Genomic DNA, 57,050 nt, shown 5'->3' with positions numbered 1-57,050 from the left:
TCAGATAACCCAGCACTGCTGAACACACAATACTTCTGCTGCCATGGCTACTTCCCACAAGCTGAAAACTGCACAAGAGACTGGAATAATTTAGTCTTTCCAGGTTAGTCCAGTGAAAAAAAACAGGACACTTGCTAATGGGACACAGAGGCAGTGATTAGCTCAGGGGAGCAGTAAGTGTTCTACATTTAAAATGTAGGGTAAGTATCTAGAACTCCCAAGCTTTGGAAAGAAAGATTATTAACTCTACCCCTTTGCAGCAGACAGGTGAGCACTGCCTGAGGACAGCCTCAGCCAAGGTGACAGTAACTGGTCAGTAGCAGACTCCTGCTGTCCCTACAAAGGGCTCTCTGCCCTGGCTGTAGGATGGCATGGGGGCTGAGGCTGCTCTGCCAACAGCAGCTTTGGTGCCTGCTGAGCTCTTGCCTCACGTTCACTCAGGCTCTAACCATAATGCTGCTTTAAAAAGTTGGAAATCAGCTCTGAAGGAAACCAAAGTAACCAAAACTTGGTGTGTTTCCTTTGCAAAAGGGGATGAAGGGGAGAAGTTTTTATCTTCCAGACACGCAAAGAAGCTCAGAGCTCCTGCTCTCCCCAAGATGTGCTGCTCCACAGCTCTGCATGGACAAAGGAGGGGAGAAACTTATATATACATATTTGAGGAATCACTATTGTTATAGCCAAAAGAAGATGCAGGGATAAAAAACAATGCAATGTAGATTGTATTGATACCTGGTACCTCTAACAAGGTCCTTCCAGTGCTGTGAATCACTGACTCTGCAGTATTTGGTTATTTCTAGTACCACAGGGCTCAGGGAGATGCACAGGCATGAGACTTGGGCAATGCATTTCCAAAGACTTTTTAAGATGTATTCTAGTGACTGTCTTTGGATTCAGTCAGGAAGGATAGCTTTCACTATCCTTCAGATGCAAGAGAGCTCAGGCACTCAAAGGGGCTTTAAAAAACAGTGTAAAATTGTGTCTCCCCACATAAAAAACACCACAACACTCCAGCAGTTGGCCCATTTCAAATCCAATCAGTCAAAGGCAGTTTGCAGCACTTGCTGTGACACTGTCACAACAGTCTGGACAGAGTGTGGATAATTGTCACTGTTTGCACTGCTGGTAGGGATCTTTTTGCTGTAGTTGAGCAGCCCTATTCTCTTTTCCCTCCCAATACAGGCTCCACACTATGCAAAGGGGCCCTAAGGAAAAGGCTGGTTTATTTGAGGAAAACCCTATTCTTACAGCAAAGCTGACCTTTCCAGGGAGTTGTTTCAATGTACTATTCTGAGTAACAGGGTAAGAATTTGGGTAATTTTAAAGAAAGGTCTCATCCAACATATTTCACAGTAATCACCCACATTTATGGAGATCATATACATTCCCATCTTTGGATAAAAGCCTCTTTCTATAGAAAATTATTTGCCATATCCTTCATGTCAGTAAGGAATCTGAAAAAGCACTACCTTTTGTTGGCATTTTCTGACTTCAGTTGTTTTTACAGGTAGGTGCATTACTTGAAGTGATGAGATTATCTATTTGTGTTTGGGTTTCACATACTGACACCTATTTACTCTATCCTTAAAACCAAAATCACTGCAAAAGCTACAACACCATAACACACCTGTTGCCTTCTGCCCCAGAGTCAGGCCCCTATCTGATAATGCACTGCTAAAAATGTCTTTGAGGACTAGTACTTCTTGATCACGAGACTTCCCTATCCAGTCATGGACAAAGTTTGTGGCAATTTTTTGTTCATGCCTTCTACATTTAAAGCAGAAAATGCATTGGTCACTGATTTTATATATATTTTGTTGTTGTTGTTTTCACTCCAAAGCATAATGGTTTACAGGCACTATGAATCCATGGCAAAGAAAACTTCTGGGCATTTTTCTGTATCTTACCTTCTAAACTAAGTGGAAAGGCAAAGAAAACTGGAGAGATGGGGAATCACTACCCTGAAGCAGTGCTAAAACTTCTCCAAATCTTCAGGAATCCAGGGTGACAAAACCACTTTCAGGAGAAGCAGCTGCAGAAGGAGGTCTGACGGAAAAACCCAAAAGTTTGTTTAAAAATAAAACACAGACACTGAGCTACATGAACACGTATTTACTGCAAGTAGCTCTATGGAAAGCCAAGTCAGATAAATATAAACACTATACAGAGCTTCAAGCCAGTCTCCCAAAACCGCAAACGCGATGTGTTTTACAAAGAAAACAACAGAACAATATTTACAATGGAAGACAAAGCCAGATCAATCAGCCCAACTTTAAAACAGATCTGTGGAGCAGAAATAGCAAATATAATGAACAGTTTCAACCATATATGTTTTAGTTTGTACAGACAATAACTGTCCAATATCAAATTAAATTTACAGGACAAACATTGTTCTATCATTGGTATTTTCGTACTATACAGCAGCATAAACGGGTAGCTGGAAGGTAGTATATATAGTGATATGTTTTACATCATCTGAAAATGTTCTTCCAGCACAATACTGAATAAATTAGTTGCTGTAAACTAAGAGATTCAAAAAGATTGCATATTTATTATGCCGTACCTATTAGTATTTGTACCACTATACTTGAGGTTACCCATTTACTTATTTATTCAGCATGTATTAAATCAGTGCTGTATATTGTACAATGGCAGCCTCAGGGACTCTATATGAAATAAGTATGTAACAAATTTCTTCAAAACAACCTTTTCCTTTCACATTAAATGTTTAGAACTATCTTCACCAAATTTTGATTTCTTAGAAAAGATGTAAAGCTTTATAAAAAGCTGTCTACGTATTGCATTATTCATTTATGAGACCAACCAACAGCTATATGGCAAGACAGTGTCATGGTCTGTAAAAGTGGTCGTGTTTTTAATTCCTGTATGTTTAGCAGCAAGTAATTGTACCAACTGAAACTTCTCTTCCAGAATCAAAAACAGGTCTGTGCTTTTAAACCCTGTAGCAAGTTTTTCCTGTCACTAGACACTGTGTAAACAGATTGGTACCATGTTTCCTTAAAAAAAAAACCCAAAACAATCACCTCGTATTTTAGTGACATGTACATTTCATTACTACTCAGAAATAGATCTGGGTACACATCACTGAACAATCCAAGCTGACAGTGTCTGATTTGTTACACAAACTGTACCAGCAATCTAAAGGTTGTCTGTTGAAGGTGAGGCAGCCTGGCCCATCCGTTGTACAATATACATGTGGAGGATTCCCAGCTGTGTGGTGCAGTACAGCATGAGGATTTGTGTACCACTTTGAAACCCTTTAGCAATCATCAGTGCCTTTTATAATCCATTGCATGTACCAATGACTAGTGTCATGTTCTTTTAAGTTCATAGCAGTGTTAAAAAGCTAAACTCATTTCAACCAAAAAAAAAATTCAGTACAAGAGTGAAGCACTTAAATTGTAGAAAAATCAGGGCTTATTTTAAAAAATGTCAAATAGTCATTGTTCACGTTTCTGTCAGTGGGATGAAGACAATCGATGAGCCAACATTTTACTTTATTTCCCCATTATGCCAAAAAGAAAGAACAAAAATAGTCCCAAATTAAAAGTGGGACTTTGGTTGAAAGTAAGATCAATTAGGGTGGTTTCCCTTTAAAAAGCTACAGCTGACAAGTCTAATGCAGAAGTCACAAACATTGGATACGACTCCGCAGTTCTCCATTCGAATCCATGAACAAAAACCTCATTTTACACAATTCATATTTATAAACAAGAACAAAAACAATCTACAAGACAACCAGCCCATTAATCCTACTTTGTACATACCAAAATTCTGAGCAAAAAAAATTTCCGTTTAAGCTCTGACGGACACTTGACTGAAAAGCCTCTAGCCTATGCTCAAGAAATACCTCTTGTACCATAAAAGCAAAACCTTAAAAAAAAATGGAAAAAAAAAAGGCAGAAGAGGTCTCTTTTCCTCAGACCCATCCAGTCCCATGGGTTCACCCCTCAAGCTAATGTGCACCTCTCCCTCCCTCCTTCTGCCCAGTCACCTGGAAAAATCCTGAACTGCCAAAGTATTTCTAAGCAATACATGTTTTAAGCTAACCACTTGTTAATGTACCAGAGAAGTAAAACCCATGTTAAACAGACAATCAGAAACCAGCTTTGACTTCTCAGAATATAAATTTTTTTTAAAAATTACCAAGAGAGGCAGGAAGAAGAAAGGGACATACAGGGATCTCCTATTAGCATTCACACTGCCTCCCAAATAGATATGACATGAAAGACCAAATTCCATCACCAAAGCACAGCTATGAAAAAACGTCAATTCAAATTAATTCAATTGTAGAGAGCCGATGTCTATGAAAAAAAATAATGAAAAGGATGTGTGTCTATGTCCGTGCTGGTGGAAATGAAAGTAGCTGGCTGGAGCTGAGCTTTGCTTCCAAAAGCACCACACAGTTTCTGGAGTTACCAGCAGAAAAGTCTTCTCTTCCAACAATGGTTTCCATGGCAATGCAATCAGTCTAGAAAGGAAGGGGGGAAAAAAAAGTCAGTGACATTTCAGATGCAAGTTATATCAGAAAAAAATGTTTTCTAGGGAGGAGAACACATGGAGCTTATCCACTGCAGGAGTGAGAGCTGCTGACTGCAGAACGCAGGTCCTTCGCAGAGGGAGGGGACACTCCCAGCTGCCAACCCTTCACAGACCCTGAGGGGAGGAAGAACGATGGAGTCTGAAGCACTGAAGAGCCACTGCAGCCAGAGTGACACGTGTACATGAGACAGGAACTGGGGCAGCAGCCAGCCCATGCTGCCAGCCATGCTGGGGACAGCCCAAGGCTCAGAGCTCCCACTGCACTGCCCCCACTGCCCTGCCGAGGCTGCACAGAGCCCCAGCGGTGCCTCACCAGGTGTGACAGACCCTGCAGCCAACACTGCCACTCCCAGCAGGGCACAGCTGCAACACCAACCCTGCACTGCCTGCTCCTAGCAAGGAGCAAGTCATGACAGCTGCATGCCCCATCCTCTGCTTTTCAGGAAAAAGCTTTTTTAGTTATAATTAGAAACACCTCTCAGCACACTCTTCCCCTTTTTGAAGAAAGTCTCACTGGAAGGCAACAGCCAGTACAAAAGCACACAGCTACAGCCAGCTCCCTGCTTCAGGGGCTCCAAACCCACTGGAAAAGGCAGAAGTCCAAGCGCTTCCTAAAATGAGGGGCAAAAAATAAACTCTTGTATCGCAGGAAGGTAGAGATGGGCCACGAGGCACAAATGAAAAGAGGAGGGAGTCTGCCCTCAAAGCACAACGTCAGCCCTGCAATTAACCATGCACATGCCAACGTGAGAGCAACTCAGGAGTTTCCTGACATGGAAGACAAAGCGATGAAGGGCATGCAAATGCTTTCTGCAGTTGCATGAACACAAATGAGGAACATATAAAAAGTCACTTTCCAGCTCTCTACAAAACCCCTTCCGCTCCCAGCTGAGCCAACGTGAATACTAATTTTCAGTCTGGAGGGCTACTGTCAACCCAGCCAGTAATTCACACTCTCTCAGCTGAGACAGACTGTCCTCTTCCACCATTTCTGTCCTCTCAGCCAAGACTGAGGGCACTGTCCTCTGCCAGGCAGGTGTCTGTGCCCACCTTTTCTGCAAGGTTGGAGGCACATACCTGCAGGATGTTTCCCTGCAGTACAGTGAAGAAGGAAACAGCCAGTTGCTCTCATTGAGATACAACGAGTGCAAGAGGTCTAGGCTTAAGAAAACAACAGATACAGAAATGTCATCTACTTTTTCCCCTCAAAGCCACACAGTGCCAGCTCTCTCCCTGTTCAAGGAGCTGCTTGAGCTGCAATATGGGAACACCTCATTACACAGCAATGGCACAGCACAGCAATGGCAGCACAGATCCTTAGAACAGATCTGGAAGGGGTTTTGGGGCTTAATCCTGCCCATGCTCTTCTGGTGGGTTACAAGGACATCAGCTACATCTCACTGCTAAAGACTGCATAGCTCTTCCTTGCCTCTACTCCAAGGATATGCTAAAGAAAAGATGACCATGTAAAGAACAAGCATTATGTGTAATAATGCAAACCTGTATGTTTACTTACAAACCAATCATGAGGTATGCACACACAAACTCCACCCTGTGCTAAAGAAATTCTGACTTCTGTCCAGCTAAAATTACTCTCCCTCCGAAAGAAATAAGAAAGCAAAAAAACCAGAAAAAAAGACCAAAGCTCAGCTGAGCAGCCCTGCCCCATCCCAGCACTCAGCAAAGGCTGCCCACAGCTCCAGAGACGGGGGGGCAAAGGCAATGGCAGGGCTGGCAGCAGTGTGGAAGTATAGAGGGGTCTTTCCACTTCAGGAGAAACTCCCTTTTAATCCTACACAGCCCTCATCAAGGTCCAGGTTTTGTTGCTGTGTTTCATTTTTCAAATATTTCAGTGATTTCAAAAATACAGCAACTTAGTTTTCCTCAATTAAAGGAAGAAACAGCCAAAATACACCCACAACTTGAGAATCTCTATTTGTGTTATTTCACAGACATCATAAGATCACTACAAAAAGCTATTGCTTGGTACTCACAGAGCGTGATGTGGTCAGCAGTGGCTTTGTTTTCACAAAAGCCAACTGAAGCTATTATTTCTGAAATAATTTTCCTCTTTAGAAAAAAATTGTTTTGTTGTAAGACCAAAGAATGAAAATATGCACCACAGCTTGCAATGAATCACACCTCAGTAATGCATGCAAGTCAAACATTAAAACAGTTAAAGCTTCTATATTAAACTTATACTCAATAAAAATTAACTTTACCAGCAACCCCCCACCCTTTCCTTGCTGTGGACCTGTAAGCTCACATAAAAGGAACTTCAAAAACTGTCTCTGCTTTTGTCAGGACATTTTTCCTCCACGCCTTACACACAAGACACACCTGAAAGCTGTTTGACAAGTTATTCTAATCTCTCCAAGCACATCCCCAAAACATTTTGAAGAGCAAAGGCCCAGTTGCTTGAATGAGACAATCCCATATGGCAGAACTCAGTATTTACACCTAAAATGTTTTGAAATTTTTCATAAACTAATGCCAAATTACATTTAAGATATTTGGAGGGGAAGGGGGCTTAAGAGCAAAAAAATCCCAAGCCCGCTTAAGTCCTAAGTTTAATTCTCTGAAGCAGCCTGATGTACTCACACAGCAGCATGGCAACCAATTCTAAAGCAAGAGCATCAGGTAACTCTGGGAAGGACCTCAAACAGCACAGATTAATTTATCAGAAACCAGAAGAAAGCCTGGAACCTCCCTGCAGCATCTCCCCTTCCCAAAACTCTGCACACCCTAAACAAGAGCTCACTAATTTCCTGCCTCCATGATTATAAACTACACTTGAACGTGTTTCTTCTCCATTTTTAAGGTAAAACAGAATTGTGTAAACAGAAGCAAGTTTCAGAAACATTACCTACAAGCTGATGTCAGTCCATAAAGCCTTGAGTCTTTCATACATGGAGCCATTGGTTGTCACCACTTCTCTAATCCCCTTATTAAAGCTGGAAACTGCAATATTGCAGTTGGAGCAGTACAGCTGGCTGGAGTTCTGTGTCATCAGCACTTTTTTGGTATGAAAGTATCAAGCAGATATATAGATATAGATAGATACATACATACACACACACACATATATGTGTGTCTGTATATATGGACACATACATCATATATATCCCATATATCCTCTATCTTTTCTCAGACAGAAAAGGCTAAGAGCAACTTGTGAATCTTGACCACATAAAAGAAAAATATTTCATCTGAAATCTAAGAGGAGACCAAAGTCTCACAAGATCCCTCCCGCAAAGTGCTGCTGTCACCACTATTCTCAAGGGCCACCTCAGGAGTCCATTTGTGCTGCAGACAAAGGCCCACAGGTCACCCAGCATCCCAGAAATGCCATGTCACCACCAGTGGAGGCTGCACCCAGGGGCCAGTGGGGTCTGCAGCCCAGCCCAAGGCAGCTGTGCAGCCAGTCACGAGCCCTGGCACAATTCCCAAACCCCCCCGTCCCTGGAGCTGGGCTGGGTCACAGCACCCCCTCACTGAGTCTCACAGGCCACTGCTCCCACTGCCCACAGGGGCAAGCGGCACCTCGGGGTCACCTGGGCACCAGGGAGGTTTATCAAGAGAAGCTGGTCATCAGAAGAGGTGTAAAATGGGTTTAATGTGAGAACAAGGGCAGTGTGTTTTGTGCTGCTGACACCTGGATTCCCACCTCTGTGGCCCCTACCAGAAGCATCCTTTTGAAGGGACGTGGCCTTATTTTCAGAGTTTGCAAAAGAACTTGCACATTAACCTTCTTGATGGTTCTTTTCTCCTACACCTCTCCTACTGCTTCCATTTTTTCATTAACCAGTTGGTGAAGGAAACCTAATGAGGCCATGCAGTGCTTGAGAAAACAGCAGTGCTTCTGTGAAGCTGAATAATCTTATTTCTGTCTTATAATGTAAGATTCCTTAGACATCAATTTCCTATGTTAATAGTACAGATATGAGAATTGCTGATCAACAATAAAAACCAGATTAACACTTCATACCAGATCCCATATGAATGGATTTAACTCAGCACTGACTGAACGGTAAAAGAAGCTGACAGACAAAGGGACGAAGAAACTCTTCTAGAAGATAAACAAATTATGAGATGTGAACTAGCAGAGACAAGAGGTACATTCTCACAGAGTAACCCAGCATTCCCCTGAAGTTCTCAAACAAAAATGCCACCAAGTAAAGTTTGGTAGCCAGATCAGACAGAACTTTCGCTTGCAGTGTAAACACACAGCTGTTCCTGGACTGTCACAAGCTCTTCTAAGAAAATCTACACAGTCTAAAAAAAATAAACAATCTGATAACTGATCATGACAACAAACAAGCAGGAAAAAAACCTCTGCAAAAAACCTTTCGAGGCAGCCCAGAAATATACTACTCCAAGTAGTTTTCATTGCATTGCACCCTACACTGGGCTTTTCTATCCAAACTTAGCTCTATTAATAGATTTTGCACAAAAGCTTCAGCCTTTATTCAAAATTGAGTTCTACTGCTTCAGACTATTGACAACAATAGAAATTGAACTTCTTATCAATGTTTAATATGGAAAATGAGTCTAGACAGCATCCAAACATTTTCAAAGTTCATCTCATGAAATATATAAGCAAAGTTTGGAAAATTGAAGTGACGTCCTCTTCATTACACAATTCCATTTCAATTCATCAGTTTAAGATGGGATCAGATTATAAAACTACAAGCAGCTATCTGAATTTTGCTGAGGAACAATCAGAGGAAAAAAATCACAAGGCAGAAGAGAAACTAAGGGGCAAATATTTAAAATAGGATGGCAGCATTGGTGAAAGACGTCTTATTTAAAATTAAGGAATACACTGAGAAAGCACTCTGCAAGTTTTTTATGCAAAAATCACATAGTTTTATAAAATTTAGGGGCAGAGATATAAATCAGCTGTAATTCATTAGATGCAAAGCCAGTGTGTTCCACTTGAAAATGTATGAGATGAGAATATATGGAATTTACACTTCATTTCCTCCATCTGAAATATCAAGGCCATACAAGTCAGGACACTTCGAAACATTTCTGAGAACACAGCAGACATACCCTAATTCTCTCAAAGAAATCCATCCTAAATAATACCTGTTTTTACAGGAAAGGCTTTTACTGACATAATTCTGCAATTGACTCCTAAAAGGATAAAAGCTTTGCTTACAGAAGATACTAGTTTAAGATAATTAAATTATTAAAATCTCCATGTCACAGACTAAGACAGCTTAATGCTTTCTGGAGAACACTGCTGAAGTTCTCCATTTCCTGAACTTCAGGTTAGGGGGAAATCAGAATTAATCTGATTTATGCAGATCAAAAGCAGCAGAGCAGCCCTAGACTTTCTGTGCACACAGCCACACAATATTCCTGTTGTTCAGGAAAGCACTAAACCCAGCACAACCTCAGGACACAATGTGTCATCCAAAAGCATTTTGTTCAGCAGCCAGGCTGGGGCAGGAGCACAGCAGTGAGTTCCACACGGAGCCCTCCCCATGGCAGGCAGGCCAGGGAGGGCTCATTTGCCCAAATACTTTCTTCACAAATTAGTGAAAACTTTTCTTTTTCTCCAAATTTTACCAAATGCACAGATACTATCCCACACCATTGTCCTATTTCTTGGAATTCTTATTTTAATGGCATAGCTTTAGACCTTCCTAGAGGCAAGCAGAGTTACTTGAGAAAAGCCAAATTTCTTAATTTGCACCTGGCAGACACCAAGTCTACAAATACAAATCAAAACCCAACCCACTTGCTGCATCCCTCACATGTGAGTGTTGGTGCCTGGGTGACCCAAACGAGGGTCTGACAGAGACATCCTGATTTGGCAAGGTCTTCAACTACCTGCTGACCACCCAGCACATATTCCACATACTTTCTTCAGCCAACAACAGACTAATGATGCTCAAAATCAGCTAACTAATATATGTTGAACCTATAATTTTACTGACTTTCCACAAGCAAAAAAGAGCAAAATTTGGTAAAAAAAAAAAACAAACAAACAACACACCCTGTTGCATGACCCACTTTTCACTGGGTAAACTATTTAAACACAGCAATTGGTAACAATATCCCAGAATTGTTCATTCAAAACATGATTTTGCTACTATTAATGCTCAGCAATTTCACCAGCTAAAAACCTCTCCCATGCTTTCAGATAATTTCTACTCACTTAGCAGAAATGCCTTATCTCTTGCAACAGTGGCTTTTTTTCCTGTTGGAATAAACAGCAGGGTTGTTTCTAGGAAGGCTGTACGTGCACTCCCTAATGTCATCTCTGCTGCTGATACTATTCCTAGAATTAGTAAACTTGACTGCAGTTTTGGCAGAGGTCTAATACCAACTCAAATTGCACTGGACAGCTTGACAAGAAGTTGTTGGAGATTTTTTTGAGTTTGTTTGTTTGTTTGTTTGGAGGTTTTAAACTAAATTTCTATTACAATATAACACAACAACACTAAAAATGTACTCTTCTCCACCTCAAAATACATAGTTCAAGACTTCAGATTTTCATGTTGCAGAAGAATCAAAAAAAAGTTTTGCTTTTGAAAAAGTATTCTCTCAGCAAGTGTGTGAGTTACTGCACCTGACCTGAACCACAGAAAATATGGGTAAATTTTAGCCAAAAAAAACAAAGTTGTTTGTGTGGCTTCTGAGAATACCACCTGCTGCAATTCCCTCTGCTCCCATGACAAAGGTCAGGAGCCCTCAGTGCCAATAGAGAGGAATATTTCCTGTCTGTGCTCTTGCTGCAAAGTGGGCATTATGAACTGTCTGGAAACAAATAGGAGAGAAAGCAGCCACAGCAAACACCTCTGTACATACAGCCCTGCTTCCTGCATCCAGAAAGGATCTGGAATACTTGGGAAGTTTCAGTAGTGAGAGAAAACTCCTGCAAGGTGTGACACAACTTCCCAGTGTGGAACAGACTGGTAACAAGAACCCTTCAGCCTTCAGCAGAGAACATAACAGGAAATTTTAAAAGCCCAGATTACAGCACAGGTCCACGCTGCATGTGGTATAACACACTGGACAAGCCTAAGGCAGACGAGGGCACAGCATCTACACAATCCTAAGTGGCCTGGAGAAAAAAGATAAGATTTGTTATCTCTTCCACTACACAAACCAGGGGCTGCCAAACTAAGCTGCTACAGAGCAGGGTCCAAAATGCACAGAGGTCTGTATGCAGCATGTCCTGATGAATCGTGGGCTGCTGTGAATACAAGGAGTTTACACAGGATCAGAGAGAGATTGGAAAAGTACTTGGATTAAAGAATTATAAAACAGACAAACTACACTGGGCTCAAGAAATCCCCCAAGCTGAAAAAAAAAAAAAATAAAATCAGAGGCTTGGGTGTGTGTTTGTGGGAGGTATTATACACACCTGCCCGGCTCTTCCTCTGCTGGGTAGTGTCTGCTTGCAGGCACAGGTCTGGGGCTTGAGTGAGCCAAACTGTTCTTAAGAACACTACCAAAGAACGGGCAGGGTCACTCATGACTAATGAAACAGCTCCCCACCTTTCAAACCACCTTTCCCAAAATTTCCTTTCTACATGAAGTTTCACCTGTTGTAATTCATCCCTTCCCTCTTCTCAACCACTTTAGACCTCAACACCTGCAAGCATTCAATACTACCTTTTTCTTTCACCTCTAGTGCCATAAATGGTTGTCAAAGGCAAAAAGTTACTACACAGCCAAATACCTACACAGTTACACACCTGTGCAGGCTCATGTGTGCCTGCATAGAAAAATAAATATATCTTTCCTATCAGTCACTCTCTGCTATCACACATATCAGTGGCATGCACCAATTTTTTACATTTCCTAATTATTACATTATTGACTCTCCATTAATATTAGGACACCCCAAAACCTGGCTCATACAGGAGAGGAAAAGAAAGCTTCAGATTTGACTGCCTGTGTGAAGCAACATCTTCTCAAACCTCAGGACATGCCCAAGAGCCAAGGACTGCACTTTCAACTTCCAGGAGCAGTTTGGGAGCTCACAAGGACAGAGTTTAACTGACTCTAAACACAGACAACGTTTAATCAACAGTGTCCAACTCTTGTTTAGGGTCTACCTTGTGGAACATGTCAACATTAATATTTCAATCACTCATACCCTCAACAGTGAATCAAGCCTCGATGCTGCCATCGCCTCCAGATTTACCCAAAACCACTGCAGCATTGGTTCAACCTGATCTACAGACACAGAAATAAAGCCACTTTCTCCTGTGAAAATGCCTGTGCTGCACTCCAGCCTCCACAGGTGTCCTTCCTGCAGCTGACAGCACTCAGCAGGTCCCATGCAGACCTCCCCACCTAGACATGGGCTCCAAATGCTCTGGGGCATTGGTTACAAATCCTAAAGGTGACTATCTTCTAAGCCCCACTGTGCCTTCTCTCCAGTGCTAGAAGACTGCCCAAAACTCAGAGATGCCACCTAAAAAAAAGCCCCAAGAACAAGCCAGTAGTAATGGCAAGGCAGTTCCACCAGCTTGGCTGCTTCTGGAGCAAAGTCTCACCAAGAACAGAGGCCCCAGTGCACACCACATTAACTGCCAAGGGATGCTGCACTCAGTGATCCTGTGTTTTGGTATGCATACCTCCTCACACCAAATCTACCAGCCACATGTCTGCAGGAAAATTAACTTACAGAAAGGAAAAATAAATAAAAACAGGAGAAAAATAAAGAAATCACATTCCACATCTAAAAGGGAGAAGTAAACACTGGGGCATGTTCCTAACTCAGAGATACATGTTGGCCCACATTCCTCTTACCAAGATTAATATCCTGGCCAGTGTTCTGATATTCACCTCATCCTTTTCAAGTCATTTAAACCATTACAACACTACCTTCCCTTGCTCCCTGCCATGTGCATACCCTTCCAAGTGCCTACACCAGCTTCCTCTCCTACCACTCTCAGCAGCCTTTTATCTCTTCCAGGCTCTTATCTGGACTCTGCCAATGGCAGCAGCCTTGATCTCTATCTTACTCTCCACCCCAGCACATTAGGTTTCATCCATCTCTTTAGTTTCATCTTTAAATTGTAAGCTCCTTAGGAGAGGGACCAACACATTTACATTTGTGGCACCATATGGGGACCTCCATCCTGTCTACCTGTTCAGGTTCCACACTAAGTGGAGAGCCTGTCTGGAGAGATCCTGTCTGGAGCTACATGCTTTCATTAACAGACTGTTGCAATAACCTCAAGATCAAATCTGTTCATTTTTTCAGCTCATTTCTAACTGATTTCCTGTTCACCACAATCTGCAATTTGAATACATCTTGTTCTACGAACACTTAAACAGAAATCCCACCCACCCTAAAAAAACATCACACAGTGAAATATGGACAAAAAAGGCCTCCCAAAGCATTTCAGACAAAATTTCAAACAAAAAACAAATGTTGTTACAGAGCAATGACTACTGGAAAAGCAAAGAGCTTACAAATTGTTCTAACAGATCAACTTAAGATTCCAAATAATTCCATAGAGGAAACAGAAATGCCAGTGCCTGTCAATAGGCTGAACAGGGGTTTCATACAAATGACCTATCCCACAGCTCACAAGAAAAGCTCTGCTTGGGCTAGTATGCAATCAGGACTTATTTATCAATGATACAACATCTGCTTCACTGTCACTAAGAACTTCCCAAACTCCTGCTAGCCTAAGAGATCTGGGTAACAAGAAGCACTAGTTGCACTAGTTCCCAAAAAATAATTCAGGTTCAGGCTATCCAGCAGGAAAAAAAAAGTTACATGGCTGATTCATCTGGTCAGCAAGAACCTAAACAATAAAGCAAACTGGGTCAGCATGAGCACAGGAACAGAATCACACTATTCCCTGTGGAAGGAGAGTATCCCTCAACAGTGCCTCAATAAATTCAGAAACCAATTTTAATAGGTTTTTTTGCAGCTCTTTTATATTACTTCCTACAATTTTCAGAAGAAAAAAAAATTTATATTCTCAGTCTTTCTGCAAAATTCTGTTCTACTAAAAAGGGAACCTTCCTCCAAGTCAGCAGCATATTTATCAGCCTTTCATACCCTAGCAAAAAGGAAGTACTATTCTTATCTATTTATGCCCTAAATAATAATTCAGTTTGGTATTTATAGAAGTTCATAACATACATTATGCTTTGCAGTGAATACAACCCTACTTACCTTTAGTAGTAATTTATTAAAGTTTTCAGTTTTTTTTGAGTCACATTAAGTTGTATCTTTACCTTGGAATTACAGCCAAATCTTAACTATAGTAATTTCAGTATAAGCCACTTTTTCAAAAACCCTCTCTTCTTGGAAGAATAAAAAAGATTAGACCTCACACTTTACTCATGAGTCACTGGCACACAAAACACATGTATACACACAGGTGCAGTCTCAATGGTTTGCATCCAACCATAGATCTAAATCAACAGAAAAATAATGTCTGGAAATAGGCAACCTCTGGCCCTTAAGATACAGCTCATGACTTGAAGAGGGCAGAAAATTCTTGCTAAGTCTACTAACACTGTTCCTCCTGAGGTAATGCTACACCTGAAGCAAAATCTCCACAAATCCAAACACTTCTATATCTTCAAGATCATTTAGATAAGATACTCAGGAACACCTCTGAAATGCCTTTGATGAGTCAGGCTCATTTACCTTTGTCTTCCCACTGCCCTCAAGTATGTCAGAAATCCCTTCCTGATCACAGCTCTGCCTCTCAAGTAAATCATAACCCATCCCTAAGCTTGAGTGACCTTCACAGAGTTGCAGGGCTTGATTAAAACTGGAACACACTTCTCCATTTTTCTCTTGTCACTGCCTAAACCTGCAAGACAACAGTGCAACTTGTGCAACTTGTATTCTCATAGGATTGTTGAGAATATTTAGAATGTAAAACTGAAAAAAATTAAAGAGCAAATTTTCAGGGTGGACCATCAAACAGTTCTCCAGCCAAGTCCTGCACACCATTTAAGGCTGTGTCATAAGACAACAGGCCATTTTTAAGAGAAAACAGCAGTAATAGTAAATCCCCAGGCTCCAGAGAGTTAGCCTCTCTCACACCTGCCTTCCAGTTTTACCATTCCATTTTCCTTAGAGCTGAAGAATGCCACATTTGATCACAACAGTACCTAAAATAGAACTCTGGAGTTTGTTTCCTTCTTCAGCTCAGAAAAACAAACTTGTTAGCGCAATCAACAGAATTCAGCATGGTTTTGGGAGCACCCACAGACCCACAAACAGAGCACACACACAGACCAAGGTACAACACAGTACTATAAGCTCTTTTCAGTACCACCCAAAACCTCAAGGTATAAATCCTCCCCCGAGCAATCAAAATGACGAAAATGTATTAAAGATCCTTTCATAAAAAAAAGACCATATGCAGAGAAAAGCAAACCCAAACTCTACCTACTGCTAACATACCACTGGACATACAAAAACCCCAAAGAAATACCTAGTGACAAACCACCCCAGTAATCACATGCTGGAATACAGCCTCTGGAAAGACCAAACAGCACAGCCCACTCTCTGCAACTCCAACCTGCTGCCCCAGCAACAGGGGAACAAGGGGCCCTCAGACATCAAGGGAGGAGGGGAAAGTGTGAAACTGTAGAGGGAAGAGTAGAAGGGTAATAATGCATTTAAGATTTCAACAAAAGACTTTAAAATATGAAACAAAACAAACCCAAAAACAACCACAAAAAGCACGCTGAACCTATGGCGGATTACTCCCAGACCTCCCTGCATCCTGCAGCCAATGCTTTCACCTACTAGACAGCTACAAGGGAAAGGTTTTAGACTTCCAAAAGGACAAAACTTCCAAAACGTCACCATCAGCTGCAACTATGGACTTGAAGTCTGGAAAGCTGAAGTATTTCCAGAAGTATTTCAATACTGATTCCAAGTAAGCATTCTCTTTCAATGGCAGGGGAACATTCCTGTCTCAGACTTTCTCACCAAAGTACAAGTAAAACTGAACTGATTCTTGGTCAAATAAGCCATAATTAACTCACTCCCATGCCACACGGCAAAAATCTGTTCTGCCTTCAGCAGCTCACATACTACTCAAGAAGAAATTACCCTGGGTATTTTTAAGCATAGCTGCAAGTTACCCAATATTATTAAAGTGGCATCTATTACAGCAAGATTAAAATGGTTTGAGTTGTTTGGGTATTTTTAAGAATTATTATCCCAGCACTACTTCAAAGATGTAGGATACACAGCAGCATTTGGATGTGCTGCAGTAGAGTTCTTCAAATTATTTTTAAATGGGCCCCTGCCTTAAGTATTCCGCCAATACAGAAGAGCCTCAGTTTGAAACAAACTTTAAAACCACTACTTAGAAACCCAAAAGGAGTGGTTATTTGCTTCATATCCCATAAAGTGTAATTTACTATATTAGTAATAGCTAAAACTTTCAGCTTCTGAATTTCTTAAAGTATATATTGTCCCATATATTCTTCAAGATTTTGCATTTGAAATATGCAAGTTACCAGAAAGGATTTGGACAATTTGAAACATAAGTTTTGCTTTACAGCTGTTGTTGTTTTCTTTCCTCTCAGCTTCCCAAAGTATACACAGCATTCTCACCCAGTCTGGAACAGGAGAGATTAAAAAGGTGAGGACCAATTATGTTATAATCCTGCACTTCATAGAACATCTTAAATAATAGCATAGCATAGTGTTAGAATACCAGATAAGTATCACAGAGTAGCAGATAAGATTGAAGAGTGGGTGTAAAATAGCTGACTGATATTAAGCTCAACATTACATTTACTCTAAACAGCTGGTTTTTGAGTCCAGGGTATCTTTGAAGGTAAAATATTTCTAATTAAGACTGAAGAAACTTGTATTATACAGGACTCATTATGCATTTTATTACTGCCCATTCTCATTATCCTGCTTAGTTTCTACAAGGTCCAATAACAAGGTATACATTAGCTAAGCCCTGTTTGAAGTAGCTTTAGTGTTCTGTACTCCTAGCACAAAATGTCATGACTCAGATTCATGTAATCAAAACTGCAAACCACTTGCTTCAATATTGTGTAACAATTTCATGATGAAATTGTTTTGCTAATGACCTCCTTAAACTGCAAGCATTGAAAATCAGTATCTTATATTATTATTATCATTATCAACATAAAGCCTGAGCTCAGCTTTGCCTAAATCCCTAAAAAAAGTTTAATAACAAGTCAGACCTAGTTAGCATTCCATGTTTGTGCTCTCCCCCTCCTCCATACATGTCATGAATGGAGAAGCAGAAAACAAAAAGTTTGATTCACATCAGTGAACCTGAACCAAAAGTAGTTTGGGAATTACAATGAGGGAGCAGTGATGCATTGGAAATCACTCCACCACCCTCGGCAGTTTGGAGAACACAGCTGAGTCACAGAACACAATACGCCACTTAAGCAAACAAAAACAAAAAGCAAACAATCCAAAGCTGGGAAGTGTTTTCCTTCCAATGAAACTGCGGTTCCAGGAGAAGAGATGAAGTTCTCTACCTGACAATTTAATACAGATGGGATAGCTCCTTTCTAGGAAGTTAAGGGTAAATACATCTGCTAAATATTTTCCTTAAGAATGGATTTAGGCACAGAGCACTTTTTCAGGCAGAGAAAAAGTGAGATGCAGTAAAGACAGCACGCAGTTCTGCTAAGTCTCCAAAAGTATTAAAAACATAAATTACCTAAAGGTACACTACACCTCTTCAGGAGACAAGAGCTTTAAGACTGAAGCTTTATTTTCACTACTTATTGGAATGTGAAAATGTTTTTCAGGATTACAGAAAACTTTTTAAAATATTAAAATAAAAGCTTTATTACCATAGAAACCAGTAAGCTGTTTAAAGAATACAGACTCCTAAAATTGTGCTTGCTATAGCTCAGAGACATGATTTCATATATGAAAATAAACAGCTATGCTTATAATCATGAGTTTTAAGTCATTCCTGAGAAACAGACATACACCACCAATTTACAGTACTAAATTCAAGTCTGGCAAGGTGCTTTTAGCCTGGACTATTCCAAAATCTGTTCACCCCTTCATGAGCCCCTTCAAGTGATAAGTGTCTACACCCCATCTACCCTCCTGCTATATACCTGAAAAATTTTACACTGCCTCCAAAAAAACCGGTAGGCCTTGTATAATTTTGTGGTTTTCATCAGGACTATAAAGATGCTTGATTTCCTGGCAAAGCCCATGTTTTTTTGCACAGAGCTGTTTTTGCCTCCTTTTAATGCATTTCATTTCCAGAAAACTTCAATTTCCAACAAAAGCCAGCAGATGTTATGCCTCTCACTCCCCTGCAACTTGTAATTGGGAAGGAAAAAACCCCAGGCACAGGGCTGTAGATACTTTGCTGCAGCAACAGTAAGCAAAATGCTTATAATAAAGACAATTTCTCTTGTAAACACAAGTATCTCTTGTAAAGTATTCTTCAATGTAATATTTACAATATAGCTGAAAAGAAAATATCTTTGTTCTTTTTTTCATCCTAATTATGTAAAAAAAACTACTTTATAACACAGATTTTAGTCATATAAGGGGAATAAGATCAAGTTTAAAATTCTGCTGGTTTTGGAGGTGCTTTAAAAAAACATTAAAAAAAACAAACACAAATTAGCTGCAGCAATCAGTGTGCCTCTGACTGCAGATTTAGCAGACAAATCTTTGAAGTGCTGAAAGACTGCCTTTGGAAGAAAGCACTTCTTGGACTGGCAACTTTCAACGTCTTCTAAATTTGATTCCAACCAACAAAACAAAGCAGAGGAAAAAAAACCACTAAGGCAAACCACACATTTCTGAGCAGCCCCAAGCAGTGCTGCCAGACTCTGAATGGCATGCGAGCTGAGTCAGGCTTATACTTTCCACTAATAAAAGCTACACAATTTTAATCTCCTGCAATACCTTCTACCTTTAGAAACTTAATTTTAAAGCAAAACAAGGAGAAAAAAATCCTTCCAGTGTTCAAGACTGTAATTACAAAGTCTTGAAAATATAAAAGCCAGTAGCAGCCTGCCCCCTTACTGCTTTATCTGTGGACAGAGTAGACAAGTATCAATGTCCAACCATGATTAAATATTTCCTCTTGGTATCCAACCATCACTGACTATACGTACATTTGCAAAGAGAGGAAAACATTATTTCCAACAAAAATGGTTTTCCACCAGGAGAGTGAATTACTGTAAGGAGTTCAGTGGGTCACTGGCACCAAAGCAATGACTATTCCTCCTGAGTTCCAGCACAGCACTCATACACACGGCCACTCAGCCGGGGGACATGCACTGACACCACAGTTACAGGCTTTGCTCCCACCATGAGAGCTTATCACATCAACAGGACTGTCCCCCTCCTCTTCCCCATACTCTTTCTCCCCACCTGCAACACCTTTATTTTTATGCACACTTCAAAGCGCTTTACCTTACTGCTGGGTCAGACCGCTGACAACTTGAAAGGCAGCAGCCTCCCCCACCAAGTCTCAGACCTGGAAGACACTGCTCAGAGCCTGCTCTTCCTCAACCACAGGCATTGCTCACCTGCTACACAAAAGGCAGATCCCAGGGAAAGGTGACAGCTCAGCTGAGCCCTAAGTGGTGAATGTGAAAGCCATGAGCTGCCTGAGCCCCCCTCCACACTGGTCAGCCAAGTCCTCAGGCTTCCCCAGAGGACACAAAGATGCTGTGGAGACCAAAACCCAAAGGGAGCCACCAGTCCTTCAAGGGAAAAAAACCTGAGTTCTGTTTACATAAGATTCAGCTAAATAAATCTGAGCAGATTTGCACATAAAAAAAACTCTATAATATGTATTTCAACTACATTAAGAAGAAACAAGAAATATATTTAAGCCTCAAATTTTGAGGTCTAAACCAAATTTAGCCATTTTGAGCTTTTAAATAACAAAAAATTCCGTTCAGGGGAAAAAAAAAAAAAAAAAGAAGAGTCATCTAGTTCTAAGAAGGGGAAAATAGCAAAACAGAAGTGAAGGAAAGAGCCACCATAACCTCAGGACAAGAACTGACAACACGAAATACCATTAATGCTTATGCTAGCAAAATTAATTAAAGAAAAAAAAAGGCAGAGGACAGTTTGATAACACCTCTGACTGCCTAGAAGAGGCACATAAATGCTTTAGGCCAAGGACCACATCCCCTTTCACTGCTGTTCAGCGGTTCAGATGCTGCACTACAACAAAACTGGTTGTACTAGAATAACACAGGAGATTATAAAAAGCATTTACCCCACTCTGAAGACAGCACTAAGCAGACAATCTAATTCCTATGTTTAAGCAAGCATGAAAGGGAAGTGCTTTTAAAGTTACAAACCTTTTCTTGCGTTACACTTCAGCCCATCTGATCTGCTGAAATCTATGCTTACATAAGCTCCACTGTCCAAACCTGAAGTACCATTTTGGAGATGGCAAGCTGGCGCAGTAGTACTCGCCTCACAGCTTAGAGGGTCATCACGTAAATTCAGAGCAATGTAGTTTAAGCCATTCTGAAATCCAGTTGAGGTATCCCTGGACATTTTGTTTTCCTGACCATCAGAAATGTTTTCATCCGGTTTCAACCAAACATTGTCGAATGAGGCAGAACTGTGTCTTTTGCTACTGTCAGTAAAGAAAGAGGATGAGGTGGTCACAGTCCCAGCAGAAGAGAACGTTTCAGAACTGTGTCTCCTCCTGCCTTGAGGGTCAGCTCGAATCACTTTCGGTCCTATAGGAGGGTCAGAGCTAGGGACAGAGAAGCTACTGCTACCAGCATATCGATCAACAATGCAGAGTCTATTAACGATGGAAGAAGGACTATCCATCTTTACAGCACTGTCAGATTCAGTGGCAAAGGGCCTTGGTGGTGTTGCTGCCATGTTGAACGTCATCTCAGTGTAGTCATCAGTCCTGTTACTTGCTGTGCTAACACATGCAGCACCAAATGAAAGCCTGGCATAGTCAGGGTTTGGTTGGTTTCTAGGAATACTGGAACTTGCATAAATTGAAATATCTGTTAGAGAGTTCGACAGTTCCTTCGCTGCTTTCGGTGACTGCACATCCAAGTCAACACTCATGTAATCAGAGAGTGGCGACTGTCTGTGGTCACTACTTGAGCCTAGAGATGATGGAGATCCTTCTGCAGATAAGGAATACGGCGTGTTACTCGCCTTCTCATTAAAATCAATATTGATGTATTCACCAGGACTCGCTGGCTCAGGCGGAACTGTACGATCATACATCCTGGGGATGGTGTTACTCCCTCTCGTACCGAGGGGCAGTCGTGTGGGCCTGGCAGCCCTGCTCTGCCCAAGTCCTTCATCCGAACCTTTCAACGTCGGCAATTTGGAGATGCCATTAGCCAGAGTCTCACTGCTGACCCCCTTCACATTTTCTGGCGCACCATACAAGAGTTTTCCAGGTGAAGACATTGGAACATATTCACTGTGGTCACCATTTTGTCCTGATAATGCCTTAAAGCTTCGGGGCAAAGAAAAATATGAACTAAAACCTTTGGAAACAGAAGTGGTATGAATATAATTTGAATCACTGGGGTGCTTTGGAACTGAATTGCCAGGTGACATATCCATATACTCGTTGTTTACGATCTTCTCATTACTTCCTTTAGAAGCAAATCCAGTTAAAGGACTCCGTACAGGTGAAGAGCTGCCCTTTGGAAACATCATCATATAGCCTCGGGAGTCAACCTGAGATGGAGACCAGGAATTGTTAATCTGTTTTGGAACAGACATACTTTTAGGAGTCATTGGCAAATAATCGCTGGTGCTGGATAGAGAAGATGCAACTCCTGGCATCATTGGCATGTACCCATCATCCCTGGCTTTACTCCTGCTTTGGTTACACATGGAATCAAGGTTAGTGTCACTGTACTCCAATTCATGGTTATCTTTCAATTTTGGTGTTTCAGAGTAAAGCAATCGTCCATGATTTCCTGCAGAATCTTCATCCAACAAAGCTGTAGTTTGCGTTGTCTTCTGCTGCACTGCCACAGAAGTTGGCTTTGTTAGAGAGTAAGCTCTTTTCCTGAAGCATTTTTCAGCCTCCATATAATCATCTCTTGAGCCATCATCTCCCTGTTGCTTATTCATGGACATGTACTCACTCAGACAGTTCTCCTCTCTGATAGGTGGTGTGTTTCCCAGGGAATCTGGTGTATTACTCCTCACCCTGAAGTACCTGAAATCTCCAGGGCTGGAGCCATACTCATCAGAAGAGATGAATCCCCCATCACTTGGGGAACCACAAACAGATGAGCTAGAAGGCCTGGTCAGCATGTCCGAAGCAGAACCATGGCCACTGCTGGAAGAAACACTGATGGGACTTGTGGTGGAAGGAAAATGAGAAACAGGCAGCGAAGCAGACCTGGTGTGGTAAGATGAGCTGAAAGCGGCCCTCACGTACCTTCCACTCCCTTCTTGCCGGCCCAGATTCATCCTTGCAGTATTCAGGTGTATCAGACTCCCAGTCACTGACCTAAAAGGTCTAGTCATGGTTCCCTCTCCTTCACTGGATGTTCTGAAGCGATAGGAGTTGTTGCTTTTGGTGGTAGGAGGAGTGCCTCCAGCAACGCTCTCAGTTCTCGATCTTCTCTGCAAGCCTGTCTGGCTGGGGGGTAGGTTGCCCAAGTGCCTTCTGGTGGTGATGAAGGATATGGGATTGGTACCGCTGCCACCACCAGAAGACTGGCTCTTGCTTCGGGGCCTGAACTCTGCAAAGGCCTTTAGAGCTTTCATGGTATCCAGAAAAGTCTCATGCATATTTTGGGCAACAACCGAATCATCCACTTGCATCCAGAGCTCTCCAGGCCCAATAGAGGCAGATCTGCCCACTTCAATGAAGAAGAAGTTCTCTGAGTGTCCACAGCGGCGAATGTTCATAAGCTGCAAGTGAACAGAGGGCACCTCCGAGTTCAGCTTGACAAGATGGATGGCCTTGCTGGAGAGGCACAACCTATACACTCCAGTGAGGTTTTTCGTTTGTCCCAAGCCTTTGGGCTTCACGTTGACCTGCCACACCTCCTTGAACACGGTGCCAGGCCTCAGGGTGGCCCCGTAGTGCTCATCATCCTCATCCACCTGCTGATCGGCATGGTCCTCCTGCTCCAGGAAGCCCCTCTTACTCTGATTCATGAGCTCGCTGATGGCCTGGTACCAGGCCTCCTGCTCGGCGTCGTTCTCGGCCAGCATGGCGAAGTACTCGTCCTTGGTGTACAGGGCGATGATATGCTTGTGCTTAGCGTCGGCCCGGCGGCTCACGGTGAAGCACTGGTACAGAGGGATGACCCGCTTGGGCGGGGGGCAGCACAGCGCGGCCGCCCCGCCGGCCCCCGCCGCCCGCAGGCTGCTCTTGAACTTCTTCTCGCTGTCATAGTACTCCAGCCGGGCGGGGGCCAGGTGGCTCTCGGCCCGCAGAACGAAGTAACGCTTGTGCCCGTGCTTCTGCTTCCGCAGGTACCCGCATTTCCTCACGTCCTCGCCGGCGCCGCGGCCCGCCGGGGGGGGCTGCCCGCCGCGGCCCGCAGAGGGAACGGCCCGGCCGGGCGCGGGGGCGGCCTCGGGCGCCGGGCACAGCGAGGCGCTGGGCGAGCGCCGCAGCAGCAGCAGCAGGTGGTGCGGCTGAGGGGACGGGCAGCGCCCGCCCTCGCCCGCCGCCAGCTCCCCCTCGCCCGCCACCGCGCCGAGCACGCCGGGCTCCTGCTGGGGCGCGGCTCCGCCTCCCGTGTGCCGGGCGCCCGGCTCCTCCTCGCCGCTGCCGCCACCGCCGCCGCCGCCGCCCGGGCCATTCATCCCGCTCGCCATCTTAGGGGCCACGCAGGGTCCGGTGCCGCCGGGGACGGGGCACAGGGCGGGCAGCGGGAATCCGCGCTCACCGGAGAAGCGCCCCGTGCATGGGAAGCGGGCGGTGCCTCCTGCGCCCCCAACCCGGTCCGCGCTTCCCCCGGTCGCTCCGGCCACTCGCACTCACGGGCGGCGGCGGCAGCACCGCGGCGAAAACATCACGTGACTCCGCGGAGGGCGGGGCGGCGGCGGGCGGGGCGCCCGGCGCGCGGGGCGAGGGGGCAGCGGCGAGCCGACCGGGCCGCGCGCCAGAGTGGCAGTGGCAGAGCCAATAGGAAGCGGCAGTCCTTCGGCAGCGAGCCAATCAGCGGGCGGCGCAAGGAGGAGAGGCGGGCTTTGCTGCGCCCGGTCCGGGGAGGTGGGACTACAAATGACGGACAACACAGCGGGCCAATGGGAGGCGGAGGCCACCCCGGGCTGATCGCGATCGGCAGGGGTGTTTCCTGTGCTAGGGAAAGAGGCGGGGCCGACCGTGATTGGCAGGAGTGTTGAGCGATCGGTCCGACAGCCAATCCGCGCCTCACACACACAGACGGGGGAGGCAAGGCGGGGGAGCTGTGTATTCGGCGGCGAGAGTAAGGGGGAAGGCGGGGCACTGAGAAGATGGGCAGGCCGTTTGGCTAATCAGCGCAAAGCCCCGGCTGACGAACACTACCGGCTGACGTTGCGTTCGACCGGTTCCTTCGGGGCGGGGCCCGCCCCTAGCGCGCGGAGCTGGCGGCAGCTGCCATTGGCAGGCGGGGAGGGCGCGCGGGGGGGGCGGAGCGCGCGCCGCAGAGGAAGTAAACAACTCGCCAGCGCGCGAGCGGTCGGTGCGAATGCGTGCGGCGTGAGGGGCTGCGCGTGATTACCCCCCCCAGGCCGCCATGTCCCCAGGGCTCTGCCTTACTCGCCCTCACGGACCCCACACATCTTCTCAGCCTCTAGAGCCCACTCACAGCCTCCACAGACTCTGTCATAACTCCCACAGCCACTCAAAGCTCTCAAAAACTCTCTTACAACCCTCAAAGCCCTCACAGTTTCTCTCATAGCCTCCTCAGCATCCTCAACCCTCACAGCCCCCTCATCCCCCGCTTCCTGCGCTGGCATGGCAGCGCGGTGTTGGTGACGTGCAGTGGGTTGTTTATTTTCGAATCGTTGCTGTGTCACCCTTGTCCCGAGTTCGGGATTGCCCGCCGCCAGTCGCAGTGGGGTGACAATCCGCGTTACTCTTGTGACCGCTGTAAGCAATCCTTTGCCTGTGGGATCCGAGTAGGCCACTGACATAATTCTAGGGTTTAGGTCAAGATACGAAGAGTGAAGAGCAAATTTATTCTGTTTCACGGTTAATGGCCATTTCTGTGACGTAAAAATCTCCACTCCCTCTAGATAATTGCATTGATAAAACACAGCGCTGGATGTTATTACATGTACGGCTGCCCCACCATTTCCGAGGCAATGTTGGAGGGCAGGGAGCCACTTGTAGTCCTCTACCCACTTCCCCAACCCTTTCTTCCTCTGGTAATTAATTCCTCCTGTTGCCCGCTCGCTGATGTCCTCACAGAGGACACTGTCGAAGCTGTGGGCAGAGCACACGGCAGGTCGGCGACAGCCAAACCCGAGCCGTGTTCCGTGCTGAGGTGCGGGCTGCTTGAACTGCAGGGCAGGGCAGGGTGTTGGCAGGATGCTGTTCCTGGTGCCTTCTCGCTCCTAATAAAAGCGTCCCTGCCAAAGGTACGTTTTATTTGAGTTACGAGACTGGTATTTGTGTACCAGTCATGTCAAGTGTAAAAATAATCCTTTTCCTGTAATACAACAGCAAAGATAATTTCCCTAGCCAGTAATTTTGACCACACGTTTCTTTACTTTCTGTCTTGATTTGCTTTCAAGGTCATTCTTGGACTCCCTCCCCTATGATTCATTATGAGATGACAACTCTCAACAATTCCTGACACCGACTTCCATCACCCACTTGTTTTGTTTTGGGATAAATAGCTCTATGTTTTCTTTCATTCTGCCTCTCAGGTGTGGGAAAAGACATTTTTTTCAAGTCCAGTAACTCAATTTGAAAGCTGACATGCCAAGCCTTGTACTTGCTGTATTGATTGTTCATGTCTCTTTTTTTTTCATAATTCTCTGTTCACTGCCTGCTCACAGTGTTGAAGCTGCACTCGTTTTGGTTTATTTTTACATCATCTAACATGGTATATTCCTGTACATGATTAGAGGTCCTAAGTGTTATGGCAGTACAGTAAATAGGTTGTAACTACAGAAATGTATTTATTCCCAAAACAAGACTTATTAACACTAGAAAACTGAGATTAAATATAGTTTTTAAAGCCATTCAGACATGTTGGCACAAAAATACACAACTAAACTCCCCATTAGTTAATGGTGTCATGAATTAACTATACAATTATATTGCATTATATTGTTAATAGCCCTTGGTAGAATTAAACTAGTTTCTGAAGATGAATTCCTTTTATTTTTCATTCTTTTCTACCTGGTCCGTCAGTTGGGTGAGGCTGAGATTTCCATAATTGTTCAGGTTTCATTCTTTTACATGAAAATTTAAAGTGGTTTTAAATGTATAGAGCAAGGTGAACTTAGTTCATTGCATGCTTAGTTGGGCTGGTTGCTGAAGGATATACATGGGAAGACGAAAGGAAAACTTTTGAAAGAAAGGGCTTAGGTTCTTTTTTTTGTTTATTTTTTTTTTAGTCATCAACCTGTTGAGAAAGCAAACTATGCATAATTAAGTCATGCAGAATTTTGGGGTGGTGGACACGTGATCAGACCCGCAGGGACCTGCAGAAACAGAATTAATAGAAATGGATTTTTCCACTGGGTTCTCTCTGGCTTAAAAGGAGTGCTTAGCATTCCTGAAAACTTAATATGTTCATGTTTTCCTATGTGACTACTAAAAAAGACGTACCAAAAGTACAAGCTAATCTATAATTTGCATACTCCTTCTCAACTTTCATTAGTAGAAAGAACAACTATTTGTTTTCTCTCTCTTTGAATAGATATTGTTTACAGTCTTTTGTGCAGTTGTGGAATCAAAATTACTGGTTTCCTCTAGTAATGATTTTTTATTTTTGTAGCTTTTATAAAACATTTAAGTATACCTGTTAGTGTATTATACCCTTCCATTACTGACATAATTGTCTGGCCATGGGATTGGATCTAATTTTACTATCTTTTTTGTCACAAATGATTGTAACTTTCACAAACTTTTGTAGGTTTCTTTCTTACTGTTTCTCTGGCTACTTGTCTGGCACATAGCTGTAGTTCACTTTGTAAAATCAGTGCCCCACTTTTTATATAGAATCAGCTTTATATTCTTCACTTTTGTTTACAGAAACCAACATAGCCTGTGTATGAAATGTTTCCTTAGCTGTGGGTGCATTCTCTCTCAGAAGCTAAGGAGAAATCAAGATCCCCTCCACACGTCTCTTGATCTTCACCAGACTTGAAGAACCTGTAGTTCTTAGAGCTGGAGGTATGTTTGCTTTGTGTTTCATGTATCTGCTCTTCCTACCCTACCAACTGTCTGCATGAAGCAGGCACTGTCAAAGGCCAAAAATTTGAAACCATTTCTTTCATTACAGTTTCCACAAGTGGCTATAATGTGTGTAATATAAAGCAATTAAGCTATTGGTAGTCATATTGTTGACCCAAATGGAGGACCAAATATGTCATCTGTGGCTGAAGTACTGAGGAACAAGGAATGGGTTCCTGCAGGGATCTCTGAAATTCCACAAGGAGTGATATTATTAATCTAGTTAAGATATAGGAAGTAAATAGTTTTGAACATGATGTTGCATGATTTATTGCTCATTTATTCTAGTTACAACAGCCTATCTTATGCCCATCCTCAGTTATATCTACAGGAGTAATTACCCATTAAAAAACAGAAAGGAAATCAGTTTTGTTGAGTAGTAAAACACAATCCTGGCTCAGTCATGCTTGTGACATGTTCATAAAAGAAAAGGAACTGGAGAAATTACCTCTGTAGAAATTTAGAATAAAAATATCCCAGAAGTATTTAGCAACCAAAGGATGTTAAGTGAAAGGTAAGATTCACAGTTTTTAATTGTATATGTTATATTTTCACTAATCATATATTTCTATACATTTGTGCAAAATAAATTAATGTAATAGTTCATCATGTGTATTTATGGCCCAAATTCTTCCCTCATTTTAACTTTACATCTCCAAAGTAGCCTGCTCTCATTAACTTAGCAGCTCTGCTCTCACAGTAAGTCATAAGGTGATTTTTACAAGAGGCAAAGTTAGCTCACAAAATCAAAGAGATCAGTGGTTTTAAATTACCAGTTAGCATGGGTCATTCTGCAGATGGGGAAATGTCCCTGTCCACTGTATGTCAATAGAATAAGAAAATGAAACTATTGTTCTATTTCTTAACCAAGATGCAGAGGAGAGTAACATGTTGTGTTTAAGGTACAGATAGGGAGTTCCAAGTTGTCACTTCAGTTTGCAGCAGGCTTGCCCTACTTCCTTGAGCAAATCTCTCCTTCTACCTTGTTTCAATCCCTTGGTCATTTAATGGAAATAAGAATTCCTCCCTTTCTCAAAGAGTGTTTTTAAAGATAAAATCTGTTCATGACAAAGAACCTCACACATTTTGGTATCAAGGGTTATATAAAATTATTGTAAAGCCAGCCAGAGGGCTTCCTTCATCCTTACATTTGTGTGGAATCCACTGTGCTCTAAGAGTCCTCTACATGTGCATTGCCCAGCACAAGCTACATGGGGTCTTATTTCTCTCATCCAGGCCTTCCTTGCTGTGCTGAAATAAGATTCTGGAACCTTCACAGCAATTGTGATGATGCTCACTTATGAAAATGTACAGATTTGAATTTAAGATTTTCAGGCACAAAGATTAAAGGCATATTAAAGAGTTCCCAATATAAGTTAGAGGGAGCTGTGGGTGCTCAGCACCTCTCTGATAATGAGGATTTGGTTGTTTATTTGTTCCATTATACTCCTTTCACCATCTCTCTAATCCTATCACATCATTGTCTACAGAAATACTCAGACGCTTGGTTTCTTTACTGTTTTGTATAATTGGGGATGGTGTCACCACGCAGTGAAAAGAGCCACAGAATGCTGTTTTTCAAAGGCATACACTCACATTTGCACAACGTTTTCTCACTGGACCATGAATGAATAGTAAGATTATTCTGCCTGTTTGTTTTCCTATTGATGGATAGTTGCTGTTTGGGATATACAGATTTATGTATGATATTATGCAACTCTGCTAGTGAAAGAAACATAAATGTACCCTTTTACTATACACAGTTTGGCCATACGTCCTAGTCATTAAGGCAGGGAAACTACTAAAGCACCCAGACTCTTATTCACTAATTTCCCAGATTGTCTTTGAAGAATAGCAGAGTGGAACAGAAATTAAAGATACTCATTTATATAACTGGAAATTAAAATGGTATCATTAATATCAGTTTTCAACTATTAATGGTATTCTGTTTTTGTAAACCAAAATAATCTTTTTTCCAGACTGAGTGCAAATGAACCTTTCCTATTACCTTCTTTGCAATACATCCTATCTACCAAAAGGTGTTTCATATCAAGTAGCCAGTATGTCTTTCATTCTTTGATTTCGAAAAATTATTAGCAGAAGTAAATGCCCTCTAGATAGTTTATAAATGAGAACTTGCAGCTTTTTGCACAAGTTTGATGAATCCTGGAATCCATCCTCATTGCTTGAGTAAGAAAAATCTGGGACTGTTCGGAGAGACTGACATGACTTGGAGAAGTGAGTCTGCTGCTAGGTGCTGATTGCCCACTGTTTGGTGGTTGTTGGTGATGGAGCCAGAATTTCAGGCAATGCCTCTGCAGGTGCCACAGGCAAAGATGAGGATCGCTGCTCTGACTGGAACTGAGCCAGTTCTGGAGATGTGACTGCCAGGGAGGGCACTGTGCTGGTCATTGCTACTGAAGACTGGCCTGATAGACTGTGTCAGCAGGGTTTATAGTACTAGTAGCAATCTGTAGCAACACCAGGCAGTAGGATTAATTTCATCTTCCCCCACCAAAAAAAGAAAGGCCTTTTTGATGCCCAAATATGGGCAGGAGGAATTTGAGATAAGGACAGAGGAAAAGGTAATGGACAAGATATGGATGAACAATGCTAGAGAGGGAAGAGCAAAATGATTGTGGAGTATTTTGGTAGTTGTAATTGTGGTGAAGGAATGAGAGGAGTATTGTCTGTAACTTTTGTTGGTGTTGATGTTATTTTGATTTTGATGCAGGGAATTCTTTTGATTGATGTAAGTGAAGTTTGTGATGAATGTGTACTTTAATGATAATTCTTAAACATATGGTACCCAGAGGTGAGGGATGGAATGTGTTTGGTTTCTGGCAGAGGCAGCCCAATGTTGGTGGCATGCAGTGGGTTGTTTATTTTGGTAGGTTTGAGTAGCTGGGCCTAGGGGCTACACAGGTGGCCTCTGTGAGCAGCTGCCAGGAGATTCCCCCATGCCCAGTACAGCCAATGCCAGCCTACGAGGTGCTAGCGCCTCAGGGATGGTGTATTTAAGACGGGGAGGGGGTGGGGAGAGGGTGGGAAAGCGTGATTATGGGTTTTCTCTGGTGGTCGTCCTTGTTTCCATCTCATGGAGGGCAGAGCTTGGTTCCACTCTTTCTGGAACTCCCTGATGCTCCTTAACCTTTATCCCTCCGCTCGCAGCACTGCCACCGGTGTGAGCGAATCCATCTTCTCGGCCCTGCTCGCTCCGCTGCTCCCGCGCTGCGCCCGCTCCCTGGTGCAGCCTCTGGCTCCTGGGCGGCGGCGTGCTCCCACGGCAGCTCTGTCCTGGGGCCACGGCCCTTCTGGAGAGTGCCGAGGACGTGGCTTTGTACCCGTGCTTGGGAGGGCGCTGGGCGGCGGCCGGGAGCGCCTCCGGACCCGCGGGGGGACGGACGCACAGACGGACGGACGGCGCGCCCCTCTTGGCGAGCTTCAGGGAATGCCCCTGGCTATGGGAATGCCATGAGCTCCAGAGAACCCGTAATTTCCGCTTCCCAAAGGTGCGGTGAAAATACCTTCATCTTTCTGTAAGCAATTATTTTACTGGTGTAGCATGGCACCACAGACGTCTTGGACAGCAGATACCAAATACCCTGCTTTACTGTTTGACGTCATTAGCAGAGAATGGTTGCCTTTTCCTTAGTATGTATGAGTCTGGTTTAATTATTGCAAAGGGAATTAGTGCTCAGTGCTTTGGCGCCCCTCACAAAGCCAGTGCTTGCCTGACACACTTGAGAACACAGGGTGAGGCAGATCTGTTCCAGGATGGGACAAAACGTGGCCATGCCCGTTTGGAGCAGCTCAGTGAGAAATTGTGACTCAGAGGCATCCTCTGAATCATATTTCCCCTGAGCTGTAGCATTGCACAAGCAAGGAGTGTGCCATCAGACCCTGCCAGATAGAGCACGTTCCTTCCTTCATGTCCAGCCAGTTCCCTGTGCTGACACAGAAGGGAGCAGAATGAAGTTTGCTTCTGACCCAAATTCCCCCCACTTGTCCACTTGCTCATGGAAGGAAATAATTTCTCTTCGAGGTTGGCTCATTAATTTAGTGCCCTTAGCACAGCTTTGAGGAAGGGTGGCACAGAATGCAAGAATGCCTTACCACTTCCATGCGGAACTCGGTGACCATCAGATGCCCAGAGTATGGTTTATCTGCTCATGTGTAGGTAGGTGAGGCATTTTGCTCGCTTGTCAGCTCTGAAACTAGTGCTTGTTCCTTGGGCACTCACTTTTCATCCTACAGGAAGCAAATCTGTCACAGTGAGAAAAGATATCAGCAATGCATAACATGACTTGCAAAGCACCAGTCACATTTGATTCCCAGCAGACTTGGCAATAATCACCAATATGATTTAAAAAATCAGAGTTCTTATGCATTTTTTAAAGCAGACGAGTGGCACTTACATGGAAACCAACAAAAATACACTTTTTGTCAGTTAAATTTAAGAATTAAGGCTAGCATAATCAAATTATCAGCCAGTCAGCTAATTAAGCTCTGCAATGACTTCTAACAGATTCAAGCAGCAGATTTTGCACATGAGCAGTGATTTATCTGTAAATAAAATTGAGATTAAAGTATTCATTTGTTAATATTAGGTCAGCTAGCAATGCAAAGGTCTGTTGTTCTTGATGTCTAAAGAGGTTAATGATTCTGGTAGCCAACTGGGAATCAAACACTGAGAAGTCCTACTTTGGGAACAACAGTAATTCTTTGTGAAGCCTGGCAGTGAATAGCCTTTTTTTATTTCTTGGTTCATGAAGAAGGAGAATCTATAATAAATAGGATAGAGTGTCTTGAAATAGGTTATTTCAGTGTTAAACATCTATGCTTTTCTAGTAAAATTTTCTGAGGACTTTACCTGAACCATTTACTTAAGGGACAAATTATGCCCCTGTCAATGCATAAGGGAATACCAATTGCTCAGTTTAGCTTGTAGGACACCTTGGGTGAGTAGTTCTCACCAACAGAGGTACAGAGATTGTTATTTTTAATAAAAACCTTTCCAAAACTATCTTAATACTCCTGAAGATAAAATGTGCAGGGTATTCATTTGTATCACTACATTTCATAGCAATGCATTTCTCATCTTCAGGCAGTGTATAAAGGAATAGTGTGCAGAAAATTTCAAAATCCTTACTAAGGTTCTGCTATTGCTTCCTGAATCATATTCTAAAGTGTTCCTGTTCCAAATCTCAATTATTTTGAATCTTGCAAAGAGAACATGGCATTGGATGCTAATCCCTTCAATAGAAAAGCATGGTATGACATAATCAAGCTGTCTTTCATACAGTTTAATAAACAAATTATGTTCCAAATAGGTTTATAGAATTCCTTACTGTTTGTATGGGTAGTTACAGAACAAAATCAAGGATATACATGGAAATGACATAAATAAGTTTAAAGAATGAATAAGTGCAACAGATAATACCCCTATGTTTATTCCTATTTGCATATTTAAAGGCCTGTTGTTAGTTTAATAATAAGTAGATGCCAGTTTTAAAATATTTCAGACTGAAAGCAGGTGGTGAATGTGTGCAAAAAGTCATATTTGATGGGGTTCCTTCACACAGTGGTTGTTCATTTGAGGAGCACTGGCCATAGTACGTTCTCCAGAAAATAAATGAAATAAAAGTAAATAACACAACATTTCTCCTGAAAATCTTTTAATGACATTATTATTTTAGACTGAATCAAGGCAGGAGCATTTGGTTGTTCTTTACTGTATTATGAATAGAAGGTGTGCTAGGGCCTTCTGAATGCTCAGTCAAACAGCAGCACAAGCCAAATGGTTTGAAGAGAAGAAAAACTAGTAATGACAGCCCTTATAGGAGAGTAACTGTACTGTTAGGAGAGGGGAACAAATGCAGGCCTTGTACAGGCGGAAATAACTCATAATGTCCTTAGAAGAACACTAATTGGCCGTAACTGACCAGTGGATTGGGTCCTCCTCCTTTCCAAAAAGTTCACCACTCTTAGCCTTCACATTGTTTTTACATTTTTCTCTTTGGACCCATGTGAAAGCATTAATAGAGGTGAGTAGTTCAGAGAAATGTCACAGTTTCTTCTGTGCTGTCTCATGTGGGTTTTTTCTCCAAAAAGCATTAGGATGGTATTGCTGCCTAGGGAGACAGTTTGGGTTAGTGCATTTATTAAGTTTAAAGTTTACATTTATAGATAAAGACAAAAAACAAAGTAAACCTTTTGATGTCTAGATTTTTTATCTCTGACATAATGAATTAAGAGCACAGCTCAACTGAGTTCAGTATACTCAGAGCTTATTAAACTCAGCCTGCTAACCCTGAAATTTCTCCTTGTAATGAAAAAATGTAAATCAATGTTCACACAGTTCTAATTTCTTTCATTGTCAAACCCAGTCATATACTGGAGAAGGTTGACCTAGTCAATCATTTGCTCAGATACAGAGACTGTTTTTCTTTCAGGAATTTGCACGGAAGTTACCTGCACCATTTGAAGCTGTACCCAGGTACTTGATGTGCAACAATTTACAGCTGACTCAGAGCAGCTCAGTGCAAAAAAACAAAGTGACTAATCTCTTTGTAGAACTGAGGCTTTGCAACGTTGCTCTGAGTCATCATGACAGCTCAAAGTACCTTGACTTAGTTCAGAAATAAATAGATTTAAACAGAGCACTCAGTTTCAAAACAAACATTACTTCTGGTCCTGTCAAAGTGACCTTGTTAACCCCATTTTACAGCAAAGGGTACTGATACACAGGGTAATTCCAAATCTCCAGAAGACTACCAAAGTGGAGCCCAAAACGTTAAGGGAAAATATGGATGAAAGAAGGAGGGCAAAAATATTTTCTTACTAATTAAGAGTGCCACACAAAGAGAGTGGGAGCAGTCATTTGCTTAATAGAATGGAACTGAAAGAATAACATAGGAATTGATGGCATTAGAATATCTAGGAAGAGGTAAGGGAGATATCAAAAAGTTTGCCTGTTCCAAACATTTTTTAGCCACTCTTAATTATTCCTTCATGTTTTAAGATCAAATAAAAAAATAAATAAACTAAACAGTAACATGAATCCTATGTTATTTGGCAGTTCTGTTTGTGTTACAAATTAATAGTCCTCTTATCTTTATGCTGCTATCTTAAGGGTAAATATTAGTACAAGTGGAGCCAGAATCTCTTCTGAAATGGATAAGTGGTTTGTGACTTTGTTTTCCAGAGCTGTTTTGCCTCAGTGTAACAGGAGTTCAGGTTTGCCAGTGGGTCTGCGTAGTAATGCCCAATATCCATGCACAAGGCACCTTCACTGGGAGCAAGTATTTAAAAACAGAAAAGAGCATTCATATACAACTTATAAATTATAGATATCTAAATTAATGTATTTAATCATTAGATAATCAGAGGTAGCACTGAGTATATTATATAGGGCTGTATATTATATAGGGCTTGAGGTAATAATTTGGTTTCTTACACATATACTACTACATCTCTGTCATTAATTTATATATAGGTATTGAAAAAGATTTTTATAGTAATAGTCTCATTTAGTGTCTCATTTCATACAGGCTGCAATTGCTGCAATAGTGGGAAAAGTACATAAATCTAACAAAACTCCAGATATGAGCAATGTCTTGTTCTTTGAGTCACAAAATTAGCAAGAGGTAACATGTTCATTAATGTTAAGAAAGGATGTTTGTTTAAATGCTTTTTTGCTTGAGGAAGGATCATTATCTCAGAAACTGAGCAGATTTGGGCCTAGTCTGTACTTGAATGGAAGATGTGTAATAAAAATTCATCGTATTACGAGAAAGGACGTCCGTGGTTGGGCTTGATGGTTATTGCTGAGTCAGTCCCTGCTCTGGTGGGAAGGAAACATTTCAGTGCTGGAATTGCATCCCAGAGTCATTTGGTGGTTAGGTTAAATTAGGATCCACACTGTGTGGCATTTCATTTAGGAAAGCTTTTTTCTTGAATTTTCAGCTGTATTTCCATAACAACAATAGGAAATCTGCAAAGTTTGACAGTATTAAAATAATGTAATATGGTATAAAATAATAAAATAAAATAATGGGATAAAGTATTAAAATAATGTAAATATGCATCAAGTATTATTAATTTTTGATACCTTTCATTTTGTCTTCAGCATGTCAGTAGCACAATATGGTCCTCATTACAGTTTCTCTGTCTGCTGATCTCTTTGTTGCTCATAGATTTTTTACTTGTAAAAAAAAGTAGAGGAAAACTGATAAAAAAATTTTAAAATAAATAAATGTTAATTGCATCACATCTACAGTACAAATATAAATCTCATAAATTATGCTTCAAATGAGCTGAACATAAGGAATTGTAGAAAACTGAGATGGGAAGATAAAGATAAAAGGACAATAATGGCAGCACTGACAAAAATCTGCTGGCATTTGTACAGAATAAATCAAAAATTATTTGAAGCCTGTTAGTCCATTAGTTCATAAAATACAAGAAAGACAGACCTTTACAAGGAGAGTATAATTGTTGCACTTTTGAAATTGCATTCTTTCTGAATCCAAATTTCCTCCCAATCTGACAATTAGGATGTGATGTAAAATTCACCTTTGTGGATGCACACTTTTGGAACCACATTGTGGTCCCAAAAGTATAATTGTTTTTATGAGACTGAATTTGATTTTTTCTTGTTTTTCCAAAGCTTCTCTGGAATCCGTAAGATTTAATTTCTGTTGATGGTTCACTCTGTCACTGATGTAGCTATCAACCTTTCACACACCCCCAAAAAAATTAATTTCATATTGACATTGCTGAAGATAAAAAGGAAGGTTAATTTTTGAAACTTGGGGAAATAAAATTTGCATGGAAATTTTCACTATAAAATCCTTTCCTCCATTCCTGTTTATTTTGCTGCTATCAATTAGTTCAAAACCCTTTTATCTTTATCCAGAAATCTTGTGTTTCTACTCAGCTGAGAAACACATGCTCTGCTGTTTCGTTACAGTTTCTGTCTTGAAATCACCTTTTCAGTCCTTTGTCAGAGTAAATGCCCTGCTGTTGGGTCCATGAAATGTCTGGCCCTGCTGGGGGTCTGGGGCTGAAAAGCACTCGCTGGGCAGAGATTTGGCTTTTAGTTCCACAAGACTCTGAATTCTGCGATCCAGAAAGCTGCTGGCTCTGGAAATCACCTCATTTATGAACCAGCGTTGCACTTCTCTTTAGATTAGAAGCCAAAAAAAACTATAATGGCTACGAGGTCTGCAAAGTAGTTTACCTGCTTTGGGAATAAGATTTAAATGTCATTAATGAAGTTAACATTATTATCCATCATGAATCTGAAGACTGAAAAAACAGAACAGTGTTTCATAATATCTTTGGGGAATAGTCTGACAAATAGATCTGCAATTAGGGATCATTTCCTGACGGCTTTGGTGTTTTCTGGAAAGATTGTGTAATGCTGATAATGAGTTGTTGGATTATATTCACACTTAAATCACTTAAACTATCTTTGCCTCTCCTGTGGAAAAAGAAACGATGTCTTTTTAGAAGGGTTTTTATGTGTTTCCAAATTTTGGGGGTGAAGGAACTTGCTATAGAGTAGAAGAAATGTTACTTTGGGTGAGATTTTTCATACAAAGTCTTACTCTATTTCATGGGAGAGCTGACAGAGATTTGTTTTCAAATGAATATCAGATAATATTCTGCAACAACATCATGTTGTGATATTTTAAAAATAATTGCTAGCTGGAGTAATGAGTAAGTACAGAAAACAAAGACAACTGCATAAGGCTGCTTGTATTTGCATGGGTGAGCTAAAATATGTGTTTAATTGCAGTGATTCTCAAAGTTCTTGTAAACAACTATTACATTTCTTAGGTAAACATGCTTGATATTTTTTAATCTAATTATAAATATAAATATTTTTGCTACTCACAGAGTTGTTTAAGTTCTCTGCTTGTGTCTACAGTCCTCCACTAGAGCTGCTGGGAGTGGGTGCAGCCTGAACTGGGAAGCCAGGGTGGAGTCCTGTCCTTCTGTATGCTTGCTTTCTATCTGCAAGCATTGCAAACAGAATTCTGCCTTATAATTTTAGAGCAAAAAGGGTGGGAAAGTTGTGCTTTCATTGCAAAGAAGTTACTTAAAGGATGACTAACTTCCTTCTGAGACTCATCCTTAGCTGCATAGTAAATCTAGAGCAGCTTTGTGGAAAGTAAGATCACTTGACAGAGACAGGAATTATTTGGAAATTTATATTTATGTTACATTAAAAGTTTTGTATCTTGAAACTGGATGCTTCTGTCAGTTTGTCACCTGCTTTATCCCTGAGTTTTGGTGCCTTCACACAAATATGATAGTGTGTGTTCTTTGTAGGATCATATTTGTGAAATGATTTCTTGATTGATGTTACAGGAAATATTTCTAAAAGTTTGACAAGCTCCAACTGGTTAGGATCTCAAAGCACTGAAAGCTGGTGATGTCTAAACCTGCTTTACTGAAAGTCAGATACAAATTTATTCAAAACTGAAGAATAGGAGACAAACACTAACTTTTTGATTCCAATACAGTAGGAAAACCTACTTTGTTAAATCTCAGCTAAGATCTGTATTTTTCACAAGTATCTTCTATAACTTTTTACACCTATGGATGTTTGTTTATATGAAGTCTGAATTTGTTTGTCTAAAGTCTTATGCAAAAATTGGTGCACTCAGTATTTCCATAGCTGTTAGTATGTTTTTGGGCTTGATGCTAAAGCCGTAGAATGCTAAAATAATTGGTTATGGTCTGTCTGTACAAATTGGAATGTTTGTGCATATGTAATAATTGATGCATGAAAATATTAAGATGAAATTGCATTTAGATATTAGACTTAGAATTGTAAAAAGGAAAGATACAGGTTTTGGTAAGTGGCTTTATTTTGTCTATGATCCCGTGCATTTAGGGTTTAATTTGAAGGGGATAAGGGTGTTAGAGCCTGCCTGTGCAAGCAGAAGCAAGTAACAGTGCCAAGGATTTATACATTTCTCTAAATTTTAAAGCATGTAACAGAGCTATTCTTCTGTCTTATCAGAAAAGGCAAGATTTCGACCCTTTGGCAGGATCTTTAATGAGAGAGACTCCCCTTTTGAGCATTACCTGACCGAGAGGTGCTGACACCATTGAGTCAACACAACTGTCCTGGCTTGTTTTTTAAATATTTGTAGGGAGTTCACAGGTGATAAGCTGACAACCAAGATAGAGACTGTAGAAATGTATTGTTTGTGAACTTGTGTCTCACATGCAAGAACAAGGCTTTGTAGCAGTAACAGTGAGCAGAGTTCATGAGTCAATAGTCTGGGCAGGAGTGCAGCCTGCTGTAGGCACGGGACAGCAGCAGCACTCCAGGAGTCACCTGCTTGCTGTGGCTTTGTGAAATAGTGCAGAATTTGTGAGAGTAACTGAATCTAGAAGCAAAATTTCTTTATAACTAAAAAAAAAAAAGAGTCTCTTTTTTATTAACTAAAACTGGATGTTTACACCAAGACAACAATATTTGTATCTGTCATGGCCTGTTTCCACTGGCTCTGTAACAACAATAAAGTGATGAGAAACATGCTAGTTAAAGGTCCATAGAACCCAGGCTGGCGTTAGTCATGCATATACTCCTAAACACAAATAATTATATAGAAGATTGGAAAAAGTCTTAATTGTGAAAATATGTTAGCAAGATCTAAGAGTGTTGTAAACTTTCTGGGACAGTTTTAATCCAGAAAAAACTGCAGCTGAATGGTTTTCTAATCTTCTATAGACAATAAATATAAATTGCTAATAGATCTACTAAAATTAATATAAACTAAACTGTAAACTGTAAACTAAAATATCATCAATATAAAAATTTTAATCAACAGAGATCCTTGATTTTTAATTTCTTTTTTTGTTCTATGTAAAAATGGACAAATCTAATTTTGAGAGGGTCCTGTTTGGGAGATCCTATCTCATATTCTGTGGATGTCTAGAGAACTCAGCACCTTATAAAGTGAATTTAATTCACAAAGCTGCTGTGCTCGGCTCAGACATGCTGGTAGGATCAGTCCCTTCAAAATATATACGTGTATTTTATTACTAATTACTTTTCCAATAGGTCAACTGTATCAAAGCACTGTTTGCCTAATGGTGAACTGAATAAGTAATTTATTGTCAGTTGATAGAAAAGAATGGCATTTCAAATGCTGTATTTATCTGGAATGAAAAATGTTATATTAATATATATTAAATGTTATACTTGTACATTTATAATTGATAAAGTAGAAAATATTTGTGTCTCATCTTGACGAAAACTGAATTTTTGTTTTTGCAGAAAGAGGATACAGGTCCCTAATTATAATAACATATTTCATCTGTCGTCCATCCTTTTGGCGAGTAATGATCGTTTCTGTTTTCATACAATTTATTAACTTTTAAATTATCATTTATCTGATTACAGAGCAAACTGCTTACAGTTAAAACATTTAGGCTAAAATCAGTTGCAGGTAATTTTAGTTGTATTTTAACAGACTACTTTTTGTGATTAACTGTAAATAGTGGCTTACTGTAAAAAGTGTTACATGTTTCTTGAAATACTTTTTCCTTTTTTCTTTGCTTGAAACGAAACTGTTAACACTCTGTATTTTCTCTTTTGAAAACTAAAACAGTTTATAGATTTATTCACTGTGAATTGATATAGGAAGGAAGAAAGAACTTATTGTGGTATTTTCTTGCCTGTCTTTTCTAGAAAGGGATAAAAAAATTATCTGTGAAATTATTACATTTCTAGATAGAAATTCATCATTCTTGAGTTCTTTTTTACTTCTGTAGCAATTTAGCAGGAAAAGTAGGACTAAATAAAGTCAATCTTTTGATATATGAGGCATAACATTTTTTCACTAATTAGTCACAAGTGTTTGGTCTTCATCAGCCATGATTCTTTACTTTATGATCTCGCATTTTAATTGGAATCCCACAATAGGCAAAAATTTTACTAAATTACTAAATTTACTGCAAGGATTAAAAAACAGACTCTAGATTGATTTTAATATTCAGTTGCCCTAGAGCTTCAGAAAATATATGACAATAGAAGAGCAAATTCATGGAGTTATGGGGATTGGCAAGCAGCCAGCTCCAGCACTAACACAAGTGGGTAGAAATAAAGCCAGACAAGCAGGAAGAGGTGAGCCAGGTATGCTGTGCCATACAACTGGATGAGAGAAGCATGACACAAATGAAATCTTAAATAATCTAAAAACCTGGCTGGGGAATAGATTCATGTGTTGTGTATGTCTCCTCTGTTTTCTAATGTCTTTTCACTGTTTTTTTACTCATTAATATAAAAGTAATGGGATGTAGAGGATGGCACATGATTGAAATATTAGCATTCATATAGTGGTGGTTTTTACAGAATGGCCTATCAAGGCTTTTGCTGTTTCCAAAGTCTGTTTAGGAAGCAAAACCATCCTGATTTAAATTGTTATTCTTTCCTGAATATTGTGGGGTTTACCTGCCATTGTGTGAATTGATCTAGTTCTCATGATTTCTTTAAAGAATTAACTCTCTTTGGGATGAACACAGCACAGCTTTGGGAAATTAATCCAGATAGCTGTAAGCCAGCTAGAGCTGAATCAACAGTCCCCCGTGTATTTTGACATTTCCTCTTCTGAAGTGTGATATGAGTTGTAAAAAGTAACCCTGATGAATGGTGCTCCACAGCATATTAGCAATTTTTCTCTCCATTTCATAGTTTCGTGATCGCATTTTCTAACAATCAAACCTGGGTCATTTTTGCAGATCATCAGTTTATTTGTATGCCATTCTCCTCATTCATAAGTAATATTCAGGCGTCAAGTATTGGTTTTGTTTATGCAGCAGGACATTGCAGCTTTGATATTCAGGCATTCTCATCCTAAAGTAGCTGTGCACTCATTAAAGATGGTTCAGATTCATAACTTGGTGGCCATTCAGGTCAGGTTCCAGCCAGCTGTTCTGCGTGGTGGGGAATCTGTGGGTGGGAGAGGGGAAGGTCAGGGGACAGAGGGAGTTCATGAGTTCCCTTCAACTCTGGCCTTGTAAACAGAGCTTGGTCTGCATACTGATTTCATCAGGCAGCCAATGTCAACACTGACATTTTCAATCTCTTTCTTTTATGTCACATTAGTGGAAAGTGACCTGTTGTGTTTGTGGAAGCTTTGGAATCCCGCAGGAGAAGGATCACTCAGCACCATGGCAGTCTGCCAAGTACAACTTGTTCTGTAGCACAGCGCTAGAAATTGCATTATCAACTGAAGCGCGGTGTCAGCTTAGCGGGAGGTGGGTTAGGCCTGTCATTAGCGACTTGTTATGACCAGCGAGCCCCCCGGGTACCTTGCACCTCTGCTGCCGGCTCTTCCTTTCCTTCCTACTCTATCTTCTCTCCGCCTGACCTCGGAGGTGGCCCCTGCAGAGCTCTAACGCCGGGCTCTTCTATCCCCGCGCCGTGTTCAGCGTCTGTCCTGGGCGCTCGCCATGCTCTGTGAGGAATAGTTCCTTAAATTGCTACGTTCTTCAGAAGTCATATGTTTTGTTCCACAAATGCTAAAAGTGTAAAATACATTAATTTAAAGTTTAATTTCTGCTATCCCACTTCTTTGGCCTATTTTATGAAGTCAGCAATCATAATATTATCTCAAACTCCACTACGATAATAAATCCATATAATCAATACAGAGTAGTAAAATAGTTTAGCCAGTAGAAAAGGGAAGTAGCTTAAATAAATGTCTTGCAGATGGAAAAGACATAATGTGTGCTAAAAATACAAATGCGTTTGTATTGTTCCAAGAATTCCTGATTAGCAAGAACAAACTGAGGGTAGACGAGGATTACAAGAGGAAGTTTGAACTTGAGTAGTAGTAGGAAAGGAGGTACTTGAAGCCGTTTTTAAAAAGTGTTTACTACAGACAGACAACATAAAACAAATTGTCAGGCAGAGCAGAGTCATCTGACCTTTGTCCAAGCTCCCAACCTCTAAAACTTCTCATGGGCTTGCTTTTAGCTGCAGTTCTCAAATCTGTGGCTTTTCTTTGTGTAATAGACCAGGACTGCATATGGAGAATGTAGACTTTTCCCAGGGTGAGCAGTGAGACTCAGCCCCAGTGCTCCCCTGCTGCAGGGTACCCACAGACAATGGATCCTCTCCATACAACTGCCCTGCTGCAGCAGGGCTCCACAGAGCTCTGCAGGCTTCACTGCCCGGAGGGTGATGCTTCTCCTGCTTTCCCTGTCCTGCTGGGAAGAGTCTATGACTGACAAGTACCACCGAGGGGCTCACATCATCCCCTGCATCCTTTGGTACTGCAAGACCACGGCCTGAGTGAGCTGCAGACACAGGAGGGGAAGGTGGCAGCTGTGGCAGAGGTTTAGTGGTGAAGAGTTGAGTGTTTGCTCATATGGTGTCTGTGGCTAAAATTGCACTAGAATAAATTGTGTAAGGCAAGCAGATGTCTTAAAAATCTGGAGTTTAACAAATTTATATTAAAAGTCAATGTAAAATAAAAGTAATGTACCTATAGAGTAGACTGTCAGAGGAAAGAGAATGAGTATTTGTATAATATAGACATAAATATGGTTTATACATATTTATGCATAATGTAACCTTCAAGGCCCAGGCAGAAGAGAAGAAAATCCTAATCTGAAAAGAATAATGGAGGTTGGTGTGTCATTTTAAGGAAGGATTGATGGCTTCAGAATTGTTGGAAACAATTTTTACAGATTTCACTTGAATGTCTGACTAAAAGCTTATGGTAATTCACATGAGTTTTCACTGACTAAGCTAAGCATCTTATAGCACTGCTTGTTCCCATTACTGGCAAATACTATAAGCTATACATTTCAGTTTAAAAATACCTTTGCATTATTCAATTCTTTAATGCTTTCCTAAATGAGGCAGTAAAAATGCTGAAAAGCTGGAAAGCTTTAAGCAATGTTAGTGCATGTTTCATGCAGCAATTGCAAACACACTCTGTATGTCATTGCATTATTATTATATAGATATAGCACATTGTCTACTAGAGATGATATTTGGGGATCAGCATGTCTTGTAAATATGAGGAATATTGTCAAAATTAAAAAGAAAATCAAAGTAATAATTTAAAGTATTATCATAATTCTTGCATGCCGATCTGAGTTCTAATATTTAGTCATATTTCTACATCACTTTGTAAAGGCAGATTATTTGCAGAGTAGGAAATTTCACAAAATACTAAAGGAAGAAGATGATGATAGACATTTTTAAAGAGAAGAGCAGCAAAGCAACTGCAGCTGTCAAAGGCTGCAGGATTACAAAAACTGTTGTTTAAAATCAAGAACACCAAGTGCAATCAAGAAACGAAATAGTAAAAATGTTGCACTTTGTTATTTTGGACCTATTGTGAAGTTTTTGACAGACCACGTAGTCTGCAGAACCTGCAGCAATAAAGACTCTTTTGTAAGGTACATGGTAAACAGGTTGGACATGGATTTTTCAGGGAACCCATGTCTAGATATTGCTAGTTAAAATCTCAAGAAAAGGCTCTGTACTTGTCTGAGATTGTAAGGGTCTGTTCATTCTGTAGCTTAAAATTGCTGCACTACTGTGCTCTGCTGAAACTGAGCACTGAACACATCTTCTGCAAGTGCTTTGTTCCACACAAATCAGAAATCATATAGCAATGATGCTGGGATTTGTACATGGAAGACAATGGGAAATGCAATATTAATACAGAATAATTTCAATATTAAAATTTAAAGAATACATTGAGAAATGCAGTGTGGACTAAATGAGAACATAACTTACAATATATATAATAATTTCTATTTTTTTGCAAAATAGTGATTAAAATTAAGCTATAAAATACAAAACTAAAGCTAATGATAGTGAATCCATTGTGTTTTCAGAAAGGGTGAGCCAACTGACAAACTTTCAGTCAAGAATGGAATGTACAGAAACACTCAAATTCTTTAGTTTAATATAGTTTTATTTGGCAGTGGCATGGATTCAGGTCATTAACCTCAATCTTTCTAAATCATTGGAATGAGAATTTCTCTCAGTCTTCCATGAATACACCCCACTTTTGGGTGATGAGGGAATGTCTGTATAGCTCATACCCAGGTACATCATGTGCATGGAACCAAATCTGCCGGGGCAGGGGGGTCTGGAAAATGAAGTTGGAGCAAAAGGAATGCTTCATCAGGTCTGATTCTGCAGCCACACCTGGCAGGGAACTCTCCTTCAAGTCACACACATTTTTTGAGATTTATTGCCCTACTTTTGCAGACTCTGGAGACTTAGGGAAGCATCCAAACTTGCATGTGTTTGGATGAACTGAACTGTTTGATTTCTGAAGGACTCAAACTAGAGGAATGGGTTATTCCTGAATTATGGGGAGCTTGGGTCTAAATTCAAATGCTCATATAACATTGAGTTATATTGTGTGTGGATAAAAGAATGCCTGTTACAGTGTCCTTAAAGCCAAATTCTCTCATGATCTCAGTCTTAAATTTTGATTGCTCCTGGGCAGTCATAAAGACACACTGTGAGCAGACTAAGGGATGTCTCCAGAAACACCCACTCCTCCTGTGAGTCCCTGCAGACCTCCATGGTCCTGGTCAGCAGTGTCTCTGCTGCCTTATCCCATATTCAGCAGAGCCACCTGCATTATTGCCTTGTCTTGCCAATGCCCTTGCACTGTCCTGCCCGAGCTGGGCAGGTGCTCCACCATGGGTGTAATGCAAGAGTCTAACCACAGCCCATAGAAATCATTGGGGTTTGAGTTAAGCTTGAAACCATTTTGTGTTTTAGTTTCCAACCTATAAAATGGAAAAAATTGCCGCCTTTCTTCAAAATTTCCTTCTATCCTTTTTTAGCTGCATGGTACCTATGAAGATTTGAATTCCAATCTCAATTCAGTCTAGACTCTGTGGTAATAAAAACTGATTTTACTAGAAATAAGCTGTAATGTATTTACAAGCTTTATGTCTCTGTTCAGTCAAATACCAAGTTTCAACTCAAACTTTGGGAGTGGTCATAACACTCTCAGTGTGTTTTCTGCATCCACTGGGATGTGCTTATCAGCAATATTCATTGCAGTTATGTGTACTTGCTTTATTTTTTTACTGTCTCTTAGATCTTTCTCCAAGCTTGCAATTCTGAAATGTGACCATTTCTGGTTTTATACTCAAGAGCAAAAGCAAACCAGAAGGAATTTGATTAAAGGTTTAGCACAAACTCTTAGATACTGCGTCATTATTAGCAAAAAGCACTTCCCATGAATCAGAACATTTGCTCTGTTAAATTGATAAAAGTACAATAGAATTCACAGATTTACTTAATATTTTTGAAAGAAATAAAATCCAGTTCTCTGTAGAGATAATGCCATGGGAACTAAAAAAGAGGCAATTTGTCATGTTAATCACAGATGTTACTATACAAATTCTTGTATATAATCTGCTGGTACAAAACTGTATTATAATGATTAAATGCTAAAAGCTTGATTTAAATAACAATAGGGTCATCTTGCAAGATGATACTCCCCCATCTCAGATGAAAAGGAAGCTGAAATGTAGAATTACAGCTCTTATTTGCAAAAAAAGATAAATTTTCAAAATCTATTAAATATATGAGATCCCATCAGCACCATCTTTCTCCAACTTCCTGCCACTGGTGCTGTGATCTGTTGTGGCATGACTCCAGCTTCATTCGGAATCTCTGTGGTGAGAGATTGACCTATGAGCTGTGCTATGTTGCCTTCATGCTGATATTAACTTCATGCAAATCTTTCCACCTTTCCCACATAACACTGTTCATTTAATTCATTATGGACACACTGATACAGTGGATGTAGCAGTCTTATACATTTCATTTATACAATTCCATAGTACAATTTCATAGCTAGGCTTGTGTTATTAATTAGTTATTCAACTTAGTTGAGTTTCTAAATTATCAACCTTCCAAAATTCAGCCTCTAACTACTTATAATTGCTCTTAATTTGAAATGTTGGCCGGTAAGTTTAAGCATCTTCCTCACCACTTTTTTTCCAAAAATACATTGCCATAACTCACTTTTCCAGTCTGTCAAAGGAAGGACTATAATTAATTTTTTTGACCTAAGCATTATTTGGGAAGCTTAACTAACATGCCACAGTGACCTTTGTAAAAGAGAATTTTAATAGAGTAAAAGCAAAGAAAGAGTTAAGGATGAAACTCAGAGTAATTAAAAAATCACCTTCATGAGGAAAGGACTGTAAATAAAGCGAGGGCATAAAGAACTTACTCCCATTGCAGTCTCATAGCTGCAAGGGGCCTTGAGCACATGCTTTTTCACTTTTAGGGGCCCTCCACTAACACAAATTAAAACCAGGGCATGCCTTTTCTTAGAACCTGTGCCAGGCATTTTATTTTCATAGGTGTCAATTCTAAAATCATGCTTTCCTCTTACTTATACTTTGATGGAGGTGGAAGAAATGAGTGGAGAAGTGAACTCTGATTACTTGAATAAAAAGTGTTAGTCATTTTGGACCATTTTCTTTCCATCCTGCAGGTTCCTGGCTGACCCTTATACATGGAGTTGGGGGTGGGGAACAACACCAGTCTAGACAGAAGAGGCCAACAACTAGTTGTCCACTCAGGTTTCAGATTATAAATAAAAAATGTTCAATTTCTCACAGATGTTTGGCAGCCACTCTGCTTTCACTCTAATCGCAAGCAGGATTTCTTCTGCCTGAAGAATGCAGTGACCAGGAGACATACAGAGACACACAGAATAATGATTCCATCTGCTGTGGCTTAGGTTTATCAAACAATAAGTTTTTAGAAGTGAGATCACTAGGACTATGGTCTTACTAAATGTATTCACTTATTCAGACCTGGCACATCTTCTTTTAAAGTTTGGGGATTCAAATGATTCTTTCATGTAGAATGAAATGTGTAGAAATTAGTAGATATGTTCCAGGGATTAATTATGCCTTTAAATGTAATACAGACTGTATCAGTAAAGGCTCTTGAAGGATTAGGAAAAACACAGAGATAAAATCTCTACAAATGCCCAGTTTACAAATAAAGGAATGGGTTTTTTTCTCTGCCACTTAGTTTTAAAAATTACAGTCTGAAAACTGAGGCATTAAACACAACATTCTTAATTTCTCTTAGGATACTCAGAGCTTCACAGTTGCCAATTACCATGTCAAATTACAAAAATGTTGTAACTCAAGTTTAAAAAGAGCTCTTTTTTCCTCTTTGTTACAGAAAGATTGAACTTAACAACTAGGTGTTCAAAGGCTTAGATCTGGTCTGAGTACAAGCAAAGGTTGTGCAGGTTGCCTCAATCTTCTCCCAAATTATAAACAAAAAGTAAGTTCCTTTAATATTAATTGAACAGGAAAAAGGGAAGATAATACAGATTGAGCATTCTTGACTGTCACAATGTCATAGAATTTGGACAGTAGGGCTGTCAACAAAATATGGTGTAAGAATGATGACAGCAAAAGCAGTCCAGCAGCAAGCAGGATAGGAAATAAAGAAAATAGTGAAGATTAAGCCTTGGATAAATAACTTTTAATATCTATGTAACTACAAACGGATTCTCTTCTGTTTCTGAGCATGGCTCGTTCTAGGTGCTCATAGACAACTTTAGTTTATACATCAAAATGTAAAATGAAAAAATTTGGAGAAACATATTACTTCCTGTATAGTTATCCCAGATGTGAAAGAACCCAGTGAGTCAAAATCCTGTTGTCGCTCTTAACCAGAGGTTCTGTTCTGAGTTGCATTGGGCAATACAAACAGAAACGTTACACTTTAAAAGGAAACAGAAATTGTCAGCTGAATAGCAGGAGGAACTTTGTGACAGAGTGACATATTTGATTGTGAAATAGTCTCCCAGAGTAAGTGCTGGAAACAAAATCACTTGGAACATTCAGGAGGCCCACCATGCCTTGGCAGAGCTAAAGGCTGCTTTTTTCTTGGATTATCAGGGACTATAATTTATTACTTTGTACAGGGGGATATCACAGTATGTAGAGATGAAGTTTCTAGATACTATCACAATTCACATGACATTAAAATAATACTGTCTCACTAACCCTTGGGAATGAAAACTTATGTAAGTTATTCAAAGAAAGGAAAGAACCTGCTGTTCACAGTTAAGGAACACAAAGGACAACGTGGCAGTTCAGTGCAGCCTCGTAAGGACAGCAGCTCAGTGCTCTGCACACCCTGCTTTGGTCCAAGTGAAGCCAAGAAAGAATTCAGAGATGGGTGGTGGGCATGAAGGAAAGGGAAATATCTGGGTAGAGGAAAACAGGAGCAGAGGATTGGAACTGTAACTAGAAAAATATACGAGAACTTAGGGGAGAAGTGGGGATGCACTAACAGGAATGTAGGTGGGCTGGCAAGGGACCAGCCCTTGGGGTCCTTTCACCCTGGGGAAGGCACACGGTCAAGCTGCATGAAGGAGCTGCAAGCATGGCAGGGTGGGCAGCCAGCACCACTGATGGCTTCACTGACACTGCTGCAAGTGAACTTTGCATTCCAGGCTGAGAAGACTTGAGGCAGCCATGAGCTGTGCCTTGCCCATATGAGGAGAGATCACTCCTCAATGAAATACTTCCCTTTCTGAAGTGAGAATATGAAATTCAGATTGCATTGAGTGCTGGAAAAGATCTTCCTGGCAAAGAAATGAGAATGCTACAGCAGAATGAGGCTAATTCTATTAGAAAACTGTCTGACAAATTAAATATATCTAAAACTAACACAAAAAACAAGCTATGGAAACTTTATATTAATCAGTGGAGGTTTTTTTTATTTAGTGCAGCAGTTCAGGACTGATTCTTCAGGTGCAGTAGGATGTGGTATTGTGTATCTTGTGAATCCAGCTGTTGCCTTTGTGCTCGTGCTCAGGAACCAGATAACTTTAATGATTCACGCCTCGTAGCATTTCTGTACAGGAGCTGTGTCACTGCCCTGGAGCTGCTGCACTTCCTCATGTGTTGGGCTGAGCTCCAATAGGGGATGCAAGACCTTTTATGATAAATACTGAAGATTCTGTTAAGTCTAAAATTATTCTTCCTGCTGAGGAGATGAAGTAGAAAGGGAAAGAGTTTTTCTATTATGCCTCTAAAGTGCTGAATCACTTTTGGCTGTAGCCCTAGAAATTCTCCTTCATAGGAGAAGTGCAGTGAAGGATTAAATGAGGTCATGCTTTCATCTCCCTGGCACCTACTTCATTCTGGTGTGCAAAGGGCTGATAAGAACCGAGCTCTGTATCAAAAGTGTGTAATGTGGAAGAGGAGGGAAGAAGGGAACCATAAGGGAGAGGTGGGAGGAGAGTTTCAGAGCCCTAGCACCTCCCTCCTGGAGAGAGGTCACAGTAGTTCACAGCAGTCAGTCTTCTGAGGAGACCTTTGCTTCACGCTGCTCATGCATGTCCTTACAGCAGTGAAGTACTGGGGGCAGTGCCTGGGAATTCAAATAGCTCACATGCAAACTGTCTCTTAACTTGATTTTCCATTGCTTACGTTAATCTTCCACTTTATGAATGAAGGCAGTTGCTCTACCCAGGACAGGAAATCAAATGTATTACTTTTCAAGACAGGATGGCAGAAGTCCAAACACATCTAACAGGGGAAGGAAGCAATATTATCAGCCTTTCTGGTCCAGTGATAAAACCATGGAAGGAAATCATTCAGCTTTAAATGAGGAAAAGGAAGTCTTAGATAAAATTCAGAAGTTGCCTTGGGAGTTTTCATATCACATCAATGAAAAAGTCACATTCAATTAACCAAGCATTCCAGTCTGTATGAAGAGCTTTATTTGTGACATCAAAGCAGAACTATTTACAGTTTGTGACAAGCTTCGCCACAGTGGATCAGTTTACATTTTTCTGATCTGTCTACTTGGTCAGATACCTTTTCTCTAAGCTCTTCTTTATGAAATAAAACCTGCTGCAGCCACCCTAGTTTTTTTGTTCCAATCATGTAATAAAATCAGATTTTTAGTCACCATTGCACTCAGAGTATTTTGACATTTGGGTCTTATTTTTAATTTTAAAAATCTAATTATTAATATTCAGAGAAAAGAGTAAATACAATTATTTTGGGGCTTTGTACCTAAGATGGTATCTCTACTGACAGGGCGTCATGCCATGTAAAAATAGTAGTTTGAGGTAGCAGTATCTCATGAATCACTGCAGTGTACCTTATTCTATATAACAGACAAAACAATGCCTCATGTTTTCATGTTAGCAAACTAATCTATCACACTGTGATTGCTGTGATAATGGAAAAATAACATCATCCCAAATAAATTAGCAGGATTTAGCACTGTTGGGATTGCTGGAGTAGCTCAACGATGTCTGGGGGAAAAGAGTCTGGCATTGTTTCCTTAGGTCTGTACTCTGTGATAATTTGAGATATAGTAAATCAATTTCAGACTAAATCTGGAGATATAGAACTAATATACATTCAGACAAAATCAAAACACTGTAGCATTTCAATCATATGGGTGGTTAGGATTTTGATAAACAGACATTTTTCTTTAGATGCAGAGATCCTGGTTAATGCTAAATACCTGTACCTTCCTGCTATATTAATTTTGATAAATGGTGTTCATGCTCCACAAGTGAAATATACACCTTGTATTTTAATAAATTAAATTCTTACATTTGAACTTCACTAAGAAACTTGAAAGTCTGAGCAAGGCCTTGTGGATGCAAGTGCCTTTGTGACTGCTGAGACAAACGGGCACACTGAGTATGCAGATGGCTGGATTATATAAATGGGGAGTCTGTGCATGCTTAAAACACACAGAAAGCAATAATCAAAACCACTGCACTCAGTTTTGTATATCCTGAGAGTAAAAAGCTTGTTTGCTGTCTCTCTGTGAAATCCAGAAGGATATTCTTGCCAGACTCTCTCAGACTTGGTCATCTATCTAACATTGCTTTATTATTCCAGAAGATCTGGTATTTAAAATTTCATTTGAATGCATTTGATCTCATCCTTCTATTCTCAGTCTTACAGGTGACAACTGAGGTTACCATTATGGGCAGGAAGTTTGAAGCAAAATTTCTTTTTAGGAATTTAAATGTTTTTCTCTGAAGAAAAGAGCAGATTGTCTACATATGTCTAGTAGTAAGCATGTCTAGTAGTAAGAGGATAAAGAGCTGTATGAGATTCCTGCCCTCCTGGAATTAATGCCTCAGACAGTAGAAAATGTGCTGCTTTCCTATTTATGATTTTTCTATTCTAATCAGGCTAAGATGGAATTCTGGCTGTTCTACCTACTTTTTGGTTTACTTATTTTATAGCTTGTTTTGTTATCATGGACCCCCTGTTAAGCCTGATTTAGCAGAGCCCTGTTCACTCTGACCTTTAAAGTGCAACATGTTTCTGTAGAAAAGTTGGTTTCCCAATAACAGAGAAATGAATCAATTGACATAACCATGGCCTTTTGCAACTTGCAGGATTTATGGGGTCATGGGTTCTCTTTGTGCAGGTCTTTTTACAATTATGCTGCAGGTCAGCAATACAAGAGTTAAGTCAAATTTCAAAATATTGCTCCTCTATCCTTCTCATGTTATAACACAGAGAGGCAGAGGTGGAACTGCATCATTGAACATCCATGAAAAGAAAAAGAAAACCTTAGTTCTTATAGAATACAGAACAGTTGTTTTCCATCTGCCAAAATGTGATAATTCTGGTTGCTGGTCATTTTTCAGGCAAAAGAGGTAGAAACCCAAGTATTCAATCATCTCATGCAATCTCCACTGGAGTCAAAATAAGCTCTATTGGAATGACAAATCCCACAGACCTTGGTCCAGTCAAGTGATTTCCTCTTCTCTAACAAGCTGCTACAAAGTATTTTAACTTTTTTTTGGTACATAATCAGACTGCCTCCCACTTGTGGTTGTCTGTAATTCAGTGCAGGACACTAAAATGGAGAGGGAACACATCTTGGCATTATCCAAACAAGCTCAAATAATCCTAGATATGGTATAGAGGAGATCTTTGCATTGTTTATAGGTGTAATGTGTCATATACATATGTACATTTTTGTGTGTATGTGTCCCCTGATTATTCAGTATTCTTAAACGCTGAACAAACTGTGTCATTAAAGCACTTCTCAAAATACTTAAAAAAAAAAAACAACCAAAGCACAATACAAATTACACACTGAATTTCTGATTATATGCTTTACCCTTGACTGAAAAATTACCCCGCCTCCAAAACACTGATCCTAAAGCAGCCCCTCATTTGGGTTTGTTTCATTCAGATGTGCACAACCTGTTTCAGTTGTGCTGTTTTTTCAGGCTCAACACAAAAATGTCATTTGGTATAGCACAGGTTTTAGTCTTCATTTAGGTCAAATTACAATTGAATCTGACAGTAAGAAATAGGTTAATTGCTTTAGACTCAATTTAATAAGATTTAGCTTTTGTATAAAAACACTCTTCTTACAGAAAAAAATAACATTCTTTTCTAGGTAAAGGAGGAGGGGTGCTTAGTTTTCAGTATCACAATAAATAACCCTTTTATTTTTAATCTTTATAAAGAGACACTCAAATAATAAGGTATTAAATAGTCAATATAGTCAAATAGTCAATATATCTAAAGTAGGTTTTACTTTAGGTAAAACCTAATGTGGTATAATCTTTAAAGCTAACAGAAGACCTTTCTGAGCCATTCTTAGAACCTATGGAAGAGATAACATTCTTTTGTTGTCTTTCAAAGATTGCAATTTTGAAAAAAATACATTTATTTAACATTTCACTTGGGCTCATACAGTCTCACTAATGCTCTGGTTGTGAATAGAATCAAGGATTGGCCCCCTGTCTGCTTCTTTGCACTTCTTGTCCAACTGGGAGATGAGAAGAAGGAATGCAGCAGAGTTCTTGCCCCCCTGAGAGTGTGATTCGGCACCTCCAGGTCTCAGGGAACCAGAAGTTACCCCACAATAATTCATGCTTTCTACAATATGATTTTTATCAGGACATTGACTCTTGATAACCAAGTATAATAAATAATAGCTCCAAAACTGGTTATATAGGTAATTTAATATTCACACAAATCCTGAAGGTAATCAAACTGTAAAAGAATCCCAAAAACATGTTAATAATCCTGATAATTTCCTACTGGACTTCTAATTACCATTATCATTTGTTTTTTATAAAGCATGGTTGACTTGTTGGTTTTATTAGAGAGGAACCTATGTGGATTGCTAACTGAAATACAAAAAATAGGGAAAATGCAAACATTTACTATATCTTCTGGATTTGTACATAAGAAGTTTTATAATAGGTGTTTCCCAATTTATAGCTTCCCTGCAATCATTACTGGAAGAGTTCTGCCAAAGTATTGATGGAACATGTATTATAAAGTATTTGCAGCTTTGAGAGCTAAAGGGAGGGTCATGTTCTGGCTGATGATGTATCTGTTTTACAGGAGAATGTGGCTCTCTCTTCTGAGAAAGCTTAGGCTTTGTTTCCCGTCCAAGAAGATATCTGGAAACCAGAAAACCTTTGGAATAACATTAGTGATTAAGAGCATATGAAAATGGAAGAAAAGTGAGAAAAGGTTGATGGGGGAGAGAAAAGGGTAGTTTAGCTCCTCTGGCATAGAACAACATGTCTGGACTTTGTCTAGGAAGCAGGTTTGACATTTATACTGTTTATCTCAGTGTGGCATCAGAGAACTGGATTTCTGTCTGTGTGACTATGGCAAAGTCACTTACCCCTCTTGTCCTTCCATTCCCACCATAACCTCTTATTTATCTTCATTTAGGATTTCAGTTCTGTGGGACTGGAGGCTGTTCATTTGTGCAGCCCTTAAAGCACAAATGTCAGATGCAGCCTCTACATGTTGCTGGAATACCAACATGAATGTTTCTCTTATGTCTCAAAAGAAGTAATTTATCTCTTTGCTGTTGTGTCATCAACTTTAAAATGGGACAGTAACTCACAAGTGGGTGATGGCTAACTGATTATTGCTAATGAAATATGTTTAGTTTCTCAGAGAGCTTTTAAGGAGACAAAAATACTCATGAAATTAAAAATGTATTCCAGTTGGTTTTCTTTCATTCATTCACATATGCTGTATGATTGACTTAAAAAAAATGCACTTTTGGTCAATCAGAGAATAGTGCATAATTTACTGTGTCAAATTGGAGGATCCTCCTCTACCATTCAGAAATGACAGTATGTAAACAACAGTAGGGTTACCTCAGAAGACAAGTGGGCCCTCTAAGAAGGAAACCCAAACTAGTATGTGACATATCTCAAAGTATTCTGGGCAAGCACACCAGAAGCCTGTTTAAATTTCAGTCAAGAAAATGAAACTGTTTTGTTTCAAAAGCTGACTCATTTTAGTAATCCAAGGTGTGCCGAGCTGGGCTGGCAGTCCAGTGATAATATTATCACAAATCCACAAGGAATGATCCAGTCTTTCATGTCTAAGGAAGCCAAGAATTAGGGAACCTCGCTGTATACTGTGTAAGGAATACAGAATTTTAGTGCAGGAAAGTATATGGAGAGGCCAGTGTGGAAGGGTTAGAAAAGCCCATTTTTCCAAGGAATACAATAAATTAAAAGAGAACCTGCAGGCTTTTAACATGGATGAAGATTAAAATATTTTTGTCCAAAACATTTTTCCTAGGGAATGGTAATAAGTTCTAACTGTGGATAGAAAGGTTCCTCAGAGATGCTGGTGAGTGGCCAAGTGGCTTAGTGGACAGTGGGAGTGTATAAGAAAACAGCTAGACTTTAAAAAACTTGAGTAATTTTGATTTCCATATTTTTTTACAAGCTTTAAGGTCTCACTGGAAATGTATTCTTTTTGTTACCTAAAATACTTAGCAATTCATAGGACTCTGTTGATTTCAAATATGTATAATTCGAACTAAAAGCTTTTCAGTGACAGAATGCTTCATAAAGTCTTTTCAGTCAGAATTCCATATTTTTTCCCATTTGCATTGCTATAGGAAACCGTCATGCTTTCTTTATATTTGCATGTGTATGCATCTGTGTGCATACAGCGAATTTAGAAATACAATAACCCTGGAGGGAGGGATGCTGAATATATTGGGACTGAAGAAGAGAAAAAAGACAAACTGCCTGATAACTAAAGAAACAGTTCATTTTACTCTGTGTAGGCAGGCAGGAAAGGGAGTGCAGCGTAAGCAAGACATTTCATTTGTGGTTGAATCCACAGATGAGCTATTGTAGAAAGTATTCTCCAAAACATGCTTACATGGGAGATGGGCCACGTGGTACTGATTAGATTTAGTACCAGCAGGGCAGTTTTATTACACAGAAACACTAGGGTTTGAGAGCTGCAAACATGTTTCAGTGTTGGAAGGCTGCTCCTTCAGCATTTCCTGCCTTACAGGGAATTCATGGGGCTCTGCACCTTCTCAGAAAGGGCTCAGCACCTTTTAGCTTTGACTGATGTTATAGCTGGAAAGATTCAAAGCTACAGACAATGTTTTCTTTGAACAGTCAAACATGCTGGAAAACAAAGGAGAAAGCATGCTTCACATTCCACTGAAGTCAGTGGTTTCTGTCTCTTTTTGCACTTCAGATCACTTCCAGTCCCCTCTGGCAGGAGAGGAAGAGTCTGTTAGAGTCTGTGCTGTCTGCCTTCATATGTGGGCTCATCCATGGGCACTGAGCTCAGCCCTCTCAGAAAGGGAATGCTGCTCCCTTTCTGCTGTGCCCACTCACTGGCTGCCTTCTCACTATAAACTAATAGATTAGCAATAAGAAAAAATGTACAGGCTTTTATTTTCATACTTGGTCTTCTTGTGGAGTGCCACTGCTTTGGTTTACACTCTTTTTTATTTAGATGATACCCAGACATTTAGTCAGTGGAATGTTTAGTTGGATTTACTCAGATACCTTAGATCTGTAAAAACAGGAGACAGAAAATTTTTGAGCACATTTATCTGAAAATGTCTGTAATTAAGACTGTACAGTGTTGTTTTTCTTTAGAGCATCACCTGAGCCTTGATATAGCAACCAGTCTGAAGAATGCTGAGCACCATTCTTTGGAATTATTTTGCTGCTAAAAAAGGATTTACACAGAAAAAAAAAAAAATTTAGAATCAGTGTAACCAAATTAAGAAGGTTTAGAAAA

General features: G+C 40.5%; 1 protein-coding gene across 1 annotated transcript; it reads right to left on the bottom strand.

The window, feature by feature from the left end:
- Positions 1-2,103: 2,103 nt before the first annotated feature.
- IRS4 (insulin receptor substrate 4) lies at positions 2,104-24,507 on the bottom strand. Its single transcript, XM_084213004.1, has 2 exons — positions 20,875-24,507; positions 2,104-4,492 (listed from the first exon to the last, which is right to left on the bottom strand). Exons 1-2 carry the CDS (start codon positions 24,353-24,355, stop codon positions 4,488-4,490), a joined length of 3,486 nt encoding a protein of 1,161 aa, XP_084069130.1. The 5' UTR covers positions 24,356-24,507; the 3' UTR covers positions 2,104-4,487.
- Positions 24,508-57,050: the final 32,543 nt, after the last annotated feature.

The sequence above is a fragment of the Fringilla coelebs genome (assembly GCF_963513975.1).
Source record: "Fringilla coelebs genome assembly, chromosome: 11".
Classification (NCBI taxonomy): Eukaryota; Metazoa; Chordata; class Aves; order Passeriformes; family Fringillidae; genus Fringilla; species Fringilla coelebs.
This window is presented reverse-complemented; position numbering and strand designations above follow the sequence as displayed.

Excerpts from the sequence above, each read along its gene's own strand:
- IRS4 (XM_084213004.1), bottom strand. The coding sequence starts at position 24,355 with ATGGCGAGCGGGATGAATGGCCCGGGCGGCGGCGGCGGCGGTGGCGGC.